The 54,736-nt window shown below is 40.4% G+C and overlaps 3 protein-coding genes across 3 annotated transcripts; 2 read left to right on the top strand and 1 right to left on the bottom strand.

Annotated features, from left to right (window-relative positions):
• Positions 1-7,351: 7,351 nt before the first annotated feature.
• On the bottom strand, positions 7,352-17,768 carry LOC149276547 (solute carrier family 9 member D1-like). The gene is made up of 12 exons (XM_089503488.1): positions 17,331-17,768; positions 16,307-16,486; positions 15,967-16,152; positions 15,014-15,142; positions 14,162-14,254; positions 13,688-13,874; positions 12,972-13,089; positions 11,904-12,099; positions 11,217-11,367; positions 10,173-10,252; positions 8,260-8,409; positions 7,352-7,465 (listed from the first exon to the last, which is right to left on the bottom strand). Exons 1-12 carry the CDS (start codon positions 17,766-17,768, stop codon positions 7,352-7,354), a joined length of 2,022 nt encoding a protein of 673 aa, XP_089359614.1.
• A 4,784-nt stretch (positions 17,769-22,552) lies between these two features.
• On the top strand, positions 22,553-31,081 carry LOC149276546 (DCN1-like protein 2). The gene is made up of 6 exons (XM_089503476.1): positions 22,553-22,763; positions 27,103-27,271; positions 29,258-29,388; positions 29,942-30,024; positions 30,260-30,356; positions 31,002-31,081. Exons 1-6 carry the CDS (start codon positions 22,589-22,591, stop codon positions 31,079-31,081), a joined length of 735 nt encoding a protein of 244 aa, XP_089359602.1. The 5' UTR covers positions 22,553-22,588.
• Positions 31,082-38,067: 6,986 nt separating this feature from the next.
• Positions 38,068-54,266, top strand: LOC149276545 (inactive ADP-ribosyltransferase arh2). The gene is made up of 7 exons (XM_089503469.1): positions 38,068-38,281; positions 42,267-42,431; positions 44,486-44,611; positions 51,953-52,093; positions 52,803-52,930; positions 53,139-53,271; positions 54,109-54,266. The coding sequence occupies exons 1-7, from the start codon at positions 38,068-38,070 to the stop codon at positions 54,264-54,266; spliced, it is 1,065 nt and encodes a 354-aa protein (XP_089359595.1).
• Positions 54,267-54,736: the final 470 nt, after the last annotated feature.

Here is a 54,736-nt window from a genome sequence, read left to right as displayed (position 1 = left end):
TGGGCCGGTCCATAATTAAGCTTTTTTTGGCTACCCAGTGGCCAAATGTGACTTTACAATAAGCCCTTTAGTCATCCCATACTTAACAGTGCAATATGAGGTCCTGTTTTTTATTTTAGGTGTCTTTTGACACAGTTTCTTTATAGGTTGATTGTCGTTGACTGATGAAATAGTAGTACCGTATTTGCTCGATTATAAGACGACCCTGATTATAAGACGACCCCCCAAAATCTGAATATTAACTTAGGAAAAAAGAAAAAGCCTGAATATAAGACGACCCTAAAGGAAAAAAGTTTTACCAGTAAATGTTAATTCATGTAAACTATTTTTTTTAATAAAAGCTATGATTGAGAAAAATATTTTTTTTGTTTTTATTTCTTGTATTTTCCAGCCTGTCCCCCAGTTACGCACATCTGCCCCCAGGCTTGCCACACCAATATGGCACTGTGGCCCATGATATGCCTTTTAACCCTCTATATGCCACTGTGCCCCATGGTATGCCTTTTGACCCCCTATATGCCACTCTGCCTCCAGAAATGCCTTATACCCCTATATCCCATTCTGGCATTTAGGGGGTTAAAATGCATATTATGGGGCAGAGTGGCATATAGGGAGGTATAAGGCATTTCAGGAGGCAGAGTGGCATTAAGGGAGTTAAAAGGCATTGTATAGAGCACTCTGCCTCCAGAAATGCCTTATACCCCTATATGCCACTCTGGCATTTAGGGGGTTAAAAGGCATATTATGGGGCAGAGTGGCATATAGGGAGGTATAAGGCATTTCAGGAGGCAGAGTGCTCTATTAAATGCCCCCTTAACGCCACTCCAGAAATGCCCTATGCCCCCATTTAACTAACACACACACACACACTCTCTCCCCCCCCCCCTCTCCTCTCTCCCCTCTCAGCCCTCTCTTACCGGTGCTTCCAGCCGGGGCAGCGGGTTGACGTCGCCTTCTGCTGCAGCCGGAAGGAGGTGGAGTTGGCAGCGGGGGTTTGTATGCGTCCGTCGCGTATACTTTCCCCGGCTGTCAAAGATCAGAGATCTCTGACAGTCGGGGAAGGTCTACGCGACGGACGCAGACAACCCCCGCTGCTAGCCACACCTCCTTCCGGCTGCAGCGGACGTTGTCTACGCGGATCGCGTAGACGTCAACCCGCTGCCCCGGCAATACAGCAGGAAGCACCGGTAAGTGAGACAGGAGGATCCAGGTCCCCTGCAGCGGTGCGGGGGATCTGGATCTTAGTCTCCTAATCAGACTCTATTTGAGGTCTGATTAGAAGACGACCCCGATTAGAAGACGAGGGGTATTTTTCAGAGCATTTGCTCTGAAAAAAACCTCGTCTTATAATCGAGCAAATACGGTAATTGTGAACCGGCTACATTTCAAGAAAATGGAAATGCTTTAATTAAACCCCTTTGGACCCGAGGGCTTTTCATGATCTAAAAAAACAAATTTTGTGTGTCATTTTAACCTTATGTTTGTTCAACCACAATTTCTCTTTTCAATATTTGAAGACTCTTTTAAAACGGGCGTCCGCCGCCATACAGGGTATGACGGATGTTGACACCTCGGACATGGCCCTTGATGCCGATCTCGGTGTTGCTGAATGCCTCGACATTGAGGCATTACAGCAACACCATTTAAGCGAAGAAAGTGATCGTAAATCACTTTCTAAGCTTGTTTAATGAAATTACGTGTCAGGCACGTCATTGGCCGTTAAGTGACTGTTTTTGCGTGACGTACCTGACCCATCAATGGATGTTAGGGGGTTAAAATCATAGAAATACATAATACAGGAGTGATAAGATTAAAAGAAATTGTACTTAAATATGGGGCCAAAATTTTTTTTTTGCAATTTTGCTGAAAATATCTTCTACACTGTAGATACCACAGCTGAACAATGAGCCAATTTGTGTTCAGCAACAACTTCTGATTACAGTCATACACCACATTTTCAAGAGGGCCACAGCTGTGCCTTACATATTACCTTATATTACATAATTTTGAATACCATCGGCTTGAGGTTTGAAAGTTGTGGGGGGTTTTTAAAAATATTTTTTATTCATAGTGATAGAGCTAAGGAGCATTTTGAAAAATATGTATTTTTAATATTTTTTCCCCTTTTTTGGTTCCCTGTGCAGTATGGCTCGATATCCTTTTGAGGAACTTTCATACATTTTTTATGTCATGGTGACATAATTGAGTTTCCAATACGTTATATTTATGTTATTTCCCTTACTTTTTTATAAGAGGAAGAAACCTTTTCCTCACCCTCAAGCAGGGCTCCATAGTTCTGTATTGCTGATCACAATACGTGCAATGGGAGCGAAGTTCTGTTGGGTGTCACTGACACCTACCGGAAGTGAATGCCTGATCGCGCGATCAGGCATTCGTTGTATGACAGTGTACTGTTTCTCACAGCAAGCGCCATTGTAGACAATCAGTCATCAGGAAGCCAACAATGCTGGCTTCTGCCAACAGGAGAGATCAGGCTGTCAATAAAACAGTACGTCCTAATTGCCAGCTTGGCACAGGTTTTTAAGGACGTACTGGTACATTTTAAGGGGGCTAAACAAGTAAAACATGTTGTATTGGTATTTAAAATGAAGAAGAGATAGAAGGAAGGAACTTGAAAAAATACCCATCTTATACAGATGGCCTCTGTATTTATGTGATCTATACGCTAAAGGGAGAGGTTGCAGGAGAGTTGTAGTTTCACCTTCCTCGCTTTGTTGCTCATTACAGAGGGCCAACACTCAGGCACAGGTTTCTCCAGCAAGAAGGCTGAGCTGGCACTGCATAATGTATAACTCAAGGGGCGAAGAAGGCTCTGATTTAACTGTACATTATATAGGCCAGCCATGCTCTTCCTACAGCAGGAGCTCTCTGGGGATGGCTCTTCATGCATAGTGAAAGGAAGGATTTGAAACCTCATCTTCCTGTAACCCCTACTGGCAATTTTCCCTTCAGTGAATAAATCCAGTAATCCAGAGTTCCTTGACCGTGGGCTTCTGCTGCAGCAGAGGCTTGCCTGGTCTTTTGTAATACATAGATAAAATAGCAAAATGTCTTCACCCATTAAAGTATACATTATATAGGGCCAGCTCATCCTTTTGCTAGAGAAACGTGCCAGTGTCGGCTTTTTATAATGAATGGTAAATGAGAGTTAAAACCTCGTCTTTTCCTTTAGTGAATAAACCCCACTATGTTTATACATTCAATTGTGCCAATAAGATATATAATTCTTCTAAAGGTCATGTAAACTTATACCAATAACAAAAGTTATGGTGGGTAAAGGTGATGGAAAACCCTTCCACTTAAAATTAAGGGGGTAGTAGAAGCATTGCTTAACACTAATCTACCTATAATGTGAAATTATACAAATAGCTGTCTATATCACAGGCAGAGAACATTATTGGAAAAGTACTGATCTCTAACTACTATAACTATTTCTTATACATTTTATGTATGATTCTAAATAAATTCTGTCTTACATACACACAGTATCAACAATGCACTGAAAAAAAAAACAATATATAATAATGTATGGATGTAGTAAACTGGATAATTACTGTTGAACAAATCATAGTAAAAATGGTCTGGTCTTTGGGGCAACAAATTAGCCCTCATAGTTAAGGGGGTGGGGGGTTAAGACAGAAGGAACAGTCAGAATTAAAGTTGAAACTAGAATATATGCAGTGGTCAAATACCATAACTGGTAGAAGTTTCGGCATCCATCAAAGTAACTGCATTGCCCATATAACTGTTAGAATGAGGAGGTTGTACAAAAAAACCTCGTATATATACCGTAGTATATATTTTAACAGTAACACAACCCTGGGCTGCCCTACTCTTGCAATCTTTCTGTTTTACAAATGAGTAATTCCTCAGAATTGTAGTGTGTGTTTTTCGTGTAAAAGGTACTATACTAAACACCCATCATATACATGCAGATATCATTTGCTTCATGAGGTTATCAATACACAAACACATGGCTCGGGTGTGGTTACATGTCTTTCTGGCAGTTAATTGTAACTTGCTTCTTTTTAATCAAGAGCACATTGTAAGGACACGGAACATGGGGAGCTGGTACGCTCCATGGACTCAATTCAATGACTCCCCTCAAACTTAATAAGTTTAAACTGCATGCTTGCTTTGATATTCATTTCCACGACTAAACTCCAAATTTATAAGGAATGGAACCATGAAATTACACTTCCATTTTCAGTTTCTGAGCAGCCACAATATATAACTTTTCATGGAGAGTTGTGTTTTAGCTCCTCAACTTCACTATAGATTATGAAGAGGCAACCCCAGTTAGTTTCTGCAGTAGGGAAGAGCTTGGCTGGCCCTCTATAATGCTTAGTTAAATCAGGGAGATGTCTTCAAAGTCTCCACACACATTGAACACAGAGATAATCTACCTTTTTTGTGGCCAATGCCCATAGATTGAAGTGGATGAAGGACACGTCTGCACATTTCTCAACACTGGGGGGTCAAGAAGTAGTCAGTGGCCTATAAGATTAGTGGCTTCTTCCATCTTAAAGAATCACATGGACTGGAAAGCTCATTCTGACACCCAAACTCACAATATGAGAAGACTAAGTTGCTTCTACCAGCCTCTGTGGCTTGCTGGGTACACTGGATACAGTAATTTGTTAAAACAAAAATCTGCTACAAGCAGTGGTCACACGGTTGCAAGCCAAGATACAATACTTTGTGTCTCCAAACAAAGGGGTTCTACTCCATTTATTCCTTGTTCCAGACTAGTCGTAGACTTGGAAGATGGAAAACCTTCCCCTTGTTCTCACCCTTGTAACCATATCTTCTGATCATGCCACAATTAGGATGCAGATGACAAGACAGAGCCAGGTTTCCCACGGGGCTCTTACTCAAAGGATTTCAGTAAACCCTTATTTTAATTGCAATTTAATGTTTCAACAATTCTAGCTGCACTGCTGGTGATTAAGCCAAGGTATCCCAAAACCTCTGGCCTAGTTGCAGCCTTGATTATTGGGTGCCCACTTCTAGGGAGAGTAGCCACAATATCCCTTTTAGAAACAGTCTACTGTGGACTAATGAATATGTAAACTCTTTGAGATTACTTTGTAACTCTTTCCAGCTTCATGCAAATCAACATTTCTTGATTGTAGGTCTAAGATTTCTTAATTGTGAGGCTCGGTTTAAATTAGCAGATGCTTCTTGAGAACAGCAAACTCAAAATGTGTTTTTTTTAATATAGAGCTACTTCGAAAACAAACCACCAATTCCGGTTCATCGAGTGGCCTTCAGGTTTGCTAACTCCCGACTCCAATTTGCTTTTGCTGAAGTGATTGGCCTAGGGGTCCACATAAGTTTTTAAACTAACACTGTGAATGTTTGATGTATTCAATATAGACAAGAACAATACGGTAATTTGTGTGTTTTTAGTTAAAAAAGATTTTTTGTTTATTATTGTAACTTAGATTAACACTGTTTATTTTAAGACAAATATGTATATATATAATATGTATATACTGGTAATTCCAAATGGTTCACTTACTTTTACTTGCCACTGTATACAGGATAGAGTGTTTGTGTTTAAAAGCTGTTTTTATAACGGATACCTAGTAGGGACTGTAATGCCTGAATGTCAAGACAGTTAGCAACGCTGAAAAGTAGGGGCCCTGTCTGAATGCTCCCGGAGGGCCAAAGTCCCCATATTAAATTAAAGCAGGCAGCCGGCACCTTAAATAAGTAGTAGTAGTAGCTCAAACTGTGTTGCTGAAATGCATCGTTATCGAGGCATTCAGCGACACTGAAACCGAATCCAGGGCAAATTGTGACCAGTCTGGATAGCGGTCACAAGTGCTGTAACAAAAGATTTTTCCGCTCGAAAAAATGGTGGTTCCTGTGAAAAAACCCCCAAGCAAGTCTGTATCTTCACAAAAATCCTGTCATGGAAAGAGTTTCAGGGACAACATTTTTTGCCCATTGGATCAGTTAAAATAAAAAATAAGTGTTCTTTGGTGCAGAAATATGATACCAAAAAAATTCATTAAAAAAAAAAAACTTACCAAAGTATTGTTACAGATGTAAACACAGGCATAGTCGCAGAAGCAGTGTGTTTAGATTAGCATTTATTTTGTCTCTTCCCCAAACCTCTAATACATGTTACTTCCCAACCCAAGCACAACACAGACACACTTTATATACATTTCTACATATCTATGAACAGGTTTCTGTGTTTAATTTAGGACATCGCAGAGGCTGGTATACTGGATTAAAAAAGTTAGAGTTTGGGAACAGTTTGTTTAAAAAAATAAAAGTAAACCTCTTTACACCTATGTCCTCTGGTCTGAGAGTTAACTATAGCAGCATTTCAACAAACAACTTCTGTATCAACTGTGCACATAAACTTTTGTTGTTCCCTTTGGTCTCCACGGACATAACTGAATTTGTTAACAGTCAGTACGATACATATATATATATATATATATATATATATATATATATATATATATATATAAAAAATAAAACAGTACAATTGGTACTTTGTGCAACAATAGGAGTATTGTTCCTATATTTAAAAGAATTAACAGAAAAAAACAACATTTTGATACGTTCACCCACTGCAATAGTTGTGAAGCGCTGCTTATAACAATAATGTCTACAAAACTGAACAGTATAGAAGTAACGAGGCAGCCCCTATCCCACCTCCTACAGAGAACGCAAAAAAAAAAAGTGATGAGACAATCACAATGTGTAGAGGTACTGTTTATGGTTTTCCTTCACCTAAAATAAATCAGTCTGTGAACTTTAATAATGTACATGGCAGATATTTATTGCAGATAATTGCAATTCTCCAGCTCCCTAATGCCTCGTTAGACACATTGACGATGTTTACAGTCAGGGTATGCACCAGAGACAGTCCACAGATAACCGCATTTACATAAGTGCACCGTCACCTACTGACTCTGCCAATGCCATGACGAGTGCAGTACATTACAGACTAATTATGCCAAAAAAAAAAAAAAAAAGTAAATGGCATTTTGATAAAAAGGCACATCGGGGAAAAGTTTTCAAGGCTGTCTTCAGAATGTAATATTCTATGCAGGAAATAACTAAAAAATATTTATAGTGTCACGGGCCATGGCCTAGAACTGAAATTGTGAGCATTTCCAATGGTTTTTGAAAGCATCAACCTAAACCAGTTCTGCTTTCTATTGTGCTGGGAAAAAAATAAGATCTCACTGGCGTGCACAGTTCTTCCATGAGAGAAAGTATACTAACACACGGAAGATGGGCACGACATTGAAGACGAACAAGGAACAGTGCTTTCACCATTCGTCTCCAATTGAAGCTTTACTCAGGTGATCACTCGTTTCTCTGGCCTTGGAACGTACCTGGTGATAGCTACTCTCCAAAGAGCAGGTGCTAGCAAAAGGCTTAATGTTGTCACACTCAGGATGAGTAAGTAGACCTGAAATAATAATAAAATATTATTGTCATACATGAACATTAGACACAAAACAATCATACAAATCCCAGGCCCAGTTTTATAAGCTCATATGTAGATTATATATATCTATCCCAAATTAATTCGCTCAGTTTGTACGGGAGATCTGCTTATATTTGTACCGATTAAGTGACAAAGGTAATAGAACAATCTGCATTTATACTAGGTTTAACCATTGTAAAATGTTTAGCAGGCAGCTAAATCACAGATCAGGGCAACAATCATGTCTCTTTTCTATAGAAGATAATGGCTGCGGGAGCCAACAGCATGTGAATGAGATTACTTGTCACTTGGAAGTTATTTATTGATTTATATAGTGTTTAGGAGCTACTTATAGTCCAGGGTTTGTGTCCTTTGACTAATCAAGTTGACTGATGCTCAAGAGGTGCCACCCTTTTTTAAAGTACATGTAAGGACTCGTACTCTCGGAAGCACTTTTAACCCCGGCACCCTGTCGAACTTAACCGGACTATGGAATTTACTTGTGATTGTTTCGGTCCGGGCTGTAGCTGGACTGATTGACTGCTTTGTGTAATTGAAGATCAACTTAATGTCAGAAATAAATACTATTTTTAATTACAAATAGTTGAAGCAATCGTATCTTTAAAATGTATCCTTAATGGCTAAAACAGCACTTTTTTCACAATATTTACATAGCAGTTCTCCAACCATTCATCTAAAAAAATACTCTTAAGAAACCCTCTCTGTTCTAGATGATGTGCACCCTCATACACATGAAGCATGAAATCTTGACTTACCTCTCGGGAAATGATCCCTGCTCTGCGAGCTCTGCTGCCCAGAACAAAGGAGAACTCGCTGACCTGCGCCAGACCTGCAGACACAATCCATTTGATGTACTGGCTGCTCTTGGGCAGAATCAATGACAGTACAAGCACAGCAAGGACAAACTGGCAAAAAAGAAAGACATCTTTATATGCGTACTTTTGCTACTGCAAAGAAATACTAACTTTCTCAGTGACAATGGCGTTACCTCACTTCGTAGGTACCTCAAAAAGTCGGCAAGGTTTATGCATTACGCATTAGTATGTGGCACGTCTAAGCGTCGTGGATGTACAGTGAGCTACTTTCTAGGTACCTCAATATTTTACCCGCAAATCTCTTGATAGCCTGGTTTTATATTAGTTGATCTCTATGGAGATATAGGTATTGATCCTGGACATTATTACTTTTGTACCTTTGCATACAATCTACAATTCTGTAAAGTCACTCCACAGTAAAAAATAAATAAAAATAAAAAGATTCCTAGCTAAAAACGTGCTCTTACAAATACTCAGCAACTGCAGCATAATACAAAAGGTATAGGCACAGAGTTTCTATATACAGATATCAAATACATAATAAAAAAATTGTAAGAATCAGGGCTCCACAAAACCTGGGTCAAGTTGCCATGGCGACTAGAAACCACTTCCCGGCGCCCAGGATTTTGCAGGGCTGCAATCATGAAAGTGGTGTAGCGGGTGCTGAAAGCCACCCAGTGGGGTCACATAATGCATGCTTCGTGACACCCATGGGTGCCTCACGTCACTCGCTTCATCGCACACCCGCAGGAAGCCATAGCATGCTGGATTTGCAATGGCAAAATCTAGGCAGCGGCATTGCAGGTGAGAGGGGGTGTAGTGTATGTGAGTATACTATAGTGACAGAGCCAGTGTGTATGTGTGTATAGTGCTGGAGTCAGAGTGTGTGTGTGTGTAGATGTATAGTGCCACAGTAAGTAGGTCTACTGTATTGTAGTACCAGATTCAGTGTCTATGTGTCCATAGTGTTAGAGGTGTGCATTTTTCTATACGTATAGTGTTAGCCACTGTGTTCACGTGTATAGGAGTGTGGTCATACTGTGTATAGTGTGATGTTACAGTATGGCATTAGAATGAGTGTATATGTTAGCATATAGTGTTAGAGTGTGTTTATTAGCATATGGTGTTAGTATGTGTGTGTGCATGGGCTTAGAATCTTAGCGTGTGTTACTGTAAGGTGTTCGTATATGTGAGCGTGTGTATATTACTTATGTTATATTGTAACTTTGTATTTCTGATTTGCCTGCTGATCTCGATATCCACTGATTCTTGTCATGTCCAACTGTCTTTTAAAATAAAAACAATGTTAAACAAACAAAAAAAGTATGTTAGTTTATGGCAAGGCTCAACAAACCCTGGGCGCCAGGTTGGGTAATACTTGAAAATAAAAACATGATTGGGGAAAAAAACGAAAATAACTACGTTTTGTGGCTGGCTCCTAGATCCAAAACCAAATTTGTTGACCCCCACCTATGAATGATGCTAATACAATATTAAATGAATACTGGAGTCAATTTTGTCACAGACTGCTTCAGACAGTCATTCAGTCTTCAGTTACTGGACTAAGAAAATGAGACTTCTGTCTCATTTAACCCCTCTCACAGCTAACTATACTGGAAGCAGAGAATATATTCCTGTATGCTTTTGGAAGAGTAAAGCACAGAGGGTAGCTTTTGGGATATCGCCTATAATGCTCAGCTATCTACCTGTATACCGCTCTTACTTCTTATAATGGGAGCTGCTGGCTACTGTGCCTATTACAGTGCTTAAGCCCTAGTAATTACTTTTAACATAATTATGTAAGCGTTTATCCTGCACAACACGGTTTTATTATTTTCCAAATATAAACATACCTTCATTATCACCAGTGAAAACGTCAGGGATAACAGGATTGTTAACTCATAAATTACGAATGTTGGAAACACATGAAGCCCTGTAAAAAAGGTGGATAAGGAAAGAGGTTAATAATACAGAAAGCTTTTACTAACTTAACCCCTTTTGAAAATTTTGAATTTTTTATTTTATTTATTATATTTTACTGATCAGAGTGATCAGTAAGCAGCGCTCTACTGCTGAACGCAGTACCTGTGATTAGCTTGCAGTGGGAGCTCAGAGGTCTCAGGTAGTCTGGACAGACCCTCTGAGAAACTTTTACGTTAACCGTTTCTGGCCAGCAGAAGGGTGCTGCCTTTCAATATGGCGAATCCGATCGCTCCAGAGCGATCACACCACCTCCTTAATGGGTTGCTTTTGTCACAAAGCGGTTAAAGGGACAGTCTACTTCCCTAAAGACCCTCACCATACATGAATGCATAATAAAGTATTTAGTAATTATTTTAGTTTTTCACTTATATTTATAGTTTGTTAAAAGTGCACTTACTTGCCAAAACCAACCCCTTTGCATACGAGGGCTGGAGTGTAATTTTAATTCCACCATTTTACGGGTAGTACAGAATAAAAGCGTATTCAGTGAGGCCTCTTTAAAAGCACATTTATCCGTAAAATGAAGTTCACCGTGAACACCACGGAAAGCAAGCTGTGTCATGTGACCCTACAGTCCGCTATCCTTTTATTATTTTCAAATGTTTTACATAACTATTATGTTTTAACATAGAAAAGATTGGACTGCGTATGTCTCTTCAGCGGGAGAGTGGGCTTCAGCCCTTCTAGCCTGTAAACTTTATACTCCAAAACAAATTTATTTTGACAAAACCTCACCTAAAGACCAGTAAGCTTTAATGAGATGTAGCTCAAAAACTAAGGCATTTGTGTCAAACCCCAGCACCATTTCTAAAACGTAGAAGGGCTCTTATCTGCAGTTATGTTTTTATTTTGTTCTACTAACTCCATACATAACAATTTGGTGTCTATATTTCTTCAGTTCATAAAATGATTACCTATAGACGCAAAGAAAATAATAGCCAAGAAATCTCGTATAGGCTCAATGCATGACATGATTTCTTCTGTGACCATGTGTCCTTGAGAAGATACAAGAGCCCCAGCTAAGAAACACCCCAGTTCCATAGACACATCCAGAAGTTCTGTCAGCTGCAAGAAAACACAAAAATATATACAGTTAAGACACCTCATGTTACAAAGAATCTGACAATTAGGAGGAAGAAGGGAGTCCTTTCAGCAAAGTTTAAAAAAAAACAAAAAAAAAAAACATGCAGAAGTTAGGTAATGAGACAATAGTGAGGCCCTGGGAAAAGCCACCACTGAACAGTGCTGTAACGTATTGTGGAAGCCCCCAAAAACAATTTTAAACTTAATGTGTAATGCGGTAATGTGTATACGTGTGTGTGTGTGTATGTATGTGTGTGTGTGTGTATGTATGTATGTGAGGCTGTAGCCTTATAATCAGATGGACAGGGACAGGGAATTTTTATTCTGTAACTTTAAGTCTGGGTATGCCTTTGACTATAATGCATACAACGATACACTGGCACACAAGCAAACGCACGCTTTTCTAACATTACTGGCACTTTTAACAAAATAAAATCATGTATGAATGAAAACTATCTTGAAAATAAACATCCAGTGAAAACGTAAAATGGCAAGAAAACATGAAAGTTTCAAATTACCGTTAGCATGAGAAAGACAAACGCAGAGATCCCCATGACAAGAATTTCCTTGTTACCCTTGCTTTCCGTATGCAGCTTGCGATAATACGGACCGATCAGATAGGTCTTCATTACGACGCAGATGAGAAAAGCAGCAACCAAGGAAAACAGAATTTGCCCGATTAGGGCTAAGATTCTAAACACTTCCAGGACAGCACTATGAATGACAAAATAAATAAAAGATTTTATTAGTTATGTATAGGAGTATTAACCCCTACCACTGCTGTATAGGTTGCATTCAAGTTAAGAAAAACAATCATTGTTAGAAACCTTTTGAAAACGGTTTATATAAAAGGCAACAATCATTTTAATGGCCTTTTAATATACCTCAAATTGGTCCTTAACTTATACAGCACAGACTCAAGCTTATCGCATGCGTTTATAATGGTGCAAGCGAGTGTTAACTGGGTTCTCAACCCTGTTCTCAAATCGCTGGGGACCTTTTTACACAATTAAAACTAAAAGCCAACATGACTTGCGGAAACAAGATTCCTTGGTCCAAGGTCTTGTCTTAGATATGCCTAACCCGTGCATTTTGTATTAATCTCAACTACTTTTGCTGGGAGGCTGTTCCACTTATCTACGACACACTAAGTAAACTAAAATCATGGGTGCCACAGGAAGCTGAAGAAGAGGGTTCTTGTGACATCGCCACCTACTCTTGCCCATTGTCCAGAATGTAATAGGTTGCACCTACTTTGATCCAAATTACAATCATTTTTGCAAAGGTACTCAGCAGCAGCAGTACTTTTTTTTCCTCTTTAAATTCTGAATGTGTGCAGAATGGAAGAACGTGCGATAAAGCAATCAGAGGAGGAAAAGACGATGTATCCATGTTTCCTTACACAGTTCTTCATATTACAGCATTTATCAACAGCCTCTTACCCCGGAAGGTTCACATGGGGCTCTTAACAACGTGAAAAAAGAAAAACGGATTTTCAACACAGCAAGATTTTGGTATTATTTGCGCTATATTCAGGGGAATTGCTTTCTTACAGAAAATATTTCCTTAAGAAAATGTAGCATTACCTGGAATAATTGTTGCCTCCTGCTTGCATTAGCGTGGGCATTACTGCAATGAACAAGCTGAGCTGAACATCTTGCATCACCAGCATGCCAAGCAGTACACTGCTATAGTCAATCTCACCTGGACAAAAGAGAAGAAGATTAGATCTAGACCTAATAATGCTCTCTTTTTCCCCAACAAGTTAAGATTAAAGTAAATGTAAAACCTAGTGAAAATCTGTAGCTGTCTGTATCGGCTTTTTAAGGATCGACTTTGTGCTTGCGTTGCACGTCCTGCTCTTCTGTGAATGTGATGCTTTTACTTATGTGTGTTTCCATTCACTACACACCACCCTATCTTATCCTTTTCTCTTCCTCTCTCTCATGAAGTGGGCACCACGAGGTCTATATGTTTTAATGAAGAATTTTTATGCAAGTTTTTAACAGCCCCATATAAATGTAAAGCATTGTACAATTTGTTGGCACTTACAAAATAAAGGATGATAATAATAATGGCGTTATTTGTCCACTAGGGAATGAGCTTAAAAAATATCAAGGTGCTGCGTTTTGAACATTTCTATCCAAATGGTGGCTTGTCAGGTCTTTATACGACCCCAAACAGAAAACGTAATTTTACACGGCCATGCAGTCTATTCCACCCAATGCTCTATAGCACGTCCACATTAACAGACGCTGGACAACAATGCCCCACGTAATTGACCAGTACTTAACATACATACCATCTTTATCACCACGAGACCCGCCGGCAAGGAATCTGGACACTAAAGGTGTACTTGACAAAGACAAGCAAGTAGAAATAAAAACACTCTGTGTTGGTCTGATCTGCAGGAAGTGACCCCACAGCAAACCAAATGCAATCATAAGGACTGTCATAAAGCATGGTCCTTGGACAGCAATTTTCCATACCTAAAAAAAAAAAACATGACAAGCATGGTGGCTCAATGTTTAATCTGGTCTCCAGCATATCCAGAAGAATCAACCTGAAATAGTATGCACCCAGTTTACTCTTAACTCAAGTACCACCTGTACCTTCTTAATATAATGAGTCCCAAGGATGGACAACCCTTCTGTGCAGTTTTATGTTCATTTTAAAGAATACTTTAATATCAAAAGTGTACCTTCTAAGCATTCTTATCACTTTCTTATTCTCGCATGCAGAAGATAAAAAAAAAAAAAACTGGAATCAGACTTACCTTTCTGAGCCTTTCAGGAGAGAACTCCAAACCAACAAGAAACAGAGTAAAGAAGACACCAAACTCCCCCAAGGTCTCCACTTGGACAATGGACTGCAAAGACATAATGGACCAACAGAATGATTTACCAGGCGTTTAAACTGTATATAGGCTAGAACAGTTCTCTAATCACATGAAACATGGGCATTAAAAGGTCTCTAGCATTGCACTATACTTAAACACCCAACAGACTGCAATCTCCATATCGCATTTACTTCTTGTGAACAGGGACGTTCTTTGGAAACCATAATATATGTTCGGCCAATCGTTTAGCATAAAATACAAACAAATAATAAAGAAAATATTATTCTTTGATAACCAATACAAATCGCCCCACTAGCCTAAAACTAACCCCTCAACACGAGAAACTGCAATGACCCCAGAATTATATAGTGATCACAACAGATCCAATTATTAAAGAATTTATTGTGTGGACTATATTTTGGACTAGGTTAAGGTGAGGGAGAGGGAGATTGAACATTTGCAAGCACACAATGATCTCAATGCTTGTGATCACACAAAAAGGAGCAGATGCAATGGGAACCAGCCACTCGATTAAAAGCTAAACTTTCCATGCAGTCACGATGGATGTATTCTGACCCAAAAATCATTACAAAATAGCACTTTAGTAGAGATGCCAAAAGTGTTATTTAGTTAGACAGAAATAAGGCAGGTTGAGATAATTTGTAAGAAATCTGGCCAACTGTGCTTTCCACGGGATCCTGGTATTCAATAATTTATCTTTGTCCCTCATAGAACACAACTGAAATAGAGACAAATGAATAGTTTGATAGCAAATCCACATTTTCTTGCCTTTATGCTATTTAATCCAGAGGGCCCCAGAAGAACTCCACAAATGATGTAGCCAAACATTGTTGGCAGTCCTATTATCGTACACATCCATCCACAGGGCAGCGACAACATAACAATAGTCACAATGTCCTAAAAAAGCAAACATTACATTACAATTAATATACACAAGTGGCATTTTCATACAACAGTCCTTATATTTTGTTACAGTGATCGCTGGTGTATGAGATAAAACTGCATAATCTTAACATATTTTCTTGTAAAACACCATTAATGCCAATAATAATAATCCGCAGGCCTAGAGGCTGCCATCGTTGTCTGTCATGTGATATTGTGGGTGACCTTCCATGCTCCAACACAACACTAAGCTGATCCTTTACGGCACTGCTAATGAAGACTGTTCTTGCATATCATAATTATTATTTATTGTTTTATATAGCGCCATCAAATTCCGTAGCGCTTTAGTTAGTTAAAGTTTTTCCAACTAGTGATTAAGACTGAGACCTTATTTCATTTATGATAAGGAGTCAGGGTGTTCATCAAGTAGATTAGGTTAAAAAAAAAACATACAAATTGCTGTCTCAAAGCATAATGCAAAAACTAAAACGGTTTACAATAAATTTAAAAAAAAACAAAAAACTTTTTAGAAACTTATTTAACCTGAAACTAGTATAAAATAAATAAATAGGTAACAGACTACACACTTCCCATGAAATTTGTGATTTATTTTGTTGTAGCACAAGCTTTCAAGTCCCTCTTTTTAATCACTGAACCTTTAGATGAAATGCACTTGCATCACAAAAACCACACGCTTCAAATACTTCAAGTCAGCAGGCAGTCTCTTGTTGGTTTTATTATTTTAAATACTGGCACAAGTTAGTAAGTTCTTCTGTTTTTTGTTATAAAGTTTCATCAGCCATTTAAACTGAAATAGAGTATAATTGCACAAGGATTACCTTGATAAAGTGGTGGTCAGCCCGGGGGATGGTCGAATCTCTTGGTTTTGTCAATATATACTGGTTATTCTGAGAATCAATGAGCATACTGAGCCCCAAATCATCCTCCACATGATGCTCGGAAGAATTCCTTTTTACATCATCTTCTTCCACTCTTAGAACAGCTTCTACATTAACTCCTCTTACCTACAGAAGCATACAGTGCATGGGTCAGAACATGTAAGAAAGCACCGTGCTTACTGCAAAACATCTGTAAAAGTCCTGAACCGTTAACAGTTAATACAAGTATAAATGTTTCACATGCTCCCTTATTTGAAAACCAATCCAGCTCTATGCTTACAGATTTATTGTCATCAAACGCGTGGTCTTCTATTTCTTCTTCCAGCCGATCTGCAGCTTTCCGGACTTCTTCAAGGATGGCATCGAGAATTGAAAGGCTCTTGTTCTGGTGCTGTATGTTCTTCAGAGCTTCGACTTGATGTTTCTCAGCTGCCAGAAGTTCCACATATTCTTTCTCTTCCTGTGAAAAACTAAAATGAATCCTAGACAATGGCGATCGGGAAATAGATATTTATTTATACTACCGTAGAGGATCATCATGTTGGTAGAGCATTTCCAAACTATCTCCCTGGTGGCTGGATATAGTAAAAATAAGAGGAACTAGAGACTCAATATTCTAAAGTTATGCAAAATAAAGAAATACATACATTTTTTAAATATTATTAATTGAATATTGGGCTAGTGTGTATCAGCTGAGAGTTACTACTACATACCAACTAAGATCACTCAGTTAACCATCCCCTACTTTTGGATTATACGTTAGCCACGATCGTCTTCCACCTTTTTACAGCTTTACTTTTCATCAAGTAAAAGGCTTGCTGTTTTGGGGACAAATCTACTGCACAAGGTTTGCTATTGTAACCAACTTCAAACAGAGTCAAAGTTCCTTTTGTTCTTTTATACTACGAGAGAATGCTCTCTCTTTTTTACTGGTATAATGGATATAGAAAATCTTTAACAGAAATTTTAAGGCATATATTTAGAGGATTACTTTAATCTTTTTTAGATTTTTATTTGATTTTTTAACTTATGTATTCGTAATAATAATAATAATAATATACTAATAAAATATTATTTAAATATTATACTGTTATTATACTAATACTATTATTATTTAAATAGTGCATCTCTCCGTATATAGTGTTTTAACACATAATTTGTTTTAGGTTTTTTTGTTATTAGACTACAATGTACCTTTACTCTTATAACATATTTAGTTGTCAGGCGCACTTACACTACATTCACATTTTATTATTTTTACCTACACAGACCTTTAAATTCTAAACAAAATATAAATTGCTAACCTTGATGGCTGCTTCTCTTAAGGCTTCCAGACGCTGCCTGCTGCTTTCCTTCATGTTGACTACATCTTTGTAATCGCCTTGCAAAGCTCGCCTCAGTCCATGAACAGCCTGAAATACAGAGTTTTCGCTCTCATTCAACTCTTTCTGGAAAATCTCAAATGTGTGAACTTGAAACAGCTTCTCTGCAGGCGACAGCGCAGGGTCTTTCTCCACCGCCCTGATGGCATTCTTCAGTTTGTTGAGGACTACATGCTTCTGGTGAAGGAGACCAGACAGTTTCCTACAGTTGTTCAGAAGCCACTCCTTGCGTTGGCTGGCGGTGGCTCCCTTTCCACGATGCAACTTTATGGCATGCTTTGCTACTCCATCGTGGTCTGCAGACTGTGCTCCATAGAACAGCAGCTGAAGAGATATGATCCACAAGATCCAGGACCGCATCGCTTTCATCATCAGGGCAAAGCTATTGGTAAAACATGGAGTCTTCAGCGGCCCCCGTCTTCCTCATGGTCCAAAGTTCTCAAACACATTCTGGAAAGCAAAAATCCATTGTTAAATAGTCATTTGTTAAGGATCCTACCCATAACTAAAATATCAAATAAAGCTTAATGGCAGCAGAGAAAAAATACAGTTCAGGTACAGATGACAATGCAGGCGGAGTTCACTGACCTGTTAAAAAAAAAAAGGAACCCAACAATAAACCTCTTTTCAAATTCGATTTAAGAACAATGACCATGTAAGTGTTCCAGCAGAACGCTGAGTTGAATGCCTTGGCCCAACCCAGAGTAATATAATGTAACAGGTGCAACGTTCCTGACAGCAGCCAAATGAGATAAGAGCTGAAAGCCATTAAATTACAAGCAGTACAATGAGAGGTAACAAATGTTGACATAATGGCATGAAGAAAGAATGGCTATTCAAATTGTTTCAAGCAAATCATTCTTTACATTGTATGGAGAGGAAAAGGTGTCCAACAATAGTCTATGTCTATTTATCCAACTACTTCCCCAGATGTGTAGCAAGAGAAAGATACATACTAATTGATATATATATATATATATATATATATATATATATATATATATATATATATATCAATCTCAGACATGCAAGAAAAGGTATCCATTCTAAGAATGATTTTGCAGCATCTGTATTCTACAATTGTCAAAGGTCACTCTATACTAAGCCAAAAATTAAAGAAATAAATAAAAAGAAACATGCGCGCACACACCTTACACTGTCTCTCTCATTATATCATTATATATACATACAACCTATGTACATATATTTTTTCAGCCCAGTTTCAGATCAAGATTAAACTTTTTTTTAAACTTTTCACAATGTTAAACTCAAACCCACCACACAAACATGATCTCCGATCCCCTACTTCCTCATGTCTGAACATCCTGGTGTTTATAGCACAGGGACAGATAATGCACAGCTGTTGATAAAAGGCTACAACATATTTGCATTGTTACATGGTAGCTGCTAATGTTATTTGTTATTGCTTCTGTTGTCTCTTGTGTGTAGCAGCCATAATAATAATAACAACCCATCACAGGCATGCATCGATCTTGGCGTGTCTACCGTGGTTATAGAGTGGGGAAGCATAGGGTTAAAGCAGTTTTGCTGTGATACGGTCTATATTGAAATCTGTAAAAAGAGAAGGTACGATTTGTCAGTAGGGTAAAGAAGCGCACACCTGTGATACGAGCCCCACTGCCGTCAGTGATCCCAGACAGACTCTTGGAAACGGCAACTCCTTCCTGATCGCCTCATTATCCCTCCTCGGGGCGGCTGCTATAGAAGCACTGCCAGCATCAGCAAGTAACACACATCGCAGGGAAGAGCCCTCATGACAGAGTACTAAGCACTATTTGGTACGGCACTGCGCCCTACCAGTTTGTCTTGGGAAAATCTGTCTCTGTGTCTTCAGTGAAGAAATACTGTAACAGCGGCCATGTTTCTGAAGACCAGTATTCGACTCCACTTAAGCGGACTGGCTTCGCCTAAACGGCTCGTAAAGTGAAGACAACGCGATGTAAGAGTATAGTCTCTTGCATTTAGAACTCCATTAAGCTCATTCGCGAATCGTCAATAAACCGCGCCGCGCATGAGTGATGCGAAAGACAACAGTCAGGCCACTGAAGTGGGCGTGGCTATAGTGTTAGCCTGGAAGCCATAAATACATGTTTAGCGAATACATTATGGGAAATGTATAGAGTACATGCTGCAAATAATACCATGTTTGCGTATACACACTGGGCTGTGTTCACAGAAAATTAATTCTGCAGCAAAGGTCTAAATGCAGCGCCGCTGGCGGGTGTATTCGCCGGGTTTCCAGGTTAACATTAAACTATTTGTTTGCGATTTACTCTTTATAAACGTGGCCTAAAATGCTCCTCGCGTTTCACAGACTGCAAAATTAAAAGATGAAAGGGCGATATCCGATTCAAATATGGCGATAAAATACTTTGTAAACTTAGGGCCTTTCAGCCTTGCTCCACCCACGTCCTCAGGTGGCTTTCTAGAAGCGTTCTCCGTCTTGCACCCAGGGGACTACAACTCCCGGCACCCCCCGCTATACCACAGGCCTGTGATGGGAGGGGTAAATGTTTGGCACTGCGCATGCGCGGCCGCCACCTCTGAACTGTGAAGTTGTGCGACCCGTTGGTGATAAAATGGTAGGTGTGGGATGGGGGCAAGAGGGGCTGCAGTTGAAGGGTAATAAGAGCCCGCTTAGGGGATGCACATTGTCATACGAATGAGCTGCCGCCTGTGTCTGTGCGCAGGAGGAAGGTCACCAGCCGGACAGGGGGCTCATATACACCCGGTGGGGAGGAGGAGCCAAACTTTACCTGCTGCTCACATACCTAGGAGACCCCCTCTTGGGGTACATTGGGCTCCCTATTATCATGGCCTCTCCTGTCCTTTACGGGCAGCCTCCTCCAAGGTGTAACAAAAGCACTCTCTCATATTCGGCCTAATTCAGGTGTCCTGTGTACAGCCAACTCCAATGCTTTCATTCCCTGCAATGACTATGGGAAGAATGGCTTTCCTAGTTCTAGCCTCCAATCTTTGCGGATCAGATGAATGAGAAGCAGAGGTGGCAAGTTTCTGCCTGTCAAAGTGGAGGGGAAAGTTTGTCTGGCAAGTTGCTGTGGGCTGGACTCTGCTTCACCCCCAGAGGGGTGCTGACACACGCCAGGCGCTCAGCACACTGACAGCAGAAGGGGGGAGTTGCTGGTATTTTGAGAGCTGTTACACACGGCGCACGCTTTGCCTTTTTTGGGCTCCGCTTTAGGTGTATAGATACGATAGCCGTGCTGGGGGTTCAGGCTCTGACATCTCCCGAGCTGGTTTATTCCCGTGACATGTGATGTGCTTTGCTTTCAAGGATCCCAACCGGATAGGAAAGGAGCTGAAGGTGAGGCTTATTTCGGCCGGGGGGGGGGGTTCCTTCACACTGGGTTACTGTGTGGTGCCTGAGCGCTCAGTAGCCCTACTTATACGTGTGGTTTTATTTGCGATCCATAGCTTGTTTTGACTTGATAACTAGTTCAGGCTATTTTTGTCCAGTCATTCCACCCAGTGCAAGCCACTCCTCTTCCCAAATCCTGGTAGCCGGACGAGGTGGTCATGTTTGCTCGTTCAGCGTCTCCTTTTTTGACACTACCTATTCCATCTTGTTTTTGATCAGATCCACGTTTTTAAGCTTTGCGTAAATACTGATGGTATTGTCGCACCCCATTCACACATTCTTGTTGTGCCATTCTTTGTCCAATCGCTCCAGCAGTCAAGCCTTTGGTTTTGTTATGAAACTTGCTTGGTTATTACAGCTTTTGTCTGTGTCTGATCAGCCCTGTTTTTCCAGAATGCGTACGTTTCCATGGAGATTTTTGTGGCATCCAAAAAGACGTTTGAGTATTTCAGCATTATTATATGCCTTGTTGCAGCATTACTTGACATAGTTGAGTATACAACACATTTTACAGTTGAATGTCTACAAAAACATATAGAAAAACAACACAACTACCAGGCAGGTGGCCTCATGGAATATCCGCTTCCCTCTCTTTGTATGTTCAAGGGTTGGTTTACTATAAAGTTGCAGTTTAAACCCCCCTCACGTCACTCTTTATTACGGAAGGCCAAGTTTCTCCAACAAAAAGGGTTGTGCTGTCCCTGGATAATGATGGAAGACAGCTGGAAGACTGGTTTATACATTGTGCAGGGCCCATCAAACTCACTGGGGTTCGTAATGTACAACACAACTTTTCCTTTAGTGAATAAACCCCAGGGTTTTTATTAGGGATATATACTGTAACCAAGGAGTAAAAAACTAAAACTCTCACATTAGTGGAACAACCCCCCCCCCCCCAAATTGATCAAGAATTTACTAAGAAAAAGGAGTTTTAGTAAAATCCGGTTTTAAATTACTGCTCGCTGCAGTTACAACTTTTCTTTTTGTTCACTTTAGAAGAATAGAAACACAAGCCTGTTGCAGCCATAAGTTGTCCGGTAGGAAGCGACTACATTATCTTTCAGCGCTCTTGTGACTTTTGATTAAATAAGGGTTTAGCCGATAAACAGAACAATCTTGTAGATAAATGTTTTTACCCCGAAAATATTACAACTGAAGTTATCTGAAAACAAGCGTTCTTCTCATACTGAAATAATAATAAAAAAAACATCTAACATTAGGCAAATGTAATCATTTTTTTTATTTTTTATAAATATTGTTTTTGTTCCAGATGGGCAAGTTTTTTTGTTTTGTTTTTTGGATGATTTTTTATTAATATTCATAGACCAATATTTAATCATTCTGTTTCCAAAAAGTGCTGTCTTACCGTTTCAATGTTTGTTTTTTGTTTTTTTTTCTTTGTATTCCAATTACAAAATGTATAGAGGTGGAAACAAATGCATGTTTACAATTTAAATAACTAAGCTGGCATTAAAATTCATGGTGCTAGGGGAGCCATGCTACTTTAGATGTGGACCTACTTGTTACCATTTGGTTCTCATGCCTCACATTCTGCTTTTATATATAATAGCAAAGTGTAGATATCCTTTGAGCTTGCAGGAGGGAACTTGAAGAACAAAGCTCTTGTTGCATTATGATAATGTGCAGTATACGCACGGAGATCTAATTTTGTGTAATTAATAATAATAATACACGAGTACAATATTGAAACATCTGCTGCTTCTCTTGCATCCTAAAGCATAAACTTAAGTCGTCGCAGAAGGACAAGGTGCGTCAGTTTATGGCATTTACCCAAGCTGGAGAAAGGACTGCAATATACTGTTTAACACAGAATGACTGGAAACTAGAACTGGCCACAGACAACTACTTCCAGAACACAACCTTGTACTGCAAAGACTCAATGAAAAGTACGGTAGACAAAAAGAAACTAGAGCAGTTATATAACCGGTACAAAGGTAAGAAATTGATTTTAACTGTCAGCTGTAATAGAACTTGGTGACACCCATACATACATAAACATTTATGTGGCATAGGCACGGATGTATTTGACTTTCAGGATTGGCATTGCAGGTATCTTTCTGCACAAGCACCAAGTAACAAAGAGTCCGAGCGTTTACTATGTTCACGTTTTTTTATTTGTATTGTAGGTGGGTTTGTTTTCTCATATTGAATATGGGTTACTTCATATTAATTAACCGTTGGGTGCCAGCTGGCTCCACAAGCCAGTCCAACTTTTTCCAAACAGGACTGGTCCTACTCGGGCCTATCTGCTATGGGAGGCTGCTGTGCACCGTTGAAATCTTTTGAATGTTGGCCAAAAAGTCCAAAAGAAGGCTAGTAGATCATTCATAATTTCTTTTCTATCTGGCCTCCTAAGAGACGGCAGTTGTTGAGCCGAAGCGCCTAAATCTGTTTATTTTACATGGTTAAGCAAATATGTGTATGTATAACATACTGTAACTTATCTTAATTGTATTGAATTAATTGTATCAAATTGTATACTCATTTTGGGTATTTTGCTAGAAGACTAGCCATGTTTACAGATCCAAGAAAAGTAATTCTCAAGAAATTGTATACGTAATGTTGTTAGAGGGAACAGTAAAATAATGTATAAGATTAAAATATTTACCCCATTGGACTAAAATGCTCATAGCTGTATAAAAGAATTCAAATGGAATTCAGTGCTTATCGGCGTTTTGTTGACCATACTGTATAGAGGAAGGCTATTCACCAATGTGACTTGATAATTCATGTTAAGGAAAATATATACCGGTATTGCCTTGGGGAAATATATTAAGACACAGCTTGCAACGAGTCCTTCTTTGTCATATATGTTGCCAGTTTCAATGCAAAATAATTGAAGAACTCCTAAGAGTTGAAGCTGGCAGTAAATGGGCACCAAGTCCAGTGGAGACAAATTACATGTTCAGCTCAGTCCAGTCTGCTGTCAATGTGGAGTAAACCTATGCGGAATTTATCATTGGCTGCTGTTGATGAGCAATATATTTGTGAATATCGGGTTTGACTTAAATTTAATGTTTAAGTTGACAGGAAGAGACTTATAAAAAGTTCCATAGCAATGCTACAAATATTTCTATATCTTCCATATTTCCTACATTCAGCCTTTCGCAATAAACATTGTAGCTGGCCCGATCACTGACTGTGTGTGTGTGTGTGTGTATATGTATGTATGTATGTATGTGTATATATATATATATATATATATATATATATATATATAAATATTATACAGTGGGGCAAAAAAGTATTTAGTCAGCCACCAATTGTGCAAGTTCTCCCTCTTAAAAAGATGAGAGAGGCCTGTAATTTTCACCATAGGTACACTTCAACTATGAGAGACAGAATGGGGGCAAAGAATACAGGAAATCACATTGTAGGATTTCTAATGAATTCATTGGTAAATTCCTCGGTAAAATAAGTATTTGGTCACCTACAAACAAGCAAGATATCTGGCTCTCACAGACCTGTAACATCTTCTTTAAGAGTCTCTGTCCTCCACTCGTTACCTGTATTAATGGCACCTGTTTGAACTTGTTATCAGTATAAAAGACACCTGTCCACAACCTAAAACAGTCACACTCCAATCCCACTATGGCCAATTCCAAAGAGCTGTCGAAGGACACCAGAAACAAAATTGTAGACCTGCACCAGGCTGGGAAGACTGAATCTTAAATAGGCAAGCAGCTTGGTGTGAAGAAATCAACCATGGGAGCAATTATTTGAAAATGGAAGACATACAGGACCACTGATAATCACCCTCGATCTGGGGCTCCACGCAAGATCTCACCCCGTGGTGTCAAAATGATCACAAGAACGGTGAGCAAAAATCCCAGAACCACACGGGGGGACCTAGTGAACGACCTGCAGAGAGCTGGGACCAAAGTAACAAAGGCTACCATCAGTAACATACTACGCCGCCAGGGAGTCAAATCATGCAGTGCCAGACGTGTCCCCCTGCTTAAGCCAGTACATGTCCGGGCCCGTCTGAAGTTTGCTAGAGAGCATTTGGATGATCCAGAAGAGGATTGGGTGAATGTCATATGGTCAGATGAAACCAAGGTAGAACTTTTTGGTAGAAACTCAACTCGTCGTGTTTGGAGGAGAAAGAATGCATCCAAAGAACACCATACCTACGGTGAAGCATGGGGGTGGAAACATCACGCTTTGGGGCTGTTTTTCTGCAAAGGGACCAGGACGACTGATCCGTGTAAAGGAAAGAATGAATGTGGCCATGTATCGTGAGATTTTGAGTGAAAACCTCCTATCAGCAAGGGCATTGAAGATGAGACGTGGCTGGGTCTTTCAGCATGACAATGATCCCAAACACACCGCCCGGGCAACGAAGGAGTGGCTTCGTAAGAAGCATTTCAAGGTCCTGGAGTGGCCTAGCCAGTCTCCAGATCTCAACCCCATAGAAAACCTTTGGAGGGAGTTGAAAGTCCGTGTTACCCAGCGACAGCCCCAAAACATCACTGCTCTAGAGGAGATCTGCATGGAGGAATGGTCCAAAATACCAGCAACAGTGTGTGAAAACCTTGTGAAGACTTACAGAAAACGTTTGACCTCTGTCATTGCCAACAAAGGGTATATAACAAAGTATTGATATGAACTTTTGTTATTGACCAAATACTTATTTTCCACCATAATTTGCAAATTAAATTCTTTAAAAATCAGACAGTGTGATTTATGGACTTTGTTGTCTCATTCTGTCTCTCTCATAGTTGAAGTGTACCTTACAGGCCTCTCTCATCTTTGTAAGTGGGAGAACTTGCACAATAAATACTTTTTTGCCCCACTGTATATATATATATATATATATATATATATATATAATATAAATATATTAGTACTCTGCAAACGTTTTAGGCAGGTATGAAGAATGCTCTGCTCTAAAAATGTTGATACTATTTTTTTATCATTTGACAAAATTCAAAGTGAGTGAACAGAAGAAAAATCTATGTAGTGTGATCTATGTACGATTAAACAATTATATAGGTGCTGATGATCATCAATTTAATATGGAGGTTGCTAAACATTAACATTAACTGAAAGAGAAACAGCTGTGTAGAAGGAATAAAACTGGGTGCGGAACAGCCATACTCGCTAACAAGGTGAGGTTGCTATAGACCATTTAACGTCAAAAGTCATATGCCATGACAAGAGTGAGCACAGAAACAAAACAAGGTATTTATACAGCATCACCAAGGTCTTTCCCAGGCAGACAGGGCATTCCAGTTGCTCTGTCCCAGATCTTTTGAAGAAGCACAAGGAAAAGGGCACTGTTAAGGGCTATAAACACAGTGGTTGGCCAAGGAAACAGTGCAGCAGATGAAAGATACATCAAGCTTATTTCCCTTTGCAATCAGATGTCCAGCGGAGCCATCGGCTCAGCATTGGCAGAAAACAGTGAGATCCGGGTACAGCCATCTAAGGAACTAAGGTGTAAGGAGTCAACAATTTGAAATATTTTGCTGTAGCAGAAAGCACTTTGATTGCTGGAGAGCGGTACAGCGTTTGAAGGCAACAGTGGAGCCTGGTGGGGGTTCCTTGCATGTTTGGAGCTGCAGTTCTGCAAATGGAGTTGGGGATGAAGAGGTACGGGCAGAAGTACAGGCAGATGATTATCCATCGTGCAATACCACCAGGAAGGTATCAGATTGGCCCCAAACATAAAGAACTATCTTCAGTGTAAAGAAGAACAAGGAGTCCTGGAAGTGCTGCTATGGCTTTTATGGAACACTGATCTTAATATCACCAAGCCTGGGATTACATGAAAAGAGAGAGAAGCAACTGAGGCCACCTACATCCACAGAACTGTGGTTAGTTTTCCAAGATGTTTTGAACAGCCTACTGGTCACGTTCCTTAAAATACTGTGTGTAATTGATGCTGGTTTGAAGGCAATGGGTGGTCACACCAAATATTGATTTGATTTAGATTTTTCTTCTGCCAACTCACTTTGCAATACGTCTATTTCTGAAAGCGTCCTTACTTTAAAGTTTTCTTTTTTTTTTATTTTTTTTAAAGAACATTTGCACAGTACTGTGTACATGTAAAACATATATTAATCACATACACACACGTCGATGATCTGGCCTGCTCTATAATGTTTATCGTGAAAGGCTAAATGAAGGAAATATGGAAGCCATGGAGATATATTTATATAGGTATATGAGTATCATGAGCGTTTGAAAATCTTTTTTTTTTTTCCTTTTTCTGTGAATTAGTCATTTAGATCTGTCTATGTCCATGTGATTTTTATTTTCTGTTTAAAGACCCACAGGATGAAAATAAAATAGGCATTGATGGGATCCAGTTGTTTTGTGATGACTTACACCTGGACCCTGCCAGCACCAGTGTACTAGTAATTGCATGGAAGTTCAGAGCAGCTACACAATGTGAATTCAGCAAAAAGGAGTTTATAGATGGAATGACAGAGCTTGGGTAAGAACACCTGTTTGGAGCCCGTGGTATACTGAAGATTCTGTGAGGTCCAGTAAAGTTTGCAGAAGAGTTGTTGTTTCAACTCCCTCACTTCACTATTCATTAATAAGGACCAGCAATTTCAGGTTTCTCTTGCATGTTTCTCCAACAAGGGGTCAGTTGGCCCTGTATAATGCATAATTCAATGGATGAGGAAACTAAAGTAGTCTCATGAGTTCAATCATGCATTATATGGGGCGAGCCAAGCTACTCTTGAACAGTAGCTCACTGAGATTGTATAGTGAAGTCAATGAGTTAAAACTGCAACTCTCCTACAAATGTTCTCTTCTTCACCCCCCTGACATTTTGTTTACACTGCAATAAGTTACAATTTACACATTAAATTATCTCTTAGCGGTAAAACTCCTCACTATGGGTACAGGCTGATTTATTTTTTTTTATTTTTTTTTTAACATTTTTCTACTGATTCCAAATATCGAATGGTCCGTTTAGCTTCATTCCTTGTTTATACATTTCCCCAGACAGGCAATCATTAGAGCGACAGGAGTTATGCATGAGAAGTTTGATGCAAACATTCACAATTCTCTTATTTTCATAACAACAAGTGGAATGCTTTTCTATAGTTCGCATTGTTTCCTAATTATATCTGAATTTTTGTTAGCACACAATTTATTAGTTTCAGAAGTAGGGATGCACCGAAATGAAAATTCAGTATTCACTTGGCCGAAACTGAAAATGACCCTCCCCACCTTATTAAATAAAAAAATAATAATAATAATAGCCACACTTTTAACCCCTTCAATCCCAGGGGTTTTTGGTACCTCAAAGCCCAGAGCAATTTTGCCATTTTTGGGGTATGTCGGTTTAGCGATGATTCCCGCAGGGGATATCCTGTCCTCCGATGGCCCTCTCGGGTTACGTCAGCAGTGACGCAACCCGGAAGGGAACGCCCGATCGCGCGTTTGCAACTGCGCGATCGCGCGTTTGCAACTGCGCGATCGCGTGATCGCAACTGCGCGATCGCGTGATCGGGCACTTTCAACTGTAACAGCTTACCGGCTTTCATGCCGGAAGCTGTTACAGGAGATCGGGCAGCAGAAAGCCGGCGATGCCGGCTTCTCCTGCCAGGGGGGAGTCCAGGCTGTCAAACGACAGCCTGGTCTCCCGTGCAGCGGCAGGGATGTGTCCATGACGCTGCACGAAGGGCTGGACGTACCGGGACGTCCATAGGGGTTTCTTATTGGGCGTTTTTTGGAGGTACCGGTATGTCTATAGGGGATTGAAGGGGTTAATAAAAGTAACACACCAAAATTGGACCCCAAAAATTCAATAACATTATTAATATATGATTGTTAACAGCAATCACACTTCTATCATGCCCAGGCATACCCAGATTCCAGCATGTACTGGCTGACTTGGCATTATAGGAGTGTAATTGCTGTTAATTATATATATATATATGTATATAATATTGTTTTTTCTGTCCAATTTTGGTGTGTTACTTTTTAATAAAAGTGTGGTTAAACACCAAAATTGGACCAAAAAATCATTTATATAATTGCTAACGGCAATCACACTCCTATCATGCCCAGGCAGCCAGTACATGCTAGAACATGCGCATGATAGGAGTGTGATTACAGGCTCCCTATGCCATGCTATCCCCCCACTTACACATCCATGCTATCACACACACACACTCATTCACAAACATAAATTCACACATTTATATACTCATTCATTCCCTTAATCACGCATACTTGCTCATAAAAAAAATTCCTCCAAATCTAATAATAAATAATAGAATTAAAATATTAGGGTACGTGCAATGACACTACCTTATGCATTCGTTATGGTACTGGATTGTTTGTTACTGTAGCACAATAACCATGTCATCTGAAGCGCCCCATGTCTTTGTGTGGCATGTGCGGGGAAGTCACACATCTCTGTACATGTATCTAGAATGCATCACTGTTCTGTTTTTTGTAGGTGTGACAGCACGGACAAGTTAAGAGCTCAGTTACCACGGCTAGAACAAGAACTCAAGGATGCTCTGAAATTCAAAGACTTTTATCAGTTTACATTTAATTTTGCCAAAAACCCTGGCCAGAAAGGTCTAGGTAGGTGCAATGTGTATATGACACACTGGCTTGCTTTATGTCTGCATTTATTCTATTATCTTATTTGACATACATCGTGGCCTTTTATTGAATCTGGGATTTTATGTGTATGTGTGTAAGCAATAATGTTGGTGTAAGTCAGGACTGGGCAACGTGGCGCTCTGATGCTGTTCAGCTACAGCTCTCTTGAATTTCAGCCGAGTAGCATCATGGGGGTTTCAGTCCAATAAGAGCTAGAATATATGAATGTTCTATATGTCCCCAGAAACTGTGCTTAGACCGTAATGAATAAGTGGTCTGTTTTACCCTTCTTCAGGGTACCTCTCATGTTATACTGTTTTTCTTTAAATATAAACGTTTTCCAAAGCTGAGGCTTATTTGTAAATAGGTGATTAGGTTGTTTAATTGGCGTGTCCCTGAATATACAATATTTACCAATTTAGTAAAAACATTCTAAGAAAACTTAGAAGTCATAAATAAGAAAAATCCTCCATGCAGTAGCTTTACCTCTGTAAAGAAATCCGTTGTCTTCTACAACCTCTTTTTATTTCAGATTTGGATATGGCTATTGCATACTGGAATTTAGTATTATCAGGAAGATTCAAATTTCTAGAACTATGGAATACATTTTTGTTGGTAAGTACACATTGTTTGCTGTGCAGCCCTGATAAAAACTGATTCGTAGTCACTCTTCTGTCCCGTGTTAAGCAATGCAAGCACTTTATTGTCAAAGTATTACCAACAATCTGCCGGCTCACCCTCACCTCCTGCATGTCTTATGCCTGATCGGTGGCACTCTCTTAAGGTGCTATCTTAGGCTGTTGACATGTTAATGCTAATTCACACATGATCTACTTCCCCCATGTTTTAGGAACATCATAAAAGATCAATCCCAAAGGATACCTGGAACCTTCTACTGGATTTTGGAAACATGATTGCAGATGATATGTCCAACTACGACGAAGAAGGTACTGCTTTTTATGATGAATACTTTGCAAGTTCATATTTGGTTTGTGGAAGTATATTAATGAGTGGAAATGTCTTTCCCAAATCATTCGATTGATTGGGTATTATATAAATGTGATCTCCAGGTGTACCCATCTTGGTAGGTTTCCAAGATCTCCTCTGAATCATTGGCTTACTGAAACTTGCATTTCTGGATGTGCATTGAGGAAATTGTTTGTGACTGTGGGTAGAGAGGGTGTTAACTAAATAGTGATTGCAAGAGAGCGCGTCATAGCTCCTTGACTTTATGAAGGGTCGACCTTCTCCTTCACAAAGCTTTTGAAAAGGCAGTAATGCCCTTTTTTCCTCCAGGCGTCAGTAAGACAAACAATGCATGCCTTACTGATGCCATTCATTTAGCCTGAGCGGTAATTCACAAGTGTTTGTTTACTGGTGCTGGTTGTATACCTGCGCAGGTATTGATATGTGCTTTTGGACTCTCCCAATGCGTTCTTTCTTAGACATATCGAAACACACTGCAGGGAAGAGGCAGACTGGAGGCGCTTGTTAGATCAGTAATAAAAGCACCACTTTCTGTAGAAACAGTATTCAGTATAATAATAATTCCTTGTTTATGTAATGCTTAATGTTTTATTGTTTTCTTTCAGGAGCGTGGCCCGTTCTTATTGACGACTTTGTGGAGTATGCAAGACCATTGGTTACAGGTGGAAAACGCAAACTTCTTTAACCATAGACTTCTCAAATGGACTAGTGATGCTTCTGCCATTTCATTAGACAATGGAGACTATTTATTGGCCAATAACTGAGGAGACCCTGTGGCCTAGGCACCTGGATATAAGGGGACAAAGTCACACTCAGACGTTCTGCCTCAAAACATTCTGGTGGACAAGCTATATGGACAGCTTGCGAAGATGCCCAAAAGAGAGCACTGGCTGTTTGTAGGATGCTGGCTTCATATCTTATATTGGTTGTATCATATAGGATGTAGAAATTGCATGATTTTATACTTTGGCCATTTTATTAAAACAAACAAAACTATACAAAAAAGTAATTTAAAGAGCATGCCATTCAGTTTACAAGCCAGAATAAACACCAGCAGTTACTGAACAGCTGTATTATATTGTATCTATATAAAAAGCAGTATTTGTGGTATAAATTAAATCTCTAATGGAAACTTATATGGCATGTTGTATTTTTTATCACTAACTCTTGGCTACCGTTACAGTAATAATACCCAAAAGACCAGGTATGGGCTCGGAGCTAACCACAAGCTTTGTATAATCTTGAGTGTGGAAACCTGGTACACCAATTAGACTGTAAGCTCTTTGTAGCAGGGACTTGTTGTGGCTGTGTGTAAATGAACCCATTAAGTGCCAGATATTGTTTGTAACACAGTGGAAAAATAGTCCGTTGCACATTCTTCTGGTCAAAAAGGCTAAAAGAAATGATAGTTGCATAGTCTTAATGTACAATGATTTGCCTTGGATTTTTTTTTTTTTTTGAACTATTTAATTAAAATTGTTTTAATATTTTAAGGGATTATATTTTTAATGCTTGCTGTTAAGGATTGGTTAAAAAGAACACTGGCGTTAAATGTGGCTGACTTATATTGTAAGATGTAAGACACATTATAAATATCAAGCTCATATATTTCAAACTTTTATTAATCACAAGTCTGTCATTTTAATTTCTTCACCCCATGCCCTTATTCATGTGCAGTAAAGTACTGTTGCAATTGTTTATGGTTTATTCTATGACCATTTAAAAAAATCACATATTTTGTGAAACGATGGACAGCATCCGTTAAGTACCTCACAAACTGGAATGGCCAAAAACAAATTAAATACATTCAGAATAAACAGTTTTATTTTTATTTTTTTAACAATGGTAGTGTAATGTATAATGCCATATTAAAAACTTTAACAAATTTACTTTCAGTACACAAAGATTTTGTTTTTCAACATGATTAACGTGAGTTGGATCAAATCATTAGAAGCACTACTGTTGTATGTACATTCCTCCCTTTCAGTGAATGAATCGAAAAAGTCAGGAAACTTGACCTGTGTCGGCCTTGTGCATGCACTGATTCTGGCCTTTCAGGTCGAGGGGGTTCCGCTGGTGTAAAGGTTTTTTTAATATAAACTATATACAATGGCAGTATTAGTAAAGATGAAGCAGTACCTTAATGTTGGTAGATAACAACATGTTTTCAATCAGTATATTGTGCAGCTCAGTTTTCAAGCTTTCCCTTGACGCAGTGCCACATCTGCATGTGAAGACACGCAAGCAGCATTCTCCAGTGATGGGGTGATCCATTGTTTGAAAAACCCTGGTGTAATTGGTATCTGATATGGTTCCTGTTTTTGCTTAAAAGGAAAAGTTAATTTCCCATAGACTGGTCTATAGAGGTTGCTAAACTTAAGAACACCAGCTCTTTTGGGCTATAGTTCATATGATGTTCCTGTGATTGTTGCTCAAGCCTTAGAAACCGTGACCATTTTCTAAAACACCTTATAAAATCACAGGGAAGAATTTCTAACATGCTATCCAGTCATGTTCAACATTGTGTAGACAGGTTCTTCACCTGGCTAGTGTGCAATATGGTCTGATGTTGATGCACACACTTAGGGTTATGTATAAGGGTCTTGCAAGCACACCAAAGATACAATATCACAAATCATTTTATGTTTAAATGAGATTACCAGTCCTTATATATACAATTGACTTAAATGTTGTCGCAAAAAAATACTGTCAAATTTCAATACTTTTGTCATTGTGACACCTTTTATACGTACTATGGATCTCTAGCTAAGTTTCAAGATAAGGCAGTTGCTTTTGGCCTGTGTTGACCGTGCACATCTCAACACTGCATGGAAGCCATGGACCAGAGAACGTGACGGGCCAAAGATAATCAATAACGGGTATGTGACATTCTTAACAACATCCTATATATGTGTGTCCGGAAATAAAATGGTCAATATGTTGATATGTAGTAGCTGGTGAATCTTCTCACAGACTTCGCAATGGCAGCACCTGAGCTAATGAGAAGTCTTACCAAGTTGAGTAGCACTGCAACTCTGGGTTTAGGGACCATACACAGAGTGGGGAGGCGCAAATTTCAGTAGAGCGTAATATGCAACTATTACAAACATTTGGATATTCATGTTGGTATTGACTATATGACATTTGAGACCTCGTGAGAAATAAATAAACTCCCCCCCATATCATATGTTTTCTGCCAGCAGGGGTCAATCTTTCTCTGTAAAATTGGATTAGGAAAATGTCAACATCACATTTTGACCACATTAACAGAATTATAAATTGATTTAATATTTGTTAAAACAAAAAAAGTACACAATCACTGTCAATATTGAAGTTGCACCTGAGAGTGATATGTAAATAAAAACTCACACAAGATATGGGTTATCTGTAAAGAAAAAGACCTGTATTGGGGAGCGAGTTAGAGAAGACTTTAATGAGCCTCTTCACAGCAAGCATTACGCATAAATGAATTTGCCTGCATTTATGTTTATTTTACATGGTCTAGATTTGGTTTAGGAAATGCAATTCTAAGTTCCTAAACCATAGATAAGCAGGCAATGTCTCTGCCTAAGTTACTTGGTATCAAACAACAGACATATCCATCTATTCTAGGGGCGTCTAAGTTTTATCTGCAGTGGGCCACTTCATCAGAATTGTATCCGTGCGAGGGCCGCACTCATTTTTCACTGTGAGAAAATATGGCCTTTAATAAGATATGCAGATTAAAATAAAGTAAATGACACAAAACCTTTACTTTTCCTCTCACTGATTTCTGGGCCTAGAAAGTTTTGTGACTACAAATTCAGGATTCTGGATAAGTAAAAATAAAATAGTTCTATTTATTTTAGGGATACACCGAAATGAAAATTCTGGACCAAAACCGAAAATTCAGGGTTCACTTAGCCGAAACTGAAAGTGACCCCCCCCCCACACACTTTTAATAAAAGTAAGTTACACAGCAAAATTGTACAAAAAATTATATATTATGATTGTTAACAGCAATCTCAGGCATACCCAGATTCCAGCATGTACTGGTTGGCTGGGCATTGTATTTTTTGTCCAATTTTAGTGTGTAACCACACTTTTATTAAAAGTAACACACCACAATTGGACAAAAAAAATCAACAATATGACTTGGCATGATAGGAGTGTGATTGCTAACAGCAAACACACTCTTTTTATACCCAGGCAACCAGTAAATGCTGGAACCTAGGCATGATGGGACTGTGATTGCTGTTAGCAGATTGCCAGTACATGCTGGTACAGGGTGGCTGTAAGTGCAGACCCCATACTGCTGGCAGCATCAATACACAAGGGGGCAGCTAGCCAGGTTTCAGCATGTACTGGCTGACTTGGCATGATAGGAGTAGGATTGTTAACAGCAATCACAGTCCCATCATGCCTAGGTTCCAGCACTTACACATCCATGCTATCACACACACATAAATTCACAGATTAATTCCCTCAATCAGACATACTCATTCACACAACCTCCCCCACCCCCTTACCTGCACTACAGCTCTCTATGCCGCTCACAGACTTCAGCAGGGGGCGCGGCCTCCCTCGTTCTCCACATAGAGGAGGCAGGACTGGAGCAGAGAATAGACCCTCCCACAAGTAAGCAGCAGGGCTCTTGTGATCCTGGCTGCCGATCTCACGCGGCCCGCACCTCGAGGTCCCGCGGGCCGCATGTTGGACGCCCCTGGTCTATTCCATACTATCTAGAGTCATGAGATACATGCCTAATGAACTATATATATTATCAATAATATGGCTCTTGAATGAATCCTAGTTCATTCCGGCTTTTGTTCAATAAACTCAACAATTACCACGCATATAGTTCCAGAACATTTTTTGTTTGATTTTAAAGATGTCATTAGTAAAGACAGTTTTCATCACTTTGCTCGCTCAGCTTCGTGCCTTGTTTTACTATGTTCCTTGGGTGATTCAGATGCCTCCCATTACTGCGCCTGTTCTCTGTTGGACATGCTACTGGAGAAACTTACATTTCTGTATTTCTGTCATGTGGGATTCGGTCAGAAATATAAGATTACTGAATATATCGGAAACCATCATCATTTTCCACATCACTTGATCCTTGTTAGTCTACATAACATGCTTAGCATCCTTACTTTTACTTACCGTTACAGTTTTAGGAATAGTTAATTCAAACTTTACTGTCTGAATTTTGCTACTTTGATATACTTTCTGTAAATTCCCTAACAGAAAGTCCTTTGGATTGGTGTTCATCGATCTGAGTATTGGTTCACAGTCTGGAAGTACAATCGAAGGAGCAAAATGATCATCCTGTCCAGGCCAATTTCAAACTAATTCACAATTCCTTGGACTCCAGTACTGAACATACATAATTTATGTTCACAGTCCACAGCAAGCAGAGTTCCTGTCCCGGACCTCACACTTATGTGGATCCGTAGTGCTTATACGTATCACATCTCTCGCTCACACTCGTGGTCTGTATCGTGGACCACTACGATATCACATCATACCCCAGGGCTCAGCTTCCTCGGCACAGATCATAAGAGCACAGATAGAGCAGTACCCCTAAGAAAAAGAACAAAAGGACCCTAAAAAAGCTCCATGACCTGGGCCCCACAAACCCATAGGCAGCCCTGAGTACATGAATTAATAAATGTTTTACCTGCTCAGCATACCTTTCTTGTTTAACATTTCACAGCAAAACACATATATGTATATTTCTTATGCTGCCTTATAAAAAAAAAAGTTACAACCTATCTTATGGAAAACTCAACGGAATAAAATCCTCAAATATTTCAGCTGTTACTAATCGTAAGAAAGAGTCGTGAAATAACCTTTAGTGTAACCACTGCATTTTCAGAGTGTGTAACAATCCACAGAAACGGTTACCCCCTTATCTTTATATTGGAAAATTTAGATTTAGTAAGATAATCTTACCTTAAAGAAAGCTTTTGATAATGTATGCCTGCCCATTCCTAGAGAAGACACAGAGTCACAAGAGGACAGTTACGTTTTTACATTGATGCTCCACTGGCTGTGATCTGACATCCACTTACCCGTCGCTGTTACCCGTTATCAGTGGTCCTGATAATTTTATCTAAGAGAGTTCAGCTCTGAGTTTGCCCATCCACTATATAACAGAGAACTATAAGTTGTGTCTTAGAATGTGTTTCCAAAAATGGTTTGGATGTGACTTTTTTTAAGGTTGCTGTTAATCTTCTCAATATGCATTGAATGCCAAGCAAGTATCACAATGTGCATTTTCCACACATATATCAGCAAGTATAAAGGACAAAAAAAAAAAAAAGAATGTAATATTTATGTTTTCTTATTTTTCTGTCTTGCAGAATTCCATATGTCATATGACATGAAATTTCCACCTATTTACAGTACATTAGTCATATATCATGTTAACATTTCACTTATCTATAAATAAAAACAAACGCAGCATTCACCCCATGGGGACCCCCCAGCTACAGGACCCAGAAATAATGAAGACAACAATGTGTACTAACCAGTTTCATCTAAAACACTTTGACAGGAAAGGATTGAGTCATTGAGCAAATTCTTCTTAAAGACACTCCAGACACCCTGGTGACTCTATATCAGGGAGGGCTGGCAAAGGGGCAAGTACCCCTTGAGCAGTTCTCATATAAGGATTTTAAATAAAAAGAGTATTAATAATAATAAATTAAAAAAAGTATTGATAATGTGAATCCCTTCTCTGTTAAACTCTTACAGACAGGATTCTATAGTGTCCATTGGCCTTGCTGCTTCCAAATATGATTAAGGCTGCTTTATTACTGGGCCTCCTGGTTGGGCTTGCCCCCAGGGCTAAATGACACCAGCCGTCCACTGTACTATATATTATTTTAAGGTAAAAGACACAATAAAAGTTCCAGCAGTGGCCCAATGTTTTAAAATCTGATCAGCCCAGGAGTCCATTGACCATTGCCCCCCACATATTGCCAGCTCCCCCAAGGACAGTATTAGGGAGCTCTCCTCTTTCCACATAACAGCCTTGACCTTAGATATCTGAGGTGACAGCTTTACAGAAGAACTGCACAGTTTCATATAATCGTCAATCGTGTCATCTTCCTACTTGGTGTTACAATATGAATGCAAAGAAGTCTTTTCTGTGGAATGAAGGGAAATTAAGGAACATTTGCGTATAAGGCTCAGACTAAACTCTAGGAGGAGGCCCAAGCTGCAATTTATAAATATGAGTAGCTTAAAAATTTAGAACATACGTGACAGCTGTCTCACTGCTGAATTCGCTTATGGTTTTATTCTAGATATGAAAGTTACGCTTTAAAGAATAAAAAAAAATAAGTACATTACAATGTCAGAATAGCACAAAGCCTCTAGTGTTATCCTTTATCTTGAACATGAAAACATGATTAATAGTTAGATGGCAACATGTCCAACCGATAATCTGGAAAACAAAGGTTAAATGAATGATACCTTGCGTGGTAGACATTGGGTTAAGTGACACTGCAGTGGGTATAATTACCCAGTGCTTAACAAGGGGAGGATGGACCTGATTCTGATAAGGAGAACATAACCTTATAGAGCAAGTGCTATCCTGAGAACCTGGCAGCAGAAGTGACACACTAAACTTAGACTGGGAACTTACAGACAAAAGAAAACCACAAACCTAAAGGAGCTCCCATCATGGAGAAGTTCAAAGCTGCAATGCTGCTGGCTGGGGTCGGCGATTCGTTGAGCTCCAAAAACTTCAGCTGGGAAATATGTTCTTCTGGGTTAAAAATTCAAGAGGAGCTGAAACAAATGGGGGGCCTGGACAATTTGGTCTTGTCAGTTGACAAATGGCCAGTGAGTGATAATACAATAATGCATATGGCCACCGCAGAGGCTCTAGTGTCAGGTAAGGTTTGACCTTCAAATTAAAGGCGATGTTTTATCATTGTATGTATGCCATACTGTATTGTTGTGATTCCATGTTTCCCCAACCTGTGATATGTATGCTGCCTAGGTTCTTATTAAGCTACAAGTTACTTTACAACACCTATATCTTTTGGAAGGTAATAGATACTTCTTACAAACAAAAAAAAAAACATTAGTATTATTAAGTTTTTATTGAAAAGTTTTGACTAAACCATTTTTTTTTTGCATGCATATCAAACTCTGTTACAGAATAAAGAAATGTTTTGGTAATGACAAAGATATTACAAGCTCAAGGGAACACCAAGATCATTTCATTCTATGTGACGTCGATACTCCGTTTACAGAGTTAAATACATCATAATGCCAAAAATGCAACACAACATAAAGATTGAATATTTCAAGATAATCAGTTGCAAAGATACAAGGAACAAAATTATAAGAAAGTGTAAAAGAAAACCAAAGGAATAATTAAAGTATACAAAAACAACCGTTATAGTGAAAGTAGTGTATGCTAACCCATTAGTATTAATATGCAAAGAGGAACAAAATACCGTTTTATGTAGGAACCAGTATTCACACAGGCATGAGTTTGTAAACCTTTTACAGATTGACTTTACTAAAAACATAAAAGTGTTAAAAAACACCTTAAAAAAATACTTGACAAAATGTAATGCAATTTGGTAAGAAAAATAAGAAGTCAGTATTAAATGTCAGATATGAACATCTGGAAAGAAACAGACCTATATTGTAATGCATCTTTGTAAAGGCTAAAAGGACACCGTGAATGTAATTCCAGGTGGCCATCAGAGATACTGTGCTTGAATTGTATTTGTATTACCTGATATATATATATATATATATATATATATATATTGTTTTGAAGATGGTCAGGTATAAAATGAACTATAAAACTTGGTGTAGCTTGTAGGGTGTTTTCAGGCGCAGTGATTTTTACATTTTTTGGTATAAAATGAAGCTGCAAAGGTGCAACCATAGTATAGACACAGTGGGTTTATACACTAAAGAGAGAGTTTGCAGAATTTATATTATGAAAGGTCCAACCCAAGTAAGCGTCTGCTGCAAGAAGTATATAATGCACAGTTAAATCAGGGTTTTCCATCACCTTTACCCACCATAACTTTAGTTATTGGTATTTCAGTTCTTCATACTGATACGTCTTATATTTTGCCATGAGTGATGCACTTAAGTGCTTTAGAAACCTTATTTTTTTTCCTTTAGAAATTGTTTAATACAGTACTGTATTTAGGAAAATGGAAATGGAAAATATTAGCATTACAGACAGGTAAACTATCATTCCTATGTGTGTTAAGAAATATTTCGTCAGCAACAGAGATCTATATAATAACTAACAAGTGTTCTGGGTTTTTTTTTTATGCATTTCGCCCAGAAACTCTCAATAATTGCACACTATCAAGGCAGTTGAATAAATAGAGGTTGCAGAGAGTGCAGCTACAACTGACCCAATCTTTAATACAGTAGAGGCCAACTGCACACTTAAAAAAGTGATGCATCGATATAAGTTATATAAATGGAGATAAACAGTATTCAAGAGGTCAGGAAGAAAAATCACAGCCTCCCTACAAATTTCACCCGAACACAGGTTACTGCTTCATCAGAAGAAATCGGCCTCTGATGAAGCCGTGACCTATGTCTACCTTGGCCCCCCACTGCGTCATTGGTCCTCACCATTGCCTGTTTCACTGTGCTTCTTCAAAAGAGCTTGGACAGAACCTTTGGAAACTCTGTCTGCCTTGAAATGTCTGCCTTGGAGACAGCTTACTGATGCTTGTGTCTTGTTGCTGTGCTCAGTCTTGCCATGGAGTATGACTTTTGACATTGAACTTCAGTAACCTCTCCTTGTTGGTGATTTTGGCTTTTCCTCACCCAGTTTTATTCCTCCTACAAAGCTGTTTCTCTTTCAGTTAATAATTGTGTTCCAACCTACATATTAAGTTGATCAGCATTAGCACTTGTTTGATATAATTATTTATTAAATACACCTAACTAGATGCCTACAAAATCCCTGACTTTGTGCAAGTGTACCTTTGATGCTATTTTAAGGGTGCTAATACAAGATATTGATTTGATTTAGATTTTTCTTCTGTCCACTCCCTTTGCATTTTGTTAAATGATAATAATAAACTATTAACACGTCTATTTTTTAAAGCATTCTAAATTTATATAATTCTTTCATACCTGCCTAAACATTCTGCACATTACTGTATATACAATATATATATATATATATTTATATATATATATATATATATATATATATATTTATATATATTCATATAGATAGATATTTAGATAGATATATCTTTCAATTACGTGCACCAAACTTATATCTCAGAAGGTCCCATTCTTTTGTTTGATAAATCGGGAGACTAGTTTTAATCTCCAGCCAAAGGTGGCCTAAATTTAGTTTTGATAGTCAGTGACAGGGAATGCTAACTATCTAAAAGCAAGCACTGCCAAGATAAGGCTTGTCGTGTTGACGTACAGTACACAAGTTAAAATTCTGTGCATTCATCGAGTTACCCTATAAATTAAAAATGTATTGCAAGGTGCAATCTCAAAATACCTTCCTTAATTGAATGCAATTCAGTCACCTATTCAGCTATTCATTAGGATACGTCACCAAAGAATTGGGATTTAAACATAATCAGAATTTTGTTTACACATTTAATCAGAATTTAGTGGTATTAAACCAGATCTCAATGTCAACAACCCAATAGAATTTAAAATGAAGTTGGTATTTTAATTAATGTTTTCAATCATAAACAACATAGTGGTATTTGCTAAACAATCTAATACGAAAATGGAAACTGCTGTGTTAGCCTAAGAGAAAATTGAGTTTTTAGTCGCAGACTTTTATTGAGCAATTATAGAACGTTATTTAAAGTTACATAAGATTTCTGGATGTCGGAGGTCTCTTTTTCGTATGGAATCGTGTTTTTATGTTTTTTTTATATGGATTTGTGACCTGTTGATTACAATTTCTGTAACCGATTAAGGTGTTAAGAAGAATAATATGTTTTATTAAAACAATTTAGTTTAGAATACATGTTCTGCACTCTTGTGACTTTTAGGGCAGTAGAACACTCGTACCATGAAAACATTTCAAGCTCTTGGAAAAGAAAGGGACATCAGGGAGTAAGAATGACAGATTTTAATCCTAAAGATGGACACTGTTGATTAGCTGTTGATAGACTTGTATATTCCATGTTTGAAGGAGGGGGATGGTGTGTGCATCTGTTCTAGCACAACAAGTCCACAGGGAGATAAAAAATAAACCCCAAATCTAAAACAAATATAAACAAATATTTATAAAACAAATATTATAATCCTAAAGTAGCTCTCAAAAACATCCATTAATAGCAGCTCTCATTAAATGTAGGGTCAGAGAGACCTCAATAGTTGTTTATTTGGTGGATGAAACATTAAAGTCCACTACAAATAAAAAAAGATTACATTTCCCTTTATATGAAGAAATTGTTAAGTATTTTCCCCTATCAATAGATGGGACAGCTTTTTGCCTGGCCAGCAGGCTTTCCATTTATAGCCACCTTGTAACCTTTTAAACCTTCAATACTTCACCACTTCAATAGGTTGAGAAGAAGCAGGATGAGAGCTATGTTGAGACTTGTGTTGAAAAAGCATAGACCTTAATCAATTCTACAGGTCAGTGGCCCATGGTCAAGGACAACGGCACAGTAGCTTGAACAACAGGACTGTCCTGTCTAAAATGGGGCGGGTGGGTGGCATCAAATGTGTTTTCATTCTTAAGTGAAGTGCTTAATCAGACTGAACAAATGAATTTAAGACAACTGCAATGGATCACAAAGAAGCCAAATATGGACAAAAATACATTCTCTACTTCTTAGACCTAAAGCAAGTTAATTCTAAATTCAACTGCATAACAATTTCCCATTTTGTAACAGATTACTGGAGTTTGGAAGACCTGTACCGTAATATGGTAAAGCAATACATTGATGCAGTAGACAAGTTGCAAGGAAGACGCCAAGACCCAGCGACAATCAAAGGATGTTCTCATTTAAAGCCGGATAATTATTTGCTTGCCTGGCACACCCCATTCAATGAAAAAGGTGTGTATTACATCTTCCTCTCTCTCTCTATATATATTCTCTATTTTTTGTTGTAATATAATACCCTACCACATACGACAGTTGCTACCAATTCTCATACATCAGGACACTTAGTCAATAGAACTTTTTTGTATGAGAGTAAACTGACGTGGGAAAATGCTAAATTTGAACTTTACTGGGCATGGGTCGGTTATCAATTAAAAAGGTGACTCGACATACAAACACGTGACTCTACATACATATACATGTCTGTTCTTTGTTTAACCACTGAATTCAAGTCAAACAAACAAAAAAGAGACAGTGAACACCCTAGTCAGGCAGGACAGGACATTTGCAGGGGAACTGCCACCTACACAGGTTTTAGCCAAGTATTTGTCAAAACTACTTATAATGCGTTGTTTTGGTTTTTTAACCAATGCAACTGCTTTACAGATATTTAGTTGAAAAGCAACGCACTCTTTTGGCTTATGGAAGCTAAAATCTGCTGCCATAGATTACAGAACTGAAGGTAGATCCCACCTCCTCATGCTACCCTTACAATGAATAATTTTCAGACCTGGGAAGTCTCTGGAAGGTTTTGAACCACAGGTATAAAATTTCCAAAAAGTTTCAAGCCATGAGAAAAAAACATTTGTTTTCTCTGTTTTTTTTTAACTCATTTTGTTACGCTGGGAACATGAAATGCAGTATATATAAAACTATTATGCTGTAAATGAAAGTACAGCTGTTCAGTAAATAATAAATTACATTTGCTTTTTAAAACTTTATTTTTTGTTACAAATGGAATAAGGTCTGTATATGTTAGGAACATTTCAGCCATGCATGTGAACACGATGTCGGTCTCACCATTAAGAAACAAGGCGCCACCATTTTGGTGGAAGTTCACCTTAGGGCAAAAAGGTGGTACTTTCAGTGACGTTCTCTTCCTCAATTGGAGTTTTGGGAGATTGGAAGTGGCGCAATTTTGGGGGAAGTTCACACCAGTTTATGTCCATGGAGATGCAGACACAGTGACATTAAGGGGAACGTGGACTTGAAAAAGGTAAAAGGCAAAAACCAGCCTGCAGGCTCACTCGCCCTTCTCCACTCAGGGCCCAGAGCAACTACACCTTAACCTCAAACCTGTTCACCACACAACCCCGGGGAATTTCTTGATGTTTTGGTCCCTTGTCAAAATATAAAGAAGTTTAGTCCCAGGTTCCTATTATTACAAAACCCTTGTTACTTTTCTCTGGGAGTCCACCCATTTGGTGTCACGTGGGGAGGGGGGGTGTTGTGAGTGTGACATAAAACCTGTCAGCAAACTCCTGCCTCTGTTTAATTCCCTCCTGCCATGTTTGATGTCATTCTGAGAGCATCTTCACGTCATGATTCTACTATGGTGCTGTGCCCCCCCCCCCCCCCCCCCCCCCCCCCCTGGTCTGGCCAGGACTCCAGCTAACATTTATGGCAGGATGTGGCCTAAGATAAACTATTTTCTTCTTCATGCAAGATGCCTTGTTAACCCTTTAACATAAGCATTTTGCATGACAATCATCATTTTCTGTAGCGCTTTAAAATGGCTAAAAAGGACATAACTACATAAGCAGGTTATGCAGGTTTCAAACAGAGACTCCAGGTGAAGCGGCACTTCTCCGGGTTTTGGGTCATTTAGAAGAAACTTCCCCACTCCCTGTCCACTTCCCCATTAAAAATAGTGTGCGTCACGCAACATCAGCGGGACTGCCCACTGACATCGGCCGGATCTCCTACCTGAATCCTGTAAGAGGGGATCAGAGTACCCGGAGCCAGAAAGTTTCCAGGTATGTATATAAGTAGTGCTTAATATAACAATTTCAATTTACAGAAGAGGGCACAGCTGGTATCTTTAATCTGACCCTTAGGATTCAGTCTTTTGACTGTATACAAGTTGTGTTGACATATTTTTATGCCTGCTTGCTATATTTTTGGGCAGGTTTGTTACAAACAAATGTTGTTTGCAGTTTTATGTTCAGTCATAAGAGAGCTGCTATGTTATTTATAGTCTTGCCTCAGCTCTTTACTTATTTTTTTAGGCTCGGGATATGGCGCAGCAACCAAAGCCATGTGTATTGGGATGAGATACTGGAAACCAGAGAGCATTGAAACCCTAATTGAAGTCAGCATTGAATGTGGGAGAATGACACACAACCACCCGACAGGTAATATGCGCAGTGTTCAATTAATTATAATCAACGTAAGGATGACTTTATTTTTTACTAATTTGACTATGAATAGGTCACATTTAACAGCAATATATGTATTTATATATATTCATAGAAGAAATGTTTGTAAGTCCATTAAATTGCAATAAAATGGATGTAAAATTTTGGTGCAAAAACAACAAAAACAACACCCGAAAAAAATAAAATTGCTTTCTGCTCTTGTGTTAAATGTGTAACCCCTACTCCATGTGCAGAAAAAAAAAAAGGTTGGAACGAAGGTAGAAACTTGGTGAGCATGGGTGTCATACCAATTAAAAAGGTTAGAATAAAGATGGAAAAATAAAGGTGAGCAGTGGTGGAAACTTGGTGTCACGCGCGCCGCGGCTCCTACCTCTGACGCCAGGGCTGCCTCACCTGGTCCCGACTCCTCCGTCGCTGCGGTCCCCGCCGTGCGCACACGGCAGTGTCACGGTCCCGCCTCCTCCACCTCGGCCGGGATCGCGCCTACAGGCCGTGGACGCGCCGGCACGTCCCCCGCGCGTACCGACAGGAACGCGGTTATGACGCGGCGAAGGTCCGCGTCGAACGTACCGCAGCGTACGCAATTTACGCAGCGTACGCAGCGTACGCAACACAGCAGTCTGTAATTAACACACCTATTTAAACCCCATTCTTTTCTCCAGTCTTCACCCGTTCAAAGTGTTATACTTTTTGGGTGTGCTGGTTTCTCTATATTATCTCGATTTCCTTGTGTACCGACCTTTGCCTGTTTACCCGTTTTGCTCCTATTCTGCCTGCCTCGACCTCGGATACGTTTGACCTCGCTGCCTGCCTTTGCAATTTTGATTACGGACTGTATACTGGACTTCTACACGGTGCATATCTGCATTCCTCTCTCCCTGACCCCGTGACAATTTTGAACGGGTCCATACATGGATCCCGCGGATATGGCGCGGTTGCAAGCACGCCAAGACCTCCAGGACCAGCGTCTGGCGGCGCAGGCCACCCAGCTATAGTCCCTGGAACAGAAGGTGGACGCCATGACGGACTTGTTGCGTTCTTTGACGTCTCTCCCGACTGTGGGATCACCCCATCACAGAGACGCTCCTCACGAGGACACAGGTTCTGTTGCCAGGCTCCCTCTGCCAGACAAATATTCTGGGGATCCGAAGGAATGCCGTGGCTTCCTTAATCAATGCATGCTCCACTTCCGAAACCACCCCCAGGCGTTCCAGACATCCTCCAAAAGGGTCTCGTTCATCATTTCGCTGCTCAAAGGTGATGCTTTACTGTGGGCTTCTCCCCTCGTGGAGCAAGTCTCATATCTCCTCGAGGACTGTCCCGCTTTCATGGAAGCCGTACGGACTGTCTTCAATGCGCCAGGTCGTAAAGAAACAGCAGAGGCCGCAAGAAACAGCAAGGCCGCAAAACCTTGGCTCAGTATATGGTAGAATTCCGCACCCTGGCCCATGAGACCAACTGGGAAGAGGGCGCTCTCAAAGCCGCCTTCTGACGAGGACTCAATGAGAAGATCAAAGATGCCCTCGTCTTCCATGATACCCCCGTAGATCTTGAGGATCTCATAGCCCTATGTCTCCGAGTGGATAAACGTTTCCAAGAAAGGGCAAACGAACACATCCGTGGAAGACGACCAGGACCGTTCACCTCCGGCTACACAAGGCCTCCGGCTGCCACATCTTCCTCCTCCGTGGTCGACGAACCCATGGAGATAGGGACAGTGCGCCGACTCACCGAGGCCGAAAAGAAATACAGACGGACACAGGGGCTCTGTCTATACTGCGGTCAAGCTGACCACCTATTGCCCTCCTGTCCCAGCAAGCCAGTAAAAGCCAACGCTTAGGTTGCACCGGAGAAGGCACCCTAAGCACATGTCATTTTCCTTCTCCTCCCGCTACCCGCCTGACGGTGCCCATCTCCATCTGTTGGGAGGATCACGTCGTAGCCGCCCGCGCCTTCATAGATTCCGGGGCTGCGGGCATTTTTATGGATCACCAGTGGGCAAAGGAGCACCACCTACCGCTTCGTACCAAGAAAGCTCCCTCCCTGGTCGCTTCCGTTGACGGCTCACTTCTGGGATCAGGACTCGTGACACAGGAAACTGTACCTCTGACCCTACTGGTGGGGGTAACCCACCAGGAACAGCTCACGTTTGAGATAATCAAGTCTCCTCATGCCCCTCTTATCTTGGGACATCCCTGGCTGCGACAGCACAACCCACACCTCGATTGGGTAAAAGGAGACATACTAGCGTGGAGCAACCAATGTCAAGAGACCTGTGTCGTGCCCTGTCGACGACTCAATCTCGTCCTCGAAATCACACCCACAGATCCCAAGACCCTAGTACCGAGACACTACTGGGATTATCTGGATGTATTCTCCAAAAAAGATGCGGAGAGGCTACCACCACACCGTTCCTACGATTGTGCTATCGATCTGTTGCCTGGAACCGATCCACCACGGGGACGTACTTATCCCCTCTCCGAACCGGAGAACAAAGCTCTGGAACGATATATCCAAGAAAGCCTGGACAAAGGCTTCATCCGCCCATCCTCTTCTCCTGCCGGAGCTGGATTTTTTTTCGTGGCCAAGAAAGAGGGTTCCCTACGGCCATGCATCGATTATAGGGGGTTGAACCGTATCACTATAAAGAACCGGTACCCGCTTCCTCTCATCACGGAGATCTACGACCTCCTGAAAGGAGCCAAATACTTCACTAAGCTAGACCTCAGGGGCGCCTACAATCTAATTCATGTCAAGTCCGGGGATGAATGGAAAACGGCCTTCAACACTCGCTTCGGACACTATGAATATAAAGTCATGCCCTTCGGGTTATGCAACGCCCCTGCAGTGTTCCAGTCCTTCATAAATGACGTCTTCAGGGACATGCTCTTATCACATGTCATTGTGTACTTGGACGATATTCTCGTGTATTCTCCAACACTCGACACACATCGTCACCACCTACGGGCTGTTCTACAGAGGCTAAGGGAGAACGGGTTGTACGCCAAGGCTGAAAAATGCATATTCGAGAAGACCCATCTGCCTTTCCTGGGTTATATCGTCTCCTCCGAAGGGCTTCACATGGATCCTGCCAAACTCGAGGCCATCACCGCGTGGCCCCTCCCAAGAACACTCAAAGCCGTCCAACGGTTCCTGGGCTTTGCCAATTATTACAGGCGATTCATCAGAAACTACGCTACCATAGCAGCCCCTATCACCGCCTTGACGAAAAAAGGAGCCGATCCATCTCAGTGGTCCACACACACCCGACAGGCGTTCGAACGGCTAAAACAAGCCTTTGTCTCAGCTCCCTTATTACGTCGACCGGATCCTCCCAAACAGTTTCTCCTGGAAGTAGACGCATCCGAAACCGGAGCAGGGGCTGTTCTATCGCAACGTCACGATCAAACCACGAAATATCATCCCTGTGCCTTCTTTTCCAAGGGTTTCTCCGCAGCCGAACGGAATTATGACGTCGGTAACCGTGAACTCCTACCCATCAAAATGGCACTCGAGGAGTGGCGCCACCTTCTCGAGGACACAGACCACAAGAACCTGCTGTATATCGAGAGCGCCAAGAGATTAAGCCCTCGGCAAGCACGGTGGTCACTATTTTTCAACCGGTTCAATTACTACAACACGACAACCACAGAGACCAACACATCAACGAGCCCATCATCCCATCCACACGCCTTGTTGCCGGTCTGTCCATACGCACGATGAGCAGGATCCATATGTCCCAAAGGGCCATCCCGTCTTCTGAACGTCCTCCTCGAGGTCGTCTCTATGTTCCTCCCGGCCTTCGCACGGATGTTCTTCCCTGGGGACATAAGTCTTTTCTCGCTGGTCATTCAGGGTTTCGGAAGACAAATACCGCGTCCGCAGATCGTTCTGGTGGCCATCACTCACCAAAGACGTTCGAACATACCTTGCCGCCTGTCACACCTGTGCATGTCAGAAGACCTCTCGGAGACGACCTCAAGGTCTCCTGCATCCTCTTCCCGTTCCCACGGTTCCCTGGACACACGTGTCAATGGACTTCATCGTGGATCTCCCCAAATCACAGGGTAACACGACTGTCTTGGTGGTCGTCGACCGTTTCTCCAAGCAAGCTCATTTCGTCGCTTTGCCACGCCTGCCATCTTCTTCGCAACTTGCCGATGTTTTCCTCAATCACATCGTCCGTCTTCACGGTCTTCCGCTCCACATGGTGTCCGACCGCGGTACACAATTCATATCCCGCTATTGGAGACACCTCTGCCGGAGACTCGGGATACAGCTCCACTTATCGACTGCTTATCATCCGCAGACCAATGGACAGACAGAAAAGACTAACCAAACACTCAAACAATACCTGCGAATGTTCAGCAACAAAAGCCAAGACAACTGGTCGTCTATCCTGCCGCTCGCAGAGATGACATATAACGGCTCCCTGCATGAGTCCATTGGTTGTACCCCGTTTTTTGCTGCTTTGGGCTATCACCCTGTCATATTGCCTCCTCCGTCTTCTCGTTCCTCCTCCATGGTACCCGCGGTCGACGATCGTGTATCTGACATGGACGAACACTGGAAGAAGCTCCGGGAGGTCCTCTTGAAAGCCCAACTTCACTATAAGCGCTTTCCTGACGCCAAGAGGACTCTGCCACCGGACTATCAAGTGGGCGACCGTGTCTGGTTGTCTACGCGACACCTCCGTTTGCAGCAACCTCCCCGGACCCTGGGGCCTCGTTTTATTGGCCCTTTCCGCGTTCGTGCCAAGCTTAACGACGTGACGGTATCCCTTGCCTTGCCTCCAACCATGCAGATTCCACGGTCCTTCCACGTCTCCCTACTGAAACCTTATGTGTCCAACCGGTTTACCGTTCCGTTCAGGCCTCCTGCCCCGCTCGACATCCATGGTCATGAGGAATACGTCGTCGACAGAATCCTTGATTCCCGTGGGGTTCGTAACGGCCTTCAGTATCTCGTGGCTTGGAAGGGGTACGGTCCTGAGGAGCGGACGTGGGTGCCTGCTCGCTTCGTTCATGCTCCCCTTTGTGTCGCTCGTTTTCACGCGCACTGCCCTCTTCGTCCGGCTCCGTCTCGCTCGGGACGCGCTCCTGGAGGGGGGGTACTGTCACGCGCGCCGCGGCTCCTACCTCTGATGCCAGGGCTGCCTCGCCTGGTCCCGACTCCTCCGTCGCTGCGGTCCCCGCCGTGCGCACACGGCAGTGTCGTGGTCCCGCCTCCTCCACCTCGGCCGGGATCGCGCCTACAGGCCGTGGACGCGCCGGCACGTCCCCCGCGCGTACCGACGGGAACGCGGTTATGACGCGACGAAGGTCCGCGTCGAACATACCGCAGCATACGCAATTTACGCAGCGTACGCAACGTACGCAACACAGCAGTCTGTAATTAACACACCTATTTAAACCCCATTCTTTTCTCCAGTCTTCACCCGTTCAAAGTGTTATACTTTTTGGGTGTGCTGGTTTCTCTATATTATCTCGAATTTCCTTGTGTACCGACCTTTGCCTGTTTTTGACCACGATTCTTGCTGCCTGCCTACGACCTCGGACCTGTTTACCCGTTTTGCTCCTATTCTGCCTGCCTCGACCTCGGATACCTTTGACCTCGCTGCCTGCCTTTGCAATTTTGATTACGGACTGTATACTGGACTTCTCCACAGTGCCATAGTAGGATCCTTCCTCTCTCCCTGACCCCGTGACACTTGGTGGGGAATGGGTGGGATCACAATTAAAAAGGTTGGAACAGAGGCGGAAACTTGATGGGCCATGGGAGGGATACCAGTTAGCCTTCCCCGTTTGTCTCTGCAGTTACTCTTAATAAAAGTGGAATACATGCAGTTCCTTTCTCCCAAACTGCAAGCCATGCTGTCTGATTCCACTTCTTACTTGGATACAATAACATATAATGTATTCTAGTCATCATTTGTGAGAGGAAGGAATGATAAACATTACTTTAACCATTGGATTTGAATGAGTGCAGTTAGGAATTACCGTATTTCTAGCGAGGCAAATACTGGCTACTCTTGCACAAGCCAGGGAACTTCCCAGTGATGACACCTAGAGACACCTCTCTTCTTAGGGGGTAACTGTTGATAAGGGCAGAGCTAGCTGCATGTAGAGACAGGGCTAGCCCCCTTGTGGCTTAAGTAGGAGGGCAGGGAATAGGCACTAGTAGGCAGGAAGTTAGCAGAAGAAGACAGTCCCTGGGCAGTGAGTGGGATTGGACCATCAAGCCTCAATTGAAGAAACCAAGCTTTAGTTCTAGAGAAGCACTGCTTCAGCCAGAAATGCTCATGCAGTAGCTGATGCCATGAATGACATCATATACCAGCATAGTCACTGACATTACTAGTGGCTCACGAGGAAGCAGAAATGTGTAATAGAACAGGAGAGGGTTCTTATAAGAAATCCATTTATAACTCATTCACCTATGCCCAAAACATCAACATAAAAACAGATCAGTTGCTTTAAGATTATACTAACATTATGGCAACTGTTAGTAATTCTAGCTGACCTGAGCAACTAGTAACACCACTACTTTCTTTTGCCTGAGTTATTTACCTTTTATGTAATTAGAACACTTGAGAAAGGTATCGAATTGGACCGTGTTAGCCGAAGTAAATGCAAGGAAATAAATAAAATGGTCAGGTATGCTTCATTTACATACTACAGCGACAAAACATTCCACCACAAATAAAATAATATTTTCTTTCAGCCAAAAATGTTTGGGTACTAAGTCAGGAACTAAAAGGGGAAGCAGAGAGGTAACAGTTCAATTTTCCATGTAGTTATCCAGATGTTGCATATGGGCATTTTATTGGTTTACATCATATTAAGTGGGTGGCACTGTTATAAATATAAATAGACATGTATTAGTTAAATGAGAAAGAAGTTAGAGAGAACAGAAATAGGGTCCAGTACAGAAAGAAAAAATGCATGTAAATTTAGCTATACCCTATTCCAGAAACCTCCTGTGGTTGCCTGTGGAATTACAAGACATAAAGAACACAAGCGCGTGACCCTGATTGTTCCAGATAGCCCAGCTCAAGGAGTTCCATTGATCCATTTAAGAACATCTCTCTGATCTTGAAGATTTTTTGGTGGACTAGAGTAATTAAAAAAAAAAGCCAAAACAAATTTAAATACTTTTAAAAACTTTAAATAATCCTTTAGGTCCTTACGTGTAGTTTACCTTTCACCTGCTGAAAGCAGCACTGGTCCTCATATGTCACAGGAAGGGCGATTTTAGACCATCTTTGGGAAATTGGCTATGACACTTTTTGAATTTGTCTTGTGTCCCAATGTCCAGGATTCCTAGGCTCGCTCTGTACTGCTCTGTTTGCATCTTATGCTATCCAGCAGAAGCCTCTTGTCCAGTGGGGTAGGGACATGCTAAAGGTGATACCAATGGCCGAAGAGTACTGCAAGAAGACCATCCGACACATGGCAGGTAAAATAGCTCAGTAAATGACTAACATACATTTTTTAGCATTATTTGTACTTCCATAAAATATTTGACATTTATTGAGCTTGATCAAAATGAATTTCAAACCCATGTCATAATGACTGCATTCAAATATATTTTGATATAGGTTACTATCACAGGCATTACACAGTCTAGTTTAAAAATGTGTTTCCAAAAGACTATAAAACTATGACCAAAGTGTTTATGCTTTTAGTGTGAGAAGCATAGTCTTTAAAACTTTAATTTATTTCAGAGCTGAATATCATCAATTACTTGTGGATTAAGTTTTTAATTATTCAAATTTCCCTGACATCTCATCTGCTTCCTTCGAATGGAATTAATGTAAATTTGCCTTCACCTCCCAAGATCCCTTTCATGAATTATTTAAGACTGTAAATGTTATATTATTGACATTATAGGCAATCTGTCTGAGTACGTTAACATATGTGTACAGTGCATGGTCCTGCATATCAGAAATTGTGACCAGTGGCCTACATACCGGTAATATCTTCCAAATTCATAGTCTATATGACAAAGTAGTTTTTAATGAAAATGTGTAAATGTAATTCAATCACCATCTGATTAGGAATATATGAAAGAAACAAGGGCATATAGGTATTCTTGTCTGTGATTCTTTGGAAAGCGAATGTTCACGCCACGTGCTTGTAATTTTATATTGGTGTCTCATCTTCAGAATACCAAGAGCACTGGTTCTACTTTGAAGCCAAGTGGCAGTTTTACCTGGAAGAGCGAGAAATAGCAGAAGACAATGAAAACAAGCCCACTTTTCCCGATAAGTATGATGCAGACGAAAGAGACAAGGTAAGCAAATGCAGCCAACCTTTGCCAAATATACGACTATAGTTCTCGCAGGTGAATATTGCTAAATAGAACAAACAAAAACCCAAAAAGAGAAAGTGAAAGGTTAAAATGAATGGATAAGAATGAACACTTAATTGACATTATTTCTCTATATGCATCTATAATTGACATTGCCAACTCTGAAGAGTATCTTTTCTTTTTTTTCAAGACATACCGGAAATGGAGCTCAGAAGGCCGCGGAGGAAGAAGAGGACATGATGCGCCTATGATTGCATACGATGCTCTTTTGGGTGCTGCTGGTGATTGGAAAGAGCTCTGTAATCGAGCAGTGTTCCACGGAGGTATGTGACCACCTCTTAATGAACACTTTGAGTGCACAGCCATATCACCTAAAAAGTCCTCCAACTACATTTTAATTCACATTTGTGAATAAATGACTTAACTTTTTTTATCTGTAGAATTCTGTGTGGACGTTAGCCTAAAAAGGACCACTGTGTCACAATATAAAGACTTCCTTGACGAATAAAAGATTTCTGCAGTGGGGCTAGGATTTTGCTACTTAATGATGTTTTCTGACACACACCATATCAACGATTAGTTTTTGGAGAGAAATTTATTTTTTTAAACGAAAAACTCCTTTGTTAAAGGAGCACTTTAATGCATATCATAGCTGTGTGGTCCTTTTAAATAGTTGTGGTGCCCTTTTTGCAGAATCCCCCATATGCATTTGCTCCTTCTCGTGCCTCCCAACTATTTTCCCTGTATGAGATGTGTTCAGCCGAACAGATCTCTGGGCGCAATACATCCAGCTCCAGTCAGCTCTAGCGCTAACTCACTCTAACAGTGCAGACAAAGGTCTTTTCAATGAGAGGACTTTTGTAGGAATGACGGCAGCTGGAGCTACAGGGCTACAGTTTCTAACTCAGGTAAGTGTATGGTTTTGTTGGGTTTTGTGGGGTTTTTTTATGCATTTTAGAATGCATTTTAAAACACTCACATATTATTTAAAATATATATTCTTCTTTAGACTATCAGGTACAGTAAACTGTACATTTCAATGATTTAAAGACCCATGGTTGCTTCTCATGTATAGTTTTGGATATGAAGAACAACTTTTCTTGCATGCTGTTTGTTATATAAAATTCAGCACTCCTATGGAATTTGTGTTTGTGTTTCAGGAGAAAGCAGTGCAACTGGGTCTGTTGCTGGCTGCTTGTTTGGGTTACTCTACGGCATGAATGCTGTTCCAAAGGGTCTTCACCAGGATCTAGAACTAAAGGAACGACTTGAATACCTGGGTGATAAACTTCATCAAATATCTACAAAAGAAAAGTAAAGCAGTTTCTGCTATTTTCTTAAAGCATGACGTAGTGGGTCGTTATCTTCTATAAATATCCAACAAGAGTTAGGACACAGTTTTATTTTAGCAATGGCATTTGATGTGTTGGCTATTCGTAGTGAGCTAAGTGTTTACAGTAGTTGTATGAGTTGTATTTTAATCTACTGAGTACTAAAGTTTGTGGAGGAGTAAACCAACCTCCCATTTAACCATATGTGTATATAAGAATACCTTTCTTCTGGGGGCTCCAGGTGTGGCAGCTGATAATTGGTCCTTCAGGACAGCTTTTTATCTCTAGGTTGTGGCTCAGTTCTTTCTAGCCCATTCTTACCCAACCCACATTCCCAGTAGCCTTTTTGCTGTGGCTTCATCCCTAATAGCTTCATTATGAAGAACACTGTGAGTGAGGTCCAAGGTGACGTTTCTATGCATGCCTATTACAGGTATATTGCTAGCGAGTAAGACAC

This window comes from Sceloporus occidentalis, unplaced genomic scaffold (genome assembly GCF_023333645.1).
Source record: "Sceloporus occidentalis isolate IW3139 unplaced genomic scaffold, rSceOcc1.0.p SCAF_234, whole genome shotgun sequence".
In the NCBI taxonomy this organism is placed as follows: domain Eukaryota; kingdom Metazoa; phylum Chordata; class Lepidosauria; order Squamata; family Phrynosomatidae; genus Sceloporus; species Sceloporus occidentalis.
The sequence above is the reverse complement of the archived record's forward strand: the minus strand, read 5'-3'. Positions and strand labels throughout refer to the sequence as shown.

Bases quoted from the DNA above. Each gene is read 5' to 3' on its own strand.
- LOC149276546 (XM_089503476.1), top strand. From the start codon at position 22,589: ATGGCATTTACCCAAGCTGGAGAAAGGACTGCAATATACTGTTTAACA. The intron at 22,764-27,102 runs GTAAGAAATTGA...TTCTGTTTAAAG, and splicing joins GTTATATAACCGGTACAAAG to ACCCACAGGATGAAAATAAA. The intron at 27,272-29,257 runs GTAAGAACACCT...TGTTTTTTGTAG, and splicing joins GATGGAATGACAGAGCTTGG to GTGTGACAGCACGGACAAGT.
- LOC149276545 (XM_089503469.1), top strand. From the start codon at position 38,068: ATGGAGAAGTTCAAAGCTGCAATGCTGCTGGCTGGGGTCGGCGATTCG. The intron at 38,282-42,266 runs GTAAGGTTTGAC...ATTTTGTAACAG, and splicing joins CGCAGAGGCTCTAGTGTCAG to ATTACTGGAGTTTGGAAGAC. The intron at 53,272-54,108 runs GTATGTGACCAC...TTTGTGTTTCAG, and splicing joins TCGAGCAGTGTTCCACGGAG to GAGAAAGCAGTGCAACTGGG.
- LOC149276547 (XM_089503488.1), bottom strand. From the start codon at position 17,768: ATGCGGTCCTGGATCTTGTGGATCATATCTCTTCAGCTGCTGTTCTAT. The intron at 16,487-17,330 runs GTTAGCAATTTA...AGTTTTTCACAG, and splicing joins TAAGAGAAGCAGCCATCAAG to GAAGAGAAAGAATATGTGGA. The intron at 16,153-16,306 runs GTAAGCATAGAG...ATGCTTCTGTAG, and splicing joins CGTTTGATGACAATAAATCT to GTAAGAGGAGTTAATGTAGA.